This window comes from Athene noctua, chromosome 2 (genome assembly GCF_965140245.1).
Source record: "Athene noctua chromosome 2, bAthNoc1.hap1.1, whole genome shotgun sequence".
In the NCBI taxonomy this organism is placed as follows: Eukaryota; Metazoa; Chordata; class Aves; order Strigiformes; family Strigidae; genus Athene; species Athene noctua.
In genome coordinates this window covers 138,632,946-138,705,034 of record NC_134038.1, presented here as the reverse complement: position 1 = coordinate 138,705,034, position 72,089 = coordinate 138,632,946, and the positions used below count along the sequence as shown (strand labels likewise).

The 72,089-nt window shown below is 41.2% G+C and overlaps 1 protein-coding gene across 1 annotated transcript; it reads right to left on the bottom strand.

Annotated features, from left to right (window-relative positions):
- Positions 1 to 30,722: 30,722 nt before the first annotated feature.
- STK31 (serine/threonine kinase 31) lies at positions 30,723 to 71,783 on the bottom strand. Its single transcript, XM_074898067.1, has 23 exons — positions 71,756 to 71,783; positions 71,626 to 71,678; positions 70,107 to 70,205; positions 69,061 to 69,132; positions 68,143 to 68,301; positions 66,097 to 66,452; positions 64,033 to 64,201; positions 61,968 to 62,083; positions 61,001 to 61,157; positions 55,208 to 55,330; positions 48,245 to 48,424; positions 45,665 to 45,781; positions 44,465 to 44,584; positions 43,851 to 43,982; positions 42,755 to 42,856; positions 41,751 to 41,831; positions 41,297 to 41,422; positions 40,499 to 40,624; positions 40,169 to 40,255; positions 39,176 to 39,325; positions 37,326 to 37,451; positions 35,291 to 35,359; positions 30,723 to 30,994 (listed from the first exon to the last, which is right to left on the bottom strand). Exons 1-23 carry the CDS (start codon positions 71,781 to 71,783, stop codon positions 30,812 to 30,814), a joined length of 2,931 nt encoding a protein of 976 aa, XP_074754168.1. The 3' UTR covers positions 30,723 to 30,811.
- Between the last annotated feature and the right edge of the window lie 306 nt (positions 71,784 to 72,089).

Here is a 72,089-nt window from a genome sequence, read left to right as displayed (position 1 = left end):
AGAGGGGATCACAGGTCAACAGAAGAGCACCTGAAGAGCAGCACAAAGGAACTCCAGACAGTGAGTGAGCTTCATCGGTGGCCCAACTTAAGTGCCTCTATGCAAATGCACGTAGCATGGGGAATAAACAAGAGGACCTAAAGACATGCACACGCCTGCAGGACTATGATCTTTTAGGAGCCATCTCAACACATCTCTGAGATGCTAATGACTGGAGTGTTGGCATGGAAAGATACAGGCTCTTTGTGAAGGATAGACAGGGAAAATGAGGAGTGAGGGTCACCTTCTACATCAATGACCAACCGGAGTGCGTGGAGCTCTGCCTGGGGATGAATGAGGAGCTGACCAAAAGCTTATGGGTTGGGATTAAAGGTAAAGCAGGGACAGGTAATGTTATAGTGGGGGTCTGCTATAGTCCACCCACCAGGTAAACTGAGTGGATGAGGCCCTCTACAGACAGATAGGTGCAGCCTCACGTTCAGAAGTCATGGTCCTCATAGGGGACTTCAGTCACCCAGATATCTATTGGAGGGACAACACAACAAGCCATAAGCAATCCAGGAAATGTGGAGTGTGAAGCTCAACGACAGTCTTGGCTGCAGTGACCAGGAAATGGTGGAGTTCAAGATCCTTCGGGCAGCAAGGAGGGCACACAGCAAGCTTGCTACCCTGGACTTCAGAAGAGCAGACTTTGGCCTCTTCAGGGGCCAGAATGCCATAGGATAAAGACCTGGAGGGAAGAGGGGCACAAGAAAGCTATTAATGTTCAAGGATCACCTCCTTCAAGCTCAGGAGTGATGCATCCTGACAGAGAGGAAGACAGATAAGAATGACAGAAGGCCTGCATGGATGAACAGGGAGCTCCTGAACAAGCTTGAACACAAAAAGGAAGCCTACAGAGGATGAAAGCAAGGACAGAGAGCCTGGGAGGAATACAGAGAAATTGTCCACGTAGCCAGGGATCAGGTTAGGAAAGCCAAAGCCCTGATAGAATTAAATCTGGGGACATCAAGGGCAGCAAGAAAAGCTTTTACAGGTACACTGATGATAAAAGGAAGGCTATAGAATACATGGGCCCTCTCAGAAAGAAAAGGGAGACTTGGTCACCCAGGGTATGGAGAAGGCTGAGGTACTCAATGACTTTTTGCCACAGTCTCAAGGACTCTGGCCATATCACCCAAGACACAGAAGGTGGGGACTGGGAGAAAGAAGAACCACCTACTGTAGGAGATCAGGTTTGAGACCATCTAAGGAACCTGAAGGTGCACAAGTCCATGGGACCTGATGAGATGCATCCGTGGGTCCTGAAGGAACTGTCAGCTGAAGTTGCTAAACAACTGTCCATCATATTTGAGAAGTCATGGAAGTCTGGTGAAGCTCCTGGTGACTGGAAAAGGGGAAACATAACCCCCACTTTTTAAAAAGGGAAAAAAGGAAAACCTAGGGAAATACAAGCCAGTGAGTCTCACTTCTGTGCCTGGCAAGATCATGGAGCAGATCCTCCATGGAAACTACACTAGGGCACATGGAAAATACAGAGGTGATTGGTGACAGCCACATGGCTTCAGTAAGGACAAATCGTGCCTGATGAATTTGTCAGCCTTCTATAATTGAGTTACAGCACTGGTGAATAAGGGAAGAGCAACTGACGTCATCTACCTGGACTTGTGCAAAGCATTTGACATTGTCCCATATAACACTCTTCTCTCTAAATTGGAGAGTCATGGGTTTAACAGATGAACCATTCAGTGGATAAGGAATTGGCTGGATGGTCACACTCAAAGAGCTGTGGTCAACAGCTCAATGTCTGGGTGGAGAGCAGTGACAAGTGGCGTTACTCATGGGTTGGTACTGAGACCAGCACTGTTTAACATCTTTGTTGGCAACACAGGCAGTGGGACTGAGGGCACCCTCAGCAAGTTTGCTGACAACACCAAGCTGTGTGGTGTGGTCAACATGCTGGAGGGAAGGGATGTGCCATCCAGAGGGATCTGGACAGGCTGGAGAGGTGGGACCATGTGAACCTCATGAAGTTCAACAAGGCCAAGTGCAAGGTCCTGCACATGGGTCAGGGCAATCCCATACACAAATACTGACTGGGCTATGAGTGGATTGAGAGCAGCCCTGCAGAGAAGAGCTTGGGAGTAGTAGTGGATGAAAAACTGACTATGAGCCAGCAATGTGCACTCACAGCCCAGAAAGCCAACTGTATCCTGGGCTGCATCAAAAGAAGTGTGGCCAGCAGGTCAAGGGATGTGACCCTCCCTCTCTACTCTGCACTTGTGATACTCTACCTGGAGTACTGTGTTCAACTCTCAACATAAGGAGGACATGGACTTGCTTGAAGGGTCCAGAGGAGGCCATGAAGATGATCAGGGGGCTGGAGCACCTCCCTTATGAGGACAGGCTGAGAGAGTTGGGGCTGTTCAGCCCAGAGCAGAGAAAACTCTGGGGAGACCTTATAGCAGCCTTCCAGTTCTTAAAGGGGGCTACAGGAAAGATGTACTCTGTATCAGGAAGGGTAGTGATAGGACGAGGAGTAACAGTTTTAAACGGAAAGAGGGTAGATTTAGGTTAGATACAAGGAAGAAATTCTTCACTGTGAGGGTAGTGAGACACTGGCACAGGTTGCCCAGAGAAGCTGTGGCTGCCCCCTCCCTGGCAGTGTTCAGGTTGGACGGGGCTTTGAGCAACCTGGGCTAGTGGAAGGTGTCCCTGCCCAGGGCAGGGGGCTGGAACTGGATGGTCTTTACGGTCCCTTCCAACCCAAACCATTCTGTGATTCTATTAATCCGCTTGGGTTAATTCTTGCCTTACAGTGCTGGAACAGACACTGAGCTCCCCATTCATTTTCCCCAACAAAACCAAATGATTGCCAGTTTGTTTCCACACTCAAACCTGAAATAAAAACCAAGGATCCCACACACTCCTTGTGCAGCTTCTACAGAGTGACTCTTTTTCTCGGAACAAGTTACAGTAATACGGACCCTCTTAGGCAGAGATTCAGCAAACAAAAAAAGCAAGGGTTATGATCTCTATTTTATGTCCTGGAAAGACAGTCCAAAGGGTTTGTTTCGTTCACTGTAAGACTTCTTGTTTTGAACTTTTGTCAACAAAATCTAGGGATGTTGAAAGCGTTCCATCTTTTCTCTGAAACAACCCAGAAATACCAGGTAGGAATTAAGGTTCTGAATGATTAGCATCAACAGCTCTTCTTCCATTTGCCAAGATTTTAAGATAAATGTTATTTTATTGACAACCTACCAAAAAAAAAAAAGAGAACCGTAAACAGTGTTAAAACAAAGAATCATGCTGCCTCAGTTAACCAGATTCATTTACTTATAATGTATGATCCTACTATAGTACTCTAGTCTTTGATAAAAAATTGGATAGGCAAGATAATTTTGTAATATGAAAGCAAACAGAAGGAAAAATTCTAGATGTCATTCAAATAACCTTAGAAGATTAATAAAAAATCTAACCCTTTTTGCCTTTTGCAGATTATTACATCAGTCACATAGGAGCCACAACATCATTTCCAAATACTTTCTCTACCAAAGGGAAGTTTCAATTAAATTAGTTATTAAACCAAATTAATTGAAGTTGCACGATTTCTATACAGCTGCACTTGTTTTTGTTCAAGGGAGTCTTACTTGATCTTGGTCGTCTTTCTAATCAACCTAAGCAAAATCAATATATGAGAGTTGATACAGCCTGTTGGTAGTCAAATGATGAATTCCAAGTCATTTAGTTACAGTTAATTTGAAAAAACTTTCTCTACTACACAAAGCCTACCCAAATTGCCATTTTCTCTTCCCTGATAATCGATTGTTGGACTTGATGACAGGGAGGGGTGGGGAGATACATCCCTTCACTCTACAGTATTAAATTACTAATTAATGTTTCTCAGGTAACACTTTAAGGGAGCAAAAGGAGAACTTGGACAATAAGTTGTCAGAGCTTGAGGAGAACCCCCTGTCACACAAAATGGCCACAGGTGTTTAGCCAACACTGTGAGCTCCCACAAGCTGCTCCACACAAGGCCTAACCAAAAGAGGTTTGCTATAGTTTTATCTTCCCTCTCTTCCCACTCACATCCCACTAGCTTTTCTAAGTGTTTTTCATTTGGTTCTTCCATTTAACAGTTCCTTCAGGCTTTTCTCCTGTCTCCTACATCCATTCCTCATCCCCTTCAAATCTTTTCTTGTTCCCTCTCTTTGCCTCCCGTCTTCTTCCTGTTCACTCCTCCATTATTTTCCTCTGCAAGTCCATTCCCAGGCATGTGTAAATGTGACTGCTCAGCAGTCAAGCAGAAAGGGAAAGCCCAGGCATCAAGGAAACCTTACTGCCTAGCCTTAACCTGAAACAGACTGACACGGGAGCAATTAGAATGCAATTTTATGTAATAAGATGATTTATTCATTAGTACAAGGCAGGGATAAAAGCTTACAGCTGATGAGAGCAGCAGGTTTGTTACAGCTGTCAGCAAAATGTATTAGTCATTTAATTTCTTTTTTTATTTTTTTAACACTAAAAGCATCATATAATTAGGTGTATGTGCCCTTCCTTATAGAAGTAGGCTTTGCACAGAGTACTTTATTTTCATAACAAAACAGCAACAATTAAAGTGTCATGAGATGATCGGTCTGTCAGTGAGTTTGATTGACCCATGTATTACCAAAAAATGTATTTTTTTAAAAAAATATATAATAGTAAGATATTGGACTTAAAATACCTATCTATTTCTCCATAGTAGGAAGGTTAATAAGCATCAGTTACTTCAAGAACACTCTCAGCCAAGAGATCTACACAAAAATTCAGATAGATTCTTTTCAAGGACAGCTGCATTCACAGGAGTCAGCTCTCATATCTTTCTTGCTTTCAAAGCAATTTCAGCATAGGAGTGAGTACCAATATCTAAAGCACTTCTAAAGTTGGCCTTCCAACCAATACTGATAAGTCCCAGCAAAAGATCTGCATGGATAACATCTGCGCCATTGATGGCATGTGGAACTGAATAAGAACCTCAGGGCTTTGGTTCATCATCTCACACCCTAGCCACAAAGCCTGAGACTCCCTAGAAAGTAAAGAGCACTCCGCTTTATCTCTCAGCGATGACCACAGGAGAGCACCCTTTCCCCTGTGCAGTAGCTCCTAGGTAGAATTCACATTGGATGGGAGCACTCAAAGCCTGTCCCATTCCTATCTCCTGGAGAACCACAGGAACACTTAGACCTCAGCCAAACCATACCTGAACATGGACTCAGCACCTAGTGGGACTGAACTGGCAGGAAAAAGGGGCAGAAAGGACCCTTGGCCAGCACCAAGTCCCTTGGGTCATTCCTCCGTCCCCCCTACTTCCCACCTGCCTTCTGAGGACTTAGTGTTCTTCAGAATATGAAATTATGGACTAAGCACCAAAGAAAGGTGCCTATTACAGAAATGCCAGTGATGGTTCACTTTAAGCAAGATTCTCAACCTGTGTGAACCAAACCCTGTTCCAGCTATTCACCACCCAGCAGTGGAGAGCACGAGCACCACCGCTGCACTGATAACACTGATAACCCATAAGGGGGTTTCTGTTTGTTTTTACATGTCAGATGTCAGTAATTATATTAGCATGCATGGCCCTGTTAACATTTCAGACAGTGACATGAAATCTCTAAGACCCAAACTGCAACAGAAAGGAAGGCAACTGGTGATTTGTGGAATCAACATACACTGAACAAAGTGAGGCTTCAGACCAAAAGTGAAGTGTGACAACAGGAAGGTGGGAAATGAAAACCAAGGAAGACTCTGTTCTGTCCATGGATTTCTCAGTGCAAGAAGGACAAGTCTGTAACCCCATCTTGCTAAAAACAATTTTATGTTCAAAGGAAGAGTGTGAAGTCTAACTTTATCTGCAGAGCAGGTGCTGTGTTTGCAGGAAAAGCTGTGATATCTGGGTCATCTAAAAAAGAAGATTCTGTAGAATTTAAACACCTGCTTGATTTTGTCTAAAACAACTCAGATTATTAAATTCTGTCATTAAGCATGCTTTCTTCATTCTCCTTTTGAGAAAGAAAGGTGTAAAAAAAAAAAACCACACAACAAAAACCCCCAAACCAACAACAAAAACCACACTTTAAAAATATACTAACTGCTTCCCATTCATAGCAGCCCTTCCTGCAAGGACACCTCATTCCTCACGGGAAGGAAATAATCCACTACTACGACACACTGACCTTGCCATACTCAAGCAGGAGGTACACACAATAGTGGAAGGGGTGTCTGCCTCTATTTAAACTGCAGAAGTACTACACAGAAAGAAATAATGAGGACTAGTTACACAGCACACAAGACATTTCGTTCTGTACTTTATGAGAAAGCATCAATTACAGCAGGGAAGGCAGCAGTAACATGGGAATAGACTGACATTTTGCACAGATCACATGAGGTATGTGACCAATAGCCCAGACAGGCTACAGGAAGGAGATTTCTCAGAAAAATTCCTGCTCGTTTCAGTTTGGATCTACCTTTCATCATGGCTGACTCTACACTCATCACTTCGGACAGCACATCCAATGTATTCTTACAGCGTACTGTACTATTTAGAAACAGCAAAGTGTTCATTCACATAGCTCACCACAGGCTTTGTCCTGAAACAAGTTACACTCCCTGGAGATTCATCCAGGCACATCCTAAAACCTCTTGACAAGGGATGGCTAACAATTTCCCTTGCAGCAGCTGTGTCAGGCGTCTTCCACTCTTCTGTGCAGACTCTATGCCAGTCTCACAGTTACAATGAAAACAGTGGCTCCTTCTCAGCAAATAGGTAAAGAGATTTTAACTTTAAAGTAACAGCAGGTTTGCCCTCAGTTTCAACAGTGTAGCTACTTGTTTACACTCTCTAACCAGCTTTAACGTCTCATTTTTCCTCCCTATTTGCTTGTTTTTAGCTTACAATGACATACTTTTCCAAACAATGCCCAGATACATTTTCTAGTTCCTTTCTTTTTCAAAAACCTCTATTTGACGCAAGTCTCACAGTGCACTGGCCAGGACAGAATACTACCATCCAGAAGCAATTACACAAGACCTATACACAAACATCTTCACATCCCTCAAATACTAAATGACAGTTTAGTACTGCAATCTCACTTTCAGATCCTCCTTAGCACACACTCCCTGCCTTCTAAAGTGTAAAGTGCTAGGGATGCGTGCAGACTACAAGAGAGGAAAAGCTGGGGATCTTCACCTGAGAACACCCACTGATGGCTGTAAATAACATACTACAGAAAATGTAAGTGGGAAGGATCTGCTCTGCTGTCTCACCGTGCATAGCAAAAGGAATACTTCGATTCAAGGTTAGAACACCAGAAGTTGTAAAAAATGTTTTTCCATCTAATCCCAGCTTTTACCAAAGATAATTGAAGATTTTAATCCCAGTTTTTACCAAAGATACAGAACCAGTCACAACTCCTAGTGAGATAAAAAAACAGGAATTATGTGCCTGCTGTTTCCACAGCTCCTAAGTAAGTTTCATTAGGATGTCATGGGATTCCCATTCCATAAAAAGTTATGACTTTGGTTTTTTTGCTCTTTCCTTTAAGACCAGGGCTTTAGATTCAAGATTTGTCACCCAAGACTTGAGTGTCTCAGCTGGAACCCATGTGTTCCCATCGATTTGGTACAGTAACGAGATATGCCTTCAAAGCAGTCCCTTAGGCAAAAGCATTGTTTCTCAACATCTTTCGGAAATGCTCATCTGCTCCATGAGGTGCAAAGCAACTGGCTTCTAGGCCAGCAGGTGCTGTGGCAATAAACTGACAAAACAAGTCATCTCCAGGGTTGGCAGTGCTGGTGCCTTTCTGCACAGGTTAGCTCTGCATGCCTGACGGTGTCATAACTAATGACAGTTAGTGAGTTTACAGCAGCCTTCAGCATGTTAGCCTTAAGTTAGTTACATGAGTCACAAACAGAAAAACATCAGTACAAACATTTCTGCTCTATATAAAAATGCACTGCTGTTTAACAGTTTAAGATAATGATATGCCCCTTAAGAAATTATAAATACTGCATTAAGGGTGTACTACAAGAAATAGATAGTCTGCAAATCTTTGTGCCAAAACATTCAAAAAAATCAAAGCAAAACCTAACAAAACCATGTCATGCTGGCTTCATTAAAAAAAAAATAAATTAAGTGATATACACCTTTGGAGAGACTCGGTTTATTAGAAATCTTTGTCACAGCCTAGAAAATTTATCTTCACTTCTCTCACAGGCAACAGGAACCAGCACAAAAGCAAACGCTGCTCCTGAAGCAAACAGGTGATGTGCTAAATTATACTGCAAATGAACAGCCTCCTCCAGCCAGCAGGCAAGGGTGCTGTACAGTTACTGATTCAACCACACAGAGATTTTCAGTACCTGTGCAGCAGGCAAGTGACTGCCTGGACTCAGACAGCATCCAGAGACTCCTCTTGGGCTCTCAGTGTTGTTATGCCACAGAAGAGGTTCACACACAAAAACCTTCTGCTCCGATTTTTCTAAACCAGGTGAAATAAATGGGTAACAAACAATCAGTGAAGGGAGAAGAAAGACTGAAAACAAGAGGTATATGATTACAGGGTCTCACTGTGTATGAGGCAGTCTCAGGTGCAGACTGGACTTAAAGCACACACATGAAGCCCATTATCTGTAGTTGCTGCTCAGTCTGGCCATTAGCCTAATTTCTCATGGATAATACAGAAAAATTTAACTGTAAATCTCTGCACTCAGACTCATTATAAGCACACAAAACTCCCACTGAAATGTCCACATCAGTGCCTGTACATCATCCTTTGTCATTCAAGTGACAAAAGAAAAATCTTTTTAACTACATCGTTTACTGAACTAAAAAAAAAAAATCATTTAACTACACCAATGATTTTCAGACTTCTATTTCCCACCATCAGTTACTAAGATCATACCATGTGCACACACAAAGTACTAACACATCCACACGGCTCTGCAGGTACACAGCACTACATTCAAACACTTCATCCTAGGCATCTCATGAGGGACCTTCCCTTTACTGAGGCAGGGGGAGGACTGCCTGTGACAGCTGAAAGACCATCACCAGCAGATTGAGGGAGGTGATCCTTCCCCTTTACTCAGCACTGCGAGTCCTCTGGAGCACAAGGTCCAGTTCTGGGCTCCCTGGTACGGAAGGGACATGGACATATGGAGCAAATGCAGAAAAGATTTGTGAAGACCATTTGCCACAGAATGAGAGACTGAGAGCTCAGCCTGAAGACCAGAAGGCTCAGGGGTGATCTTATCAAAGTGTATAAATATCCAATGACAGGGTGTAAAGAAGATTGAACCAGACTCTTCTCTGCAGTGCCCAGTGAAAGGACAGGAAACAAAGGGCATAAACTGAAATACAGAAAATTCCATTTAAACATAATAAAAAGCTTCTTTTTATTGTAAAGGTTTTCAAAAACTGAAACAGACTACCTGGAGAGGTCTGCAGTGTCCATCCTTGGAGATATTCAACACACAATTGGGCACAGTCCTGAGCAACCTGCTGCAGTTGATCCTGTTTTGGGCAGGAGGTAGGACTGGACAATCTCCAGATGTCCCTTCCAACCTCATCCACTCTGTGATAGGTTGGTTATATGTGTCTGTTGTTAGCCTAATATTCAAATAAGCAAGCAGCACCTAAGCCAGGGAGAATAAGCACATAAACAGATACACAGACTAAATCAATTCTAAATCAATTTATCACAAACTACTATTTTTTTTTTTTAATTTTCATAGCATGTGTACATCATATATCTGTCTACCCACACACTTGTGATAGTCATGAGGTCTGCTTTGGCATGCCCTGAGTTGTTCACATCATCTTGGGGAATATTAAATTAAAATGTCAGCTTTCAGATTAGATACATTTGAGTGCCTTTCTGTAACTTTATCAGCAGCAGAGTCAGGAGACAAAGATTTTCGGATGCAAACAGGCTTTGCCCTAACATTTACTGACTCCTGGAGAAGAATAACCAAGTTGAGTCACAGCACCAAAAAAAAAGAAGTGGATGCAAGCGCATACACACATACATACACCTGTGTTTTTTAATCATCACCCCCAGGAGGTTGCAATTATTTCACACAGTAACATTCTGAGAAAGTATGAGGATGCAAAACCCTCCCTCCTGCATGAAAACAAAGAACTACAAACAGTTTCCAAAAGGCATTTTACACTCTTGTCATAGAAAAAAATTTAAAGGTGCCAGCATCTGGAGATATTGAATCACTAACTGTGGCTTGATCTCTGTCAAATGGTACAAATGAACCATGGATCAGGGTGGCAAGCTAAAGGCCCAATGCTGTAATGAAAATGTTCTGCATTCTTTAAGTGACCTGTTAAAGTAAGGTCTGAGTAGATACCCGAACATGAACAGAGAAGCCTTTTGTGTTGCTGGCTAGCATATGAACTGATGCAGCCCTGTGAAGTGGCACTTAAAGGAAAAATACCCAAAGACATGCAGTGGGGGCAAAGGATTCAGTGCAGAGGAAGACAAGATCGTGACAAAATGCACAAACTGCAGAATGATAATTAGATTGAGATAAATAATTACATTAATGAAAGGGGAACCACTCCTTTTCCACCCTGCTCCTGCACAGGGCAGAACGTTCCTTGGCGTGGAAGGAACTGCAGAGCTGATGTGAACTGATCCATTAGTTTCATCTAAAGAGGACACTGAACCTTACCTGAAATATGTCCATGCCAATACCACCTCCTTTTGCACCCATAGATAGTCATGGGACACACATCAAATCTAAGTGGCATTAATGAACTAAATCTCATCTGCAGAAAACACCGACACTGATTGTTTTTATGATGATTTTTTGATGATCATTTTCTCTGACAATACAGGAAATCTTTAATGGGAAAAGATAAACCTCAACGTTAAAAAGGTGTCAGCAATATGATGGAAACTCATTCCAAACAAACTCATTCCCAATGCAATTAGATATTTTGGCATGATACTGCAGTATGAAACTTTACATCTCACTCTGCAATTCAGATGAATTTTCTCCTCACCTTCACATTTAAACCAGCCTAGGAGAAGAACATGGGAAGTATTTAAAAACAAAATAACAACAACAAAAATCCCCACAAAGATAACCCCAAACCCACTGTCAAAACATCAGCAGCTTTCAACTTTTTACATCATTTTAAGCAATTAAAGGTGAGTTTTCTTAACTATTTCTTTTTTCTCAGGCATAGGAGGTGTAAACTGTGAGGTGAGATTTCACTCCAGAGCTAGAGAACACCAGAAGGAATATATGGACTACACAAAAAATGTTTAACAGAAGACTTGACTTTTTATAATTTTTTAGTTGCAAGAGAACTAAAAACCATATTTGAAAAGCTGACAGCTTTTCATCAACTCTTTTAATAATAATTTCAGAAGTCAATATTCCTAGATATTTTCTTCTGATCTTTCCTTAGTCCCATAAAGTAATGAATATTAAATGTTTCAAAGTAGTTTCAACTAATCAGATGAACAGTGAACTTTAGAAAATAATCTCCAAAACCTGTATTACCTTGCTTTAAAGAAAAAAAAAGTCTGCATTTAAATAGGTCTATCCTAAAGTTTTCCCAACTCAAAATTAAAATGTATAATATTGCTTTCAATAAATAAATAAACAAAAACATACAGAGTTTGGTACACCAAAATACTTTATAGTCTTGTTTTGGCAATAGGAATCTTTTAATATGACGACAGTAAATATCTTCTGAAGCCATTGTTCAGATCTATGCCTTGCCTCTAGCACAACTCAGATTTGTCACAGATAATCCTGTATCTGTAAGTAAGACATACTTCTCTCCAGCATCTTTAAGGGAAGGCAAAAGGGGAGAATCCTTAAGCTTGGCAGAATAGGTGAGAGCTTCCAGAAGACACAGTGTAGAATTACACTGCTGGGGAAAGAACAGCTAACTGCTTATCTTGCTAACAGCCGTTAGCAAGCCCCAAAAAGACATAGCACAGATGGGGAGAGTGAAAGGACACAACTGAAGGAGGCAACAGGAGGCCCCCAAGTGCTTCCCCTTCTACCCACTGCACCATTACAAGCTTCTGTTGGACAGAAACCCTTGCACAGCTAAAAAATTCTGATAGGGAAATCCCTCCACTCTACTGGCAAACTTTGGAATCATTTATTAGGGTTTTGGGAGTTCTCTGTAAGCAACAGGCTCAATTACACTGAAGGAAAGAGTTTGGTTTCCAGTAAGCATTTACATCGCACTTTGCTACCTAGAGTTAGCACCTCACATTTGGTGATTGTTGCAGTTTAGACGTTTACTGCCCTCAGTACTGCAGAAAGGCAATCCAACAAAAAGCACTAAGTTAGATCTTGGCAACCGCTGCTTGTCAGGGCTATTGCAAGAACACCAACTCTCCAGAATTTCTCCAGACAATGAAGAAAAATTCTTCATCAGATCCAGGTCCATCTTAACTATGTGAAACTCTAAAGAAACCAAAATTGAGCCTACCATAGACCCACTACAGCTCTCCATGAAATGGGAGTGACCACTGTTGTTCTGTAATAGAGACCTCATTAGTGCATATTTGCAAGGACTACACTCCCATTTCCTTTAACTTGGTCACTGGTCCATTTGTCCATTTATAGTTCCCCTTTCACCAAGGGTAAACTTTCAGAAATCTACCCAAATTTAACAACAGCTTCCTGTTTCCTTTTCGCTTCAATTTTATATGCATTTCTTCAAATGCTTGGCTTCTCTCAAAAGATCTTTTTTCACATTGTGTAACAACACAGACTTCCTCTCCATGCCTGACGAAGCTGTCCTATTTCAATACATACCATGTGGTAACAGATCAGCAAGTCAATTTAAAAAGCAGGAGAACAGAAGCTAGCTGGACATCAGACCTCCTCGTCACACTGGAGTTGCAAAGCTTTGAGTACACAGCAGGGGAAATAGTGACACTAGTCCAAGTTCACCAAACCACTAAAGACAGCTGTTTCAATTCACCTCCACTCAACAAAGCATTGAAACAGACTTATGCACTTTCTGGATGTAAAATCTGTCTGAAGAGGTGAGAAAGCACTGCACATTCAGAAACAGAGAGCTGGGAGGTATGGGAGGGAGTAGTTATACCTTGAGCTCACTGCCTGTGGTGGACTTAGAGCAGTGGCACATACCCTAACTAAACTCAGAACGATTTCTAGGGTCACATCAGATAACTGAAAACTCTTCCAAGATAAGCGCTACCCTGATTGCACAGATGCAGTGAACAGAAGAATGCTCAGTGTCAAGACTGTCTCAACAAGTGAACTGTGGGAAACTTTGATTTCTATTTACTCAGTTCAATCAGTGCAGAGTGAGTTGGGTTTCTTTATGTTCTGGTTCAGGGTTCTCCCTTGACCTTTAATCTTCAGGCTTCCTGAGAAAGAGGCTAATAGCAAAATTTCGGTATGAGGTAATGGTCAAAAACATTCTACAAACTGAATCTCTTCTGGAACATTTGGCACGTCGGTCCCTTTAGAAAACAAGTCTGTTGCATCATACTCAGTGTATTATTATTTAATACTACTCCTACCAGGGACAGCTGAACATAAGCAGGAGGTGTATTTCTCAGAAGTTCACCTCCTTCTGCTGCTTATTCCTCTGTTTGAAAGCAATTGTGACTAGATCACCGTAACTACCTCTGCAGCAGATATGCCAAACAAGCATAGCAGATGGGGAATCAACAGCAGATGATGACCTGTATAGAGAGAGATCTTGTCTTCATCATGAGGTACCATTTGTAAAAAAAGAAGAGGTATAAAACCGGCAGATAGGATTTTAGTAATGTCTCAAGGGACAAAGCCACTTTGAAGCAGATTTTTTGAGAGGCAGGGGTTCCCATGTGAATACTGATGTAAATGCAGTTTCCCGCCCAGCCCAGGGACAATTTACCAGCAGGCAGTGTGTTATCTGGCAATTCTTCCCCCATGGCAGATTAGACATATAGGCAGTATACTCTAAATAGAATGTTTCCCAACAGGACGAGACATCCGTGGGTGTTTTCAGCCTTGCATTCAAACACAGCTCGGTATCTTACTAATCATACACCCCTAACATCCTGGCCACAAAAGACGCTACTACTTGCAGCAATGCATTTGACAACTAGTTAAGGACAACGGGCCTTTGTATAGAATAAATTAAAATGCTTTAAAACCGATTTAGAGATGTAATGAACAAGACTTCACAATTGATGAAGCCTTTGCTGAAGTTATCCTTGCAGGCAGAACCTATTACTTTGACTGCTGCAGGCCTCTGCAAATGTGCCTTTGGTACAGAGCAAGTCATGTGTGCAGCTTCCAATAAAAAGGCCAGCCACTTTTTAAGCTTCCTAGGGCTGGAACTGCAGACACATTTTGATTGCATGCAGTTAACTTAGGTCTCCTTTTCCTACTATCTGCAAAAGAGAGATTCTGGCCCAGGTTTCTACCTTTTCATTTATCCAATTCAAAGTACTCCATTGTTTCTTGACAAAACCAGCCTACCTAACAGCGATGACTTAAGGCAAAGTGATACATAAAAAAAAAATACAAAAGACAGAGCCAAGAAAGAGTTATCCAGCCCATCTTCCACCCCATAGTAGTTACACATACCTATAGCATTCCTGCTAGACAGTTGCCCTATCTCATTTCAGTAGTGGAGGCTTCAAGCCTCCCTAAGCCATACATGCCAGTGCTTAATTTTGTTGAATTCAAGTGTTTCTTTCCCTAATGTCTAACCTTAACTTTCTTTGCTGTAAAAATCAACCCACTAATCCCAAAGGGCAGAAGCAGTAATAACTCCATTTTGTTCATCACCTCTTTGAAGACTTAAAACCCACTTTCTTCACCTGTAGCGGCCAAAAAAACGAGTCACATGTGTTGCAGTGTTGTTCTTTCTCTGCAGGGCAGGGGCCATTTATTTCCTTTAACTCTCTTTTTCTTCTTACAATAATACCAACTTATACAATAATACATACTTATACTCTCATTCAAGCTCTTACTTGACAATAAGCAAGTCAGCAACTAGACAATCATCAACCCTCTCTCTCACAAACAATTCCACACTTTTCCAGAGCTCAGTGTTGCAGCTGTCTGTTGCTTTTCCCAGTCACCTTAGCACCACCTGGCAGTTTCTTACCTCTCTTCCAATGCCTGTTTCTCCTCAAAGCCTTACTGCTTCCCCGGGCCGGCACAGAGCACAGCTGACACTTCTCCAAGCCAGCACAGGACTGACCAGCACTTCTCTGGACCTGTGCAAAAGCTCCACCAGCTGATGTCCAGTTGCCTCTTACTATATTGAATCTCCCACAGCTGCACAGGGCTGACAGGCCAATGCCAACCTGACTCTTAGTCATTTACCAGTAACACACCGAATCTCCCACAGCTGTGCAGAGCTGACACTCCCACATCTCCCCCTTCTTTGTTTTACAACTGCACCTGCAAAGACTTTTTCAATTAAGGTTTAGACAAACTTCAGAAAACACAATATACATAAAATAATTACAAAATAAGGAAAATAACTCCTTGAGGGGCTCATCACTCCAGTCCTTGCAGTCTCTCTGCTGGTTACACACTTTATTAACATCTATGCATTCTCCACCTCTGCAATGAATTTGCCAGGTCCAAAACACTGAATAACGGTGTTAAAACTTGCTTCATCAGAGCCATCCAGTCTCTCACACCATCATCACTGCCATCACCACTTTTTGTGGATACATTCACCTGAGCTGCATTTCACCTCCAACACACACAAATCAGATTCAGCACACTCCTTCACCACCCAGCCAGTCTCATTGAGTGAGGTCATTTTCCGCACCACACAGGCGATCATTTACCAGAGATATAAAGAACTTCACACTCCTCAGCTGCAGCTGGGCTGTGTCTCATACACGCAAAACAATCACACAACCACACAAAGAAGCCCCTTACACTTGTTACTCACACAACATAAAATGACAAATACTACAATCTGCATTATAAGTTTCAAGACTTTTAAACATCAAAACACTATTAAGAATATATATAGCCATTGCTTGTTAATTATATGGTGTGTCCAGAAAATTCCCTCTTCTTTGCTTTTAAATCAAGACCTTTAGTATACAAGTTAGTCCTTTTAGAATAGACAAGGGATACTGCATCACAGTGTCAGCACCTTCTCTAAAAACTGTCGGTTTTGGTGTTCAGGGAAAGCCGGGATGGACGAGCCCACCCCTCAGCCGCAGGCAGTCACTCTGGGGCGGCGGGGGCTCGGGGAGGCCCGGGGCCGCCACCGCCAACTCCTTGCTTGCAGGTAGGGGGAAATTAATCCCCAAGTTCATCATCATCAATGCTCCTCTGTAGCTCTTCTCTAACAGAAAAATAAAGTCCTTCCCAATGTGGCTGATGTCCTAGTTCATACATTACAGCAGCAACTTCTGGGGGTGTCTCAACCACAACTATAGGATCCGTCCGAGACTCGAATCCACTAGGTGACCATTTGCCTCTTAATATATTGAATCTCCCACAGCTGCACAGAGCTGGCACTCCCACATTTACCCAAGTGTCATTTCTAGCTCATAGATTCCAGTTTGTACCTTTGACTTTCTCATACTCCTCCCTGAACTGTCTCTAGTTTTTATTCTTCCTTGATATTACATGATGTCCAAGTCTGGAAAAAGTACCTTGGCCAAGAAAAAGGGTTTCCCCATTATTTTACTGAAAAGACAAGTAGTTAGCATTGAGGTCACTGAAGATTTAAGTCTCCAAAAATCCTGTCTTCTCCTACTGATTTAGTCTGAAGTTGCTTGGCATTTAACTTGCTAAAGCTAACTTAACCTGGTTTTGAGGCTACTAGGATAATCAATGCATGGTCAAAAGACATGATTTTGCATATTCTTTAGCAGTGATCCCATCCTGTACAGCAACTTACGTAAAGGAAAGTGAGTTACCATATTAAGATTTATCAAAACAGTGGAAAAAGCAGAGATATTAAACAGTGGCTGACAATTCATGGACCATTCCAGAATTAACACAGCTTTTCTAACAGCACAGTTGAACCACTTATTCACAGAGCCCCTCAGAAAAGAGACATGAGTGATGAAACGGAAGCTGGGAAGCAGCAATCCTAAAGGAATCTAAATACAAGCACCAGAATGAATACAGGTATGCATACATGTACAGGATAGTTTCATCTGTCTTGAACGCTGGACAGACATGTGGCAGAAGGAGAGCCTGCAAGCACTGTATAAAACCAAGGTCTGCTCCCGTGAAAAGTGCCACCTCTTAGCGTCACACTATGATTATATCGTTATTTTGCCAAGCCTGTTCATAGAGTCAATACCCCAGCACTTTAAGCTTATATGACATTTACCTTGGCATAAGCTTGGAAGCTTAACAAGAACTTGAGGATACTGATTTTATAATGAACAACCATGGGTACAAAGATGCTGGGCATATATTTATATGCCCATAACTTGTTTCTCCTCACCACACTGGTTCCTGAAAAAGTGATGAACATTGCTAAAGCAAATTCATTGTCTTGAATAACGCAAGTTCTGATTTAGTAATGTATCTCTACCTGCCTATGTATATAAAGACTGATCCTTTCTGTAGAGCTTTTCAAATTTCAAAATGAAGCTTGGAGGTGGCAGGTACTGTTGTTGGCATGACACCTAAAAAGAGGGGACGTTCCAAAACAAATCACACCACTTCAAGATTTTAAACGGAAAATGAACCCACAGAGAGTAATTAAAAGATTACATTGTCTCTAATAAAATTAGAGACATCAACTATTCAGGGGCCTGTCAGTACTTCTGCAGTATCACCGACTTAACATTAAGCAAATCCCGATTGCTTCCTGCTTATGTCAGCCCAGGATCACTCTGTAAGTATCATTTGTGCACTGATCTATGGTGGTAGGTCACCTTCAGCAAATGAACAAATGCATTTCAAAACAATTTGAACAAAGTATAAATTTTAGGTTGAGGTAGCGGTCATTTGATAATCTGAATGGTTTAGTAAGTGCTCCAGTGAAGCACAGGGAGTTATTTCACAGATTTAAGAGGTCAGAGGGACAGATTTACTATGTATACATAGGAACCATCAAACCTGCATTCTCTCCTACGATTAGGGTGAGAAGAAAATTCTGCCACCTTACTGTTGAGCTATTTATCTGATGACACACTAAAAAAAGAAACTAATAGAACTATGAATCATAAAATGATACTAACTGCAGCAGATGATAAAACTCATGACTCAGGCTACTAAGATTACCATGTTCTAAATTATACTACTTGCATTTCTCTTATTTATTCCTTTACAACTAGTATAATTTGTAGTTACCATCAATAAATGACAGTCATAAATGGAACTTCTAAAAGATAAAAATTGAATCGTGATGTTGAGCCAAAAAGCAAATAAAAATGTCAAAGGATTAACTTTATAAATGCCCTGAGGCATAGTATTAAGATATTAACACAACATGCTGGGCTGTCAGTATGCTCTGACTAGAAAGTGTTCTACATTTTCAAGAAAAAACATTCAGCAGTTTGGCCCATTTAACAGCACTAACAGGTTGTTTCCTGCCACTCTGTTCTTGCAAAGGAATAACAACGTAATTTCTTGTAGAGTTAGGACCAGCAGGAAATAATACTGTCACCTATGCTTTGAAATAGCATATGGGTGGTATGTATAGACACTTGTACTCTTCAGATCTACTGCTTAGAACAAGTTTCAGTGCACGATTCTTAAGCTTCCTATCAAAACCTGGGGTTTTTTTAGAGAAACTGTCACAGAAACAGAAATACCCAGGAAGGAAAAAGCAGTGTTCAAAAACCAAGTCACTGGTATCCAGTATCTCCCTGAGTTCCCCTCACCATTTCTGTCTCAATCAGTGGGAGCAAATGACTGTAAGAGTGGGATTTTTGATCCTATCTTTAAAGATTAGCTGCTTCCCTAGTAAAACAGTGGGACAAGATGCAGTACACATCCAGACAAGGCTGGAAGCCTATTATCAAGCCGGAAGAAAAAAGGCTGCTCAGTGACAAATCGCTACAGCATACCCAAGCGATCAGTCTCACAGTTTATGCACATTACCAATCATGTTACTCGCAAATGGCACCATGAAGTTACAGTGTCTCCAACACCAGCACCAAACCATGCTCACCCTCTACCACAGTGATGTTTGTAGAGACGTTAGGGATTAAGTGTTGGGATTCTAGAGGACTTTCTGCGAGAGAATGGACATGTGAGCAATTCTGCGTGAAAACAAGACTGATAGGAGCCTCAGCCGAGCAAGATGTGACCCTGAATGAGGGGGGAGAAACTCGACAAGACAAACCACCCCTGGAAGGGGCTGGGACGGAAGAGGAAGTTCCACAAGGCAGGAAGCCTGGCAAGGCCGATGTGGCACTTCTTATCCAGTCATAAGAAGGTTTAAAGCGTGGGCTAAGTTAACTGTCCAATCTTGAGGACTTGCACTGCATGTTACTCACGTGTGCAGGAGAACATTATAAAAGGGCTTTCTTAGTTGTAATAAATGGGCCTGTGCATGCTCAGCTCTCCCGCAATTAAGTACTGAAATACAAAGGCTGTCTAGTCATAGTGACTGAACTGTGAGTCCCTGAGAGCAAAAGATGTCCCAGCAACTTAGCAACTTTGCAGGTACATCACTGAAATACAACAAAGTCAAGCTCTGGTTAACAAAATATTTCAAAAGAGTATTAGGAAAAGGCCATTAATGTAAACATACTGTTGTCCAAAAGCAACTTTAAGATGTTTCTTTCATTCATGTGATGTGTTGGAAACTGTAGCCCTAGCTGTGCCTGCAAGTCATATGCACATTTTCTCCTGCTCCTTGAGAATCCTACATGACCAGGTACATGGGGTACTAGTGGATGAAAAACTGGACATGAGCCAGCAACGTGCACTTGCAGAGCAGAAATCCAACTGTATCCTGGGCTGCATCAAGAGAAGTGTGGCCAGCAGGTCGAGGGAGGGGATTCTCTCCCTCTACTTTGCTCTCATAAGACCCCATCTGGAGTCCTGTGTCCAGTTCTGGAATTCTCAGTATAGCAAAAACATGGACCTGTTCGAGCGGGTCCAGAGGAGAGCCATGAAGATGATGAGGGGGCTGGAGCACCTCCCTTACGAGGACAGGCTGAGAGAGTTGGGGTTGTTCAGCCTGGAGAAGAGAAGGCTCCGGGGAGACCTGATAGAGGCCTTCCAGTACTTAAAGGGGCTACAGGAGAGATGGGGAGGGACTCTGCATCAGGGAGGGTAGGGATAGGACAAGGGGTAACAGTTTTAAACTGAAAGATTTAGATTAGATATAAGGAAGAAATTCTTCACTGTGAGGGTGGTGAGACACTGGCACAGGTTGCCCAGAGAAGCTGTGGCTGCCCCCTCCCTGGCAGTGTTCAGGTTGGACGGGGCTTTGAGCAACCTGGGCTAGTGGAAGGTGTCCCTGCCCAGGGCAGGGGGGTTGGAACTGGATGGTCTTTAAGGTCCCTTCCAACCCAAACCATTCTGTGATTCTGTGGTAACTTGTAGCATCTGGATCTGTTTCCAAATTGAATATGCAAGTACAAGAATTGATCATTTCACCAAATAATTTACACAAAGGTGCAGAGAAAAGAGGTAGGCACAGTAGCTGATCCTTGGGCCAATGGAGGAGTTAAAAACAGACAAACAGAAGGTTCCAACTAGGTTTGAAGGAAAGAAGAAAACAACTCTACAGAGGAAAGGTGACAGCTGGAAGAACAAATGAACAACAGCTCCATCTCTTGCTGGGAAGGATAAAAGTTAGAGGCAGATTGATGACTCTACAAGAACTGCACACCTGCATCATGAACAGTGGCAACAACCAGCCTTCAGGAAGAGGTTGGCATTGCTTTTGTGGAATCATCATTTTGACAGTTAAATAGGAGAAGGAAGAAAAATTGCTGTGGAACAGATCTGCATTTCCCAACAGCAGACTTCAACTTTAAACAAAGTCCTATGAGGGGGAAAAAAAATAATACTTTTTTCAAATAAAACCACTTCCAATTCCAGCAGCCTCCACCTGCATCTCCTGATATCAACATCAGCAAGCTTTTATTTTAGAGTATTTATCCAGCTTTCATCACAGTAGCTGGCCCAAAGCATCTTCAATCTATTTGCTCCAAACAAATTCTCCTGGTTTCTCTCCTGAGGGAGGCTGAATCAATTCTGTAAACTGGAAGTGAGATACCTGTACACAAAGAAATCCTCTGAGTCTTGCTGGCTATACACAGTTATGTTGTATGTGACTTTTACACTGCATAAGGCTTCTTGCATGTTTGTTTAGTTTTTCATGTGGTGGGACTTGCACGGCTTGCAATTTACCACACTTCATGCAAACACAGCATAAAAATTTGAAGTGTGCTAATTACCACTTAAAATCCTTCTACCGAACCTCAAGACACTCGAAAGAGTCTACTGGGTACATAACTCTTACATTCTCCTGCAAGATTTGCCCCTGTGTCTACTCTGCTCCTGCCTTGACAGGGCAAGGAGGGGGAGCAGGCAATAACTTAACCCACCACAGGGTACTGATTCGTGGAAAAAAGACTCTACAACTCGAATAGAGTTATAAAGCAGGTATGTTTACTCTGGTGCTCGGGTGCAAGGGGATTTCTCCACAAAGTTTGCACACCCACCGCACATTTTACCAAAGTAGAGTGTGAATATCCGTATTCATGGAGTTACATTACACAAACACACATATGCATGAGTAAGGCTGGGTTAGTTTGAAAGGCTGATGTCAGCACTTTATGTCATCTTTGCACCTGCACATTGCCTCCTTCCTGGTGGGTGTCTTCGGGGGTCTTTGGGAGGAAGGCTCGTAGTATTTCTCACTTTGATTTTTCCCCAGAGCATGTGCAGATTCTCTTGGCCAATTTCTTGAATAACAAGGGTGGTTCTCAGCCCGTTTAGTCATTCTATCTTATCTAAGAGAACCAATAGAACTTCTACCATCCATATATGGCTATCTTTACTCATTACCAAGACTCCAACTAGTTAGAGCACACATGTTCCCCAAGGACAAAACCATAATTTTTTGTTGAACATTATAGTCCTTGGTAGATTATCACAGTGAACTGCTTTGTTTTGATGAACACAGTAGTCCTTAGTAAAATTCCACAGAACTGTCTGGGCAAGCAGGATTCTTAGCAATATTAAAAAATACTGTAAGTAACTTGCTATAAGTAAGTAAATAAGTTGCTAAGCAGTTTTCTGTAAGTAAGTAAATAAGTCTCAAAACAAGTAATCATTTCTCTGTATCAGTACCTAAGGCAACACTATTAAGAACGTGCGCTTCACAGATTTTTCAGGTTCCAGTAACACCACAACAGACCATCTCTGAGAGCAACAGAAGCCTTATTACTAACTAGAATGAGGACAGGAGTCAGGAGAAAATTTCTCAAGAAGCTGGTTAGAAAGAGAAGCTGCAGCAATGCATGGAGGACTCGGTAAGTGATGGAGAGTACATTATATTTCCATCGAAACAAACTGCATGCAACCGTGTACTGATTGTAAGGCTGTAACATGCATTTTAACAGCACAGACATCCTAGGCCACACCTGAGAGAAGAGAAAATTCAAGACACACCTGGTAAGGGCAAAACCTGCTGTGGAATCATCTAAATTAATAGTATCTTGCATCTCTAAGCCCCAAGGCACACATGCACCATCTTTTTCCACTTCAAACAAGGACTCTTCTTCCAAAGCTGTCAAGTCTGCCAATATCCAGTATAGTGACACCAGGCAGTACAGCTCTTGGCTCTGCTGAACCACCAGGCCATACTGTTGACAAGCCAGATGGTTGCTAAATTGACAGATTAAACTCATAATACCATAGTCAGGATCCAAAAAACTTCTGGTCCACACTGGGACTGCTGAGATGAGACAGAACAGATCCAGTTTGCTTGACCATGCTACCAGAGGTAAAGACTGTAAGAAAGTTGAATAGTTGGAAGTTCCCAAGTGAAGAAATGCACATCAAGGAGTTTTAGCAAGTTCTCCCAGCTCTGCTGTACAGCAAGTGGAAGCGGGTCCCTCGCCACAGGTAGCGAACCCACTACTGGCAATGCAGCAGGGTAACAAATACACACCAACATCACGCCTTCACCCAGCCAGGCAAATCTTGTTTCTCCCCACCTATTGGTAACATACCTTGCAGCTATAACACACAGATGCCAGACAAAATGGATAATAAAACATGTTTTTTTAAAAATACAATTCAAATGGTTTTAACTTATGAAGATGCTTCTATGGGGTGCAGTCTTGATATTTTTCAGCCCCTGAATCTAAAGCTGCCAAAACCCAATTCCAACACCTGAGCCCGTGTGCCCCCACCACAGTGCAGGCTGGCACTAACAGAACAGAATTCCATGTTGTAACAGCATATCCATCCACAATTCTAAAGGACAGGACAATTTGACAGTTGTTTTGAGTCTATCTAGCCTCAGTGTTCCTGCAGTGAAAAACGCATGTTTTCAGACTGCTGCAGGAGCTGCAAGTGAAGTGTGGCATGGTGCATAAACTACACAGGCAGAAGTGTTAAATACTAATGGAGTGAGCAGCAAACTATGTGGAAAGATGTAGTAATGTTACTATGGAAGTTAGGGTGAGCGTGAAGATTAAGAGGCAGTGAACAGAACAGCAAGTCTCCAGAAGTGACTGGAGGCCCAGCATTCAGAAAGGAGGAGTAGTTCCCACATCTCCACCCAAACCACAGAGATAAGAAATGTTTATGCTCTTCCAATCTGCAGAAATTACTCCTCTTCCCAAATAAAACCAGCCCTATCCCAGGTGTGCAGGCTAGGTTAGGTAGAGAAAGTGGCTGTTTGCAGGTGCCCAAATAAAGCATTTACTCTTATGTGACTTTCTAGATCCACAGCCCAGAAGGTGACTGTAATAGCTGCCTTGGGTACGATGTTCTGAGCAAGTCGAGAGTGATACCAACACAAGACTGGCAGACACCAAGGTGAGGAGAGCAGAGAACACACTAATGTCAGCAAGTAACAAAAGGTCACAAAAAGAAGCTGTCAGCACCAAGACCCAAAACTGCAGGCTTACTGTTAGAGACCATAAGAAGACAAATGTCTTGGGCCCATGACAGAAACTGAACTCCTTACTTCCCAGTGAAGCAATACTCAAGCCCATGAAGGTTCCCCCTGCCCTGGTCTGTGCAAGGACACTGCTCAAAACTGCAGAACGTTGCTACCAAGGAAGAGTGAGCTAAGTTTCATTTGGGCTTCTTAGAAGAAACAGCAAGTGAGTAAGGAGGCAGACCATTCCTACAAGATCATTTCAACCTCCCTTCTCTGTCCTCTGAGTACTCATCTTTTAGCCAGAAGAGGTGCAGTTGAAAAAGGTGTGTCTCAAATGAAAGAGCATGTAAACCATTACCACGGACTAGTATTCAGCTTTTTGGCAGGATAGCCAAGCAACTCAACTCTGAACCAACCTCATTTGTTAAGGCCTCCAGCAAGTAAGAAATGAAGAGGAAACCACAGCTACAAAATTACCGTAGAAAAGGTTGAAGTAGAAACAAACACAACCAGTGACCCTAAGACTGTAATCAACAGCAATCAACAGGCTGTCTCATACCCTGACACTCATATATACCAAAAGGTTTTAAAAGTTTTATTGCAGAAAATCCATCTCAGGTGCTAGGTTCCACAGGTAAAAAAAAAAAAGATTTTGAAGAGACTGCAGTTTCTTAAATCAAGCATAGAGAGTTCTGGTTTCAGAAAACCAAGAAAGTTAGCAATTTGGGGATTGAAGAAGTACACGTTAGGTTGCATGGACACCGAAGCAGAACTGGGCAAGAATTTATTCTAATATACATGACACAGCACAACACAAACCATCAGGTTAGTCTTCTAACCTCTATTTTCGGTGTTTAACATTAAAATTAAAGTTAGCCTTTTATTAACGGTGACAGACTGCAATCGATATTTGGAAAGCATGCCACAAAATTGTTAAACTGTTTATTTTCACTGACAAAAACCAAGGCATTCTTCTTCTGTGATTTCTATACTGAAAATATTTATCATACGAACCAAGAATTCTACATCAAAACATATTTTTAACAAAGGTTTTGTTATCATTGGTTACATACACATTAGAGAAATTAAAAAATCATTATCATTTAATGAAAAAAGAACAAAGCATTTTACATGTTATTAAAAAAAAAAAAAAAAAAAAAAAAAACCAAACCACAAAAAAACCCCAACCAACACTAATTGGTTTAAGGATGGAAAGCCAAGTAATCAGAGGTGGACCTGCCAAGGTGGTGTCTTCATCCCCAGTGGACTGCTATAATTGTACCCAAGGGCTCCCCAATTCCCTTGGTGCTGCTTCTTGCCCATTGCACACTACATTTCTGCGTTCTTCATCCAACAGCACGCAGCTTCAATAATTCCTCTACAAAAATACTAGTCTGCCAACAGCGCTGTCCAAGAGCAACACCCAGAGGCTAAATGCACTGTTACAGCAACTCCGCACATTTTGACCTGTTTCTAAGAAAGGAAAACCTTCATAAAGATAAGCAACGATTTCCTGTAAAAATAGAGCTGACAAAACTCTTTCAACGGTAACAACATTACTGTCGCTCGCCGAGGAGACCAGCTCCAGCGTAGGTAAGTCCGCACTGGGGGGGAATCGCGGCAAAAGGGACCGGCAAGGAGCTTTTTTGGGGGGGCTTTTGAATCTTTTGGAGCCAAGAAGGCGGCCAGCCGGCTCTGAGGAGGCGGAGCCAAGGGCCGGTGGCGCCCGTTCTGAACGAGGTGTAGGCACACCAGCGGGCACCGCCGAGGAGCGCAGCTCACACCCACCGCCGGTAACGGGCTGGCGGAACCAGCACCACCCACCGCTGATCGGTGGTACGAACCCTGCCGGAGCTCAGGGTGATCAGACTGCGCTCGGCTGTGGGTGCCCCCAGCAGGGCTCTGCCACGGCACAGGGTACGTTCGCTCCCTGCAAGCAGTTGACCAGTGCCGGAGAGGGGGAGGGAAGGCACAGCTCTGCAGGGATGTGAGAGCACAGCGTGTGGGAAACAGCACCCAGGGGTTGCTTCCCTCCCGGACAGAGAGAAGACCGTGCTCACAACACGGCCAAGAGGCAGAGTGATGCAGAACGTGGGAACCCAGACAGAGGTCCTGCACAAACCCGCGGCTGTGCAGGTCTCTGCCTGCCCAGAGTGCCTGAGCCTCGCACTTGAACCGGAGGGAGTCAGAGACACCGTGTGCCGTGTCATCAAGTAAACGATCTGCTCAGGCAGGTGGTTGAACTGAGGGAGGACGTAGAAAGGTTGAGAACGATCGAAGAGTGTGAAAATGAGATTGACTGGTGGAGCCACACTCTGAGGCAAAGGTAGCAGGTAGAGGCTCGACAAGAAATACATGACTCCCTCCCCTCCTCTTACCAGGCAGAAGGAGGGCATGTGGGGGACAGGGGTAATGACGGAGTCAAGTCCTTCCTCAGAAAGGCAAGCAAAAACCTTCTCTGCCCCCTCACCTTCCCAGTTGTCATTATACAATAGGTATGAGGCTTTGGAACTAGACGGCCAGCCAAATGAAGATGGAAATGAGGACCCATCTGGTGAGCCATCCACTGCTTGTCCCTCAGCCCCATGGCTTGCAACTTCTTCAAGTCAGGAGGAGGGTAATTGTGGGTGACTCTGTTCTGAGTGGTACGGAGGGGCCCATATGTCGACCAGACCCATGCCATAGAGACATCTGCTGCCTCCCTGGAGCTCGGGTCAAAAATATTAAAAGGAAGGTCACTGCTCTGGTGCGGCCCTCTGATTACTACCCCTTGTTGGTTATCCAGGCAGGTAATGATGAGGCGGTAGAGAGAAGTCTGAAGTCACTCAAAAAGGAGTTCAAGGCACTGGGGTGGCTAACTGAAGGCTCTGGAGCTCAGGTTGTGTTTTCATCAATCCCTCAAGTGGAAGGGAAAACGACTGAAAGAGGGTGGAAAACATCTCCAACATGTGGTTCAGAGACTGGTGCCACCATCAGAATATTGGGTTCTTTGATCATGGCGAGGTTTATAAGGCAGCTGGTCTGCTGGTGACAAATGAGACAGCTGGTATGCAGCTTCTCAGAGGGGGAAAAGGATTCTGGGGCAGGAGTTAGCAGGGTTTATTGACAGGGCTTTAAACTAGATATGAGGGGGGACGGGGAGATGACTGGGCCTGTTAGGAACAAGCTCAAGAGAAGCATGCCAAAGCTTGAAGGATGGTGGACTGGTGAGGGCTCTCCCTCTGCCACTTCATTCCAGAGAAGGGAAAGATGTTTAGGAACTGTGGAAGCACCTGAGAAGGTTCTGGTAGGAAATGAGGCCCACACTTACAAAAAAGGTGTTGGATTTATTAGCTCGTCTCAAGTGCATCTGTACCGATGCACGCAGTATGAGCAACAAACAGGGGGAGCTTGAAGCCATGATGCAACATGAGAACCATGACACAGTAGCTATCACAGAAACGTGGTGGAATGCCTCACACAACTGGAGTGCTGCAAACAATGGCTACAAGCTCTTCAGGAGGGATAGACAGGGAAGGAGAGGTGGTGGAGTAGCCCTTTATCTAAGAGATTGCTATGACAGCTCAGAAATCAAGTACAGGGATAACGGGGTTGAGAGTGTATGGATTAGGTTAAGGGTCAATAAAGCAGATCTTGCTGTGGGTCTGCTATAGACAGCCCAACCAAAGGAGTGAGGTGGATGAAGCTTTCTATAAGTAGTTAGGAGAAATCTCACGGTCACTTGCTGTTGTTCTTGTGGGGGACTTCAACCTCCCGGGTGTCTGCTGGGATCACAGCACAGCAGAGAGGGAACAATCCAGGAGGTTCCTGGAATGTGTGGAGGAGAACTTCCTCACACAGCTGTGAGTGAGCCGACCAGGGAAGGTGCCCTCCTGGACCTGCTGCTTGTGAGCAGGGAAGAGCTTGTGGGGGAAGTAAAGGTTGGAGGCCGTCTAGCGTGCAGTGATCATGAGATGATTCAGTTTTTGATCCTTGGAGAAACAAAGAGAGGGGTTAGTAAAACTGCCGCCTTAGACTTCTGGAGGGCAAACTTTGACCCCAATCAAAAGACTGATTAGCAAAATCCCTTGGGAGGCTGCTCTGAAGGATATGGGAGTCCAGGAAGGCTGGATGTACTTCAAGAGAGAAGTCCTAAAGGCACAGGAGCAGGTTGTTCCCGTGTGCCAAAAAACAAGCAGATGGGGAAGGAGACCAGCCTGGCTTAACGGGGACCTTTGGCTGGATCTCAAGAACAAAAGGACAATCTAGTGCCTTTGGAAGAAGGGGCAGGTCTCTCATGAAGACTATAAAGATGTAGTGAAGTTATGTAGAGACAACATCAGGAGAGACAAAGCACAGCTAGAGCTCAACCTGGCTACAGCTGTTAAGGATAATAAAAAATGTTTCTACAAATTCATTAACAACAAAATGAGGATTAGGGAAAATCTCCCTCCTTTATTGGATGCAGAGGGAAACACGGCAACTAAGGATGAGGAAAAGGCTGAGGTGCTCAACACCTACGTTGCCTCAACCTTTAGCAGTGGAACTGGCTGTTCCCTGGACACCCAGCCCCATGAGCTGGGAGATGGGGAAGGGAAGCAGAATGAGGTCAGCACAGTTGAAGAGGAGATGGTCAGAGACCTGCTGCACCACTTGGATGCACACAAGTCTGTGAGACCAGATGGGTTACACCCGGGTGCTGAGGGAGTTGGCAGATGTGCTCACCCAGCTGCTGTCCATGATTTACCTGAAGTCATGGCTAACTGGGGAGGTCCCATTGGACCGGAGGGTGGCAAATGTGACACCCATCTACAAGAGAGGCAGAAACAAGGATCCAGGAAACTATAGACCTGTCAGTCCGACCTTGGTGCCAGGGAAGGTCACAGAGCATCATCTTGAGTGCCATTACAAGTCACATAATGGACAACCAGGGGATCAGGCAGTCAGCATGGGTTTATGAAAGGCAGGTCCTGCTTGACAAACCTGATCTCCTTCTACAACAGGGCGACCTGCTTATTGGATGAGGGAAAGGCTGTGGATGTTGTTTACCTTTTCAGTAAAGCCTTTCACCGTTACCTACAGCATTCTCCTGGAGAAACTGGCTGCTCACAGCTTGGATGCGCACACACTCTGCTGGGTAAAAAACTGTCTGGATGGCCAGGCCCGGAAAGTTGTGGTGAACAGAGTTAAATCCAGTTGGTGGCTGGTCACGAGTGGTGTCCCTCAGGGCTCGGTGTTTGTTGGGTTTTTTGGTTGTTTTTGTTGGGTTTGTTTTTTGTTTGGGGTTTGTTTTTTTTTTTTGGGGGGGGGGGGGGGGGGGGGGTAAGAATCATCTTTATTGATGAACTAAAGGGGAATCAAGTGCACCCTCAGTGAGTTTGCAGATGACACCCAGTTGGGTGGGAGTGTTGATCTGCTCGAGGGTAGGGAGGCTCTGCAGAGAGACCTGGACAGGCTGGAGCCATGGGCTGAGGCCAACTGGAGGAGTTTCCATAAGGCCAAATGCCGCGGGCTGCACTTGGGCCACAACAACCCCCAGCAGCGCTACAGGCTTGGGGAGGAGTGGCTGGAGAGCTGCCAGTCAGAGAGGGACCTGGGGGTGCTGATTGACAGCCGACTGAACAGGAGCCAGCAGTGTGCCCAGGTGGCCAAGAAGGCCAATAGCATCCTGGCTTGTGTCAGCAATATCATGGCCAGCAGGGACAGGGAAGGGATCTGACCCCTGTACTCGGCACTGGTGAGGCCGCCCCTCGATTCCTGTGTTCAGTTTTGGGCCCCTCACTACAAAAAGGACATTGAATGACTCGAGCGTGTCCAGAGAAGGGCAACGGAGCTGGTGCAGGGTCTGGAGCACAGGTCGTACGGGGAGCGGCTGAGGGAACTGGGGGTGTTTATTCTGGAGAAGAGGAGGCTGAGGGGAGACCTCATCGCCCTCTACAGCTCCCCGAAAGGAGGTTGCAGAGAGCTGGGGATGAGCCTCTTTAACCAAGTAATAAGCAATAGGACAAGAGGGAATGGCCTCAAGTTGCCCCAGGAAGGTTCAGACTGGATATTAGGAAGCATTTCTTTACAGAACAGGTTGTTAGGTGTTGGAATGGGCTGCCCAGGGAGGTGGTGGAGTCCCCATCCCTGGATTTGTTTCAAGAATAGGGTCGACTTAGCACTTGAGGGATATGGTGTAGTTGGGAACTGTCCGTGTTAGGTTAATGGTTGGACTGAATGATCTTCCAAGTCCTTTCCAACCTAGATGATTCTGTGAAAGTGTTTCAGGCAAACACACTCATGAAAAATCACACCTTTGTAGCTATTGTGAACAACATTTAAGAACAGATAGTATGTATACACAGTTATGTAAAGCAAGAAACATTTTTACAAATGCGTGTGTACAGTATTTTGGCTGGCAGCAGCACTGCAAAGGAGCAACTAGAAGGATGTTCGCTCTCTGTAAAGCCAGCTGCATTTTTCAAATGCAGTTAAGACAGAAAAGGCATGCTTGCCCACCATTTCTTTTACCAGTTGTCAAAGCAGTACTACTTTATCTTCCTTAAATCTTCCAAGGCAGTTCCTGTAGGGACATCTTGACTATGTAGTAACAAAAATACTCCAGCAAAAAGGTAATACCCTAGAGCATCTTTAAGAAAAGATATCTGGAATTACTGCATGAAGGGTAGAAAACTGGATACAAAAACAAGTCACTAAAGGTTCATCTTTAAGATCTCTGGCATCTTAACATCTATTATCCTCAGTTAATCACTTTTTTCCCCCATCTGTCTTCTTAGAATCATGTTCTTCATGTGGCTCAGGTTCTTCATCTGGTTGTGGTGAAACTGGAGTTTTATCAACCTCAAGAAAGCAGTCATGCCTCAGTACCTGCTCAGCCGCTGGTCTGTTACAGCAGAACAAACTCAGGAGAAGAGATTTAACTGTATCATCCTACAAACAGAGGGAGAAATATTTCATCAGTAAGTAAACCAAGCTCAATTACAAACAACAACTAAGTATTTGATGAACAATCTTCTAAGTGCTTAGGGCCCAAAGCCCTCACAAAAGGTTGTACCATAGCATTCCCAATGGCCAGCAACACTTGACACTTTGCTCATTAACAACAAAATAAAAGCAAGTGTTCAGCACCAGGTCTGTCAACCTGGTGCCAGCAGACTTACACTCTTCTGTGAAGCTGTTAAATTTTAAAATACCAATTCACTGAACTACCGTAAGTTATAGAAATACTGAAGCTCGTCTTTCTACTGAGAAGGAACAGAACAGGTGCCACTCACCTTCTACAACTTCATCTTTTAAGTTCTGTCATATTGCTTTACCTCTCTACAAGAGCACAAGAAAAGAAAACAAACTAAAGTAATGGGCCCTAAATCAACAGCAGCTATTTTGCTATTAACCCATCACTTATGCTAAGGCTTTCTGTATTTATCAGAAGGGATTACGTACCAAAATGCTTAGCACATTAACAGTGCTAGACTCCATACACAAAACATAAAACCACAGCTGAAACATCACCTGTTGAGGAAGGAAGAGCACACAGTGGATTTGGACAAGGGGACTGCAAGACAGACAATTGCAAACACTGATCTCAAGATGTACATTAACAAAACTCAAGGAGTCTGGCTTGTTCACAGTCTACCAACACAGCAACACCTCTGACCAGGGTCAACAAAACAGCCAAGTACAAGATACCTGTACACCTCTCACCTATCCCTATTTCACCCAGACCAAATAATCATGTGATGCAGAGAAATGCACACAAGTAGTCAAAATAGAAGACAGAAACAAGCAGACAATTTCCAAGTCTTCCACTAATTATCGGAGTGACTCTGGAGAATTAGCCACTCCCCAAATCTGCAATCTAGGTGAAAAGATGAGATCTGAAAACAGTTGCTCATACAGGCATAAGAAATTGTTAAATGTTTATAAAACATTTAAAATGCTTGAAGAAAAATCTTTAGTTAAGAAGATCTAAACACACACAATGAAATAAAGAAGTGAAACATCACTACACACTTCCTCTGCAAAAAGTGAAGAAAGTCGGAGCATTTAAAGAGCTTGATAAGCTTTATATTTGTGTATTTGCATTTCATTGTATTATCAAATGTCTGTCAACAACAAATATCCCCTTCTCACCCTCTTTTTGCACTAAAGAAACTGAAAATTGATTTCACAAGGAATACTGCTGTAGGACAACATTTCATCGTGTCTACTCCATTCCATTGTGCTTGCTTATTTACTTTTTCTTAGAAAATAAAAATATGTAAAACTGGATGCTGAAACACACTGAAGCCTGGCATGGCAAAATGAATGGCTATAAGAGCTTGTCTCTAAACTTTGCTTTTCCTCAACAGTTACCTAACATTAATACCCCCATTTCAAAGCTTAATGTTATTTTCCTGTGGCAATTTTACATTTGCTGAAGACAACAAAAATTTTACTAGTTGCAAGTATGCAATTCCTCTGGGCATGAGACTGAGATGGAAGGGAAATTACCATCCAGTCAAGAGCCTGCAGATGGGCATGGAGATTAATTCTGAATAAGCCGATTATAGATAAAGCACTTAAAAGCAAAATAGATTCTCCCCAATAACTGGGACAAGGATTAACAGCCAGAGGTCTAAAAGATTCCCCAAGAAACAGCTGAAAGAATTTTTTTTAATATTGCATTTCTTAGTAAAACCCTCATGTGTGTTCCCATGCACTGCAGGCAGCACAGACTGCTTTCCAGATTCTGGTGGCTGGTGCATGTGCATGCACACACATCCAGAATGAATCCTTGAAAACTGCCAAGAATATGTTGATTAGCGTTGTATCACCTGACAAGGTCAAAAATCAAATGCTGGTTCTTTTCATCAGGGAAAAAAGTTGAAAAAACCCTTGCTCTTATTAGAAGCTGTAAAATTAATGAATCCCTGCTAGGAACAATAATGGCTAAATTCATTAATTGTCCTTGAAATAAAGGCAGCTGTTCGCACTTCAAAAGCTACCTGCCACAGAAGAACACAGAAGTACAACACCCTGAAAGTGGGCATTTAAACTTTGACTTGCATACATCAGACACCTTATTTGTAAAGAATTATCACAGCAGAAATTTTATGTAACGCAAAAGTGAACCAACTCTAATTTTTAATACCCCAAGAAATCTTTTCTAATTCCTTGAACAGTTAAGTTTCTCTTATACATGAGAGAAAGTTGGGTTTCAGTATCTCAAGATTATTATGCATAATCTTGAATGACGTACTGGGCAGACTGTCTGTACAAGTTCTGTGGAATATATTTTAAACCCCCTAGTTAGCCCTAATGGTGAATCATGAAGCACTGAATCTTCTTTCCTATAATACTCTTTGTTTCATGAGATTCATTTAGTTTTTAGTAAGAAGCCAAGCAGCTATCATGATGAGAAGAAACACTATTTACAGGATCACCTCCCTGCTCAAATGCTGCATGTTTTGGTTTTTTTTTTATTTTCCATGGTAGGGTCACACTGGAAATTATTTTGCCGAGTGATTTAGTAGACAGTCCTGTGCTTTATCAGTAATGCTTTCATCACTGGAGAACACTGCTGAAATACAGTTATTAGAAGACATATTGTAGAGGGTAAGAGTCATCTAATAAAACAAGATTATTTACAGTGCTGTGTCATGCAGTGATCCACAAGCTACCCTGCCTGGACACTGGAACCACTACAGCTGTCTTAGTCTGGTACTGTGTATCATGACAGTTTCTTAGCCTAAGCAAAGTAAACAGGATACACTAAGCTCATAATAAATATAACTCTAGTAATTTAGCCCCATGCTTTAACAGTTCTTTCTGCCAAGCAGGCAAATCATTAATATACAAGTATAACCAATAAAGAGGGATTTATTCTTTGGGTTTCTTTTTCCCTTGACAAAACAAACCAAATTCATCTTACCAAAAGTAACACCACTGCTTTGTTTCCCAATTTTCTATTTAATGTATTTTTCTACTTTTTTTGAAAGTACAGGGATTAACCTCTAACTCTTCCATATATTCCTTTGAAAATTCTACCCATAACCTAAGACTACATGAAAGTTAGAGTCACCTGCTTGCCATTTTTTTAATAACAGTATAGGGCTTGACTTAAGGAGTTTTGTGGCCTTCTCAATCTAGATAAAGCAGTAAGCTCTCACTTGAAGTAGTATCAACAGAATAAGCACGATACGAGAAGCAGTCCATACGGATTAAAAAAATACAATGGCGATCCACTCAAGGGAGATGGGAGGGACACAGGACAAGAGCAGTCAGTAGTAACTAGACAGGCAGAACTACAGCAAAATTTATGAAGTAGAAAATAGTCTGGGAAAGCTAAGGATTTGAAAAAGGTCCATAAACCTCCCAGTGAATTTCTTTATGTACGGCGGCCTGTCTTATTCCAACTTTTATAAGGAGAAAAGGCATCACCTGTAGCAAAGGTATAAGAGGTTCAAAGCAGGCACAAAGAAAGGTCTTAACTCCTGGCCAAAAGGCTGAAGGCTTATGAGAAAGAGTTACACAAGAATATAAACCCACGGAAAGACAAACACTCAGGTAACTAAGGCATACAGAGAGGGGGCCATTCAAATTAATCTGCTTATGATTAACATCCAAAAGATAGCTAAGTTAGCAAAGGATCGACTTCAAAGAAAAAATGAAAGCAGCAACAAGAACTCCTATCATGCAGGGTCCATTTATATCTGTGTATTTGTTCCAGAGGCATAGGGAAGTTTTACATCTCACACCCAAAAAACCCAAACCAAAGAATAAATAAAGGGTACAAATACACTTTTACAACTGCATTGAAGAGATTGAAATGGAATTTGGCTGTTATAACACTCAAGCACTGTGCAATGATTATGTAGGAAGACAGATGAACAAAGTCAACTTCCCTGACTTCAGAAGAGACAGGTTCGTAATTCAAATCTCCTTTGAGGCTGAATCTCAGCAATTTATTCCCCAAGTCTAAAACTTGGGTGTCATTCAACTAATGGTTATCTGTGAAGAAGTTGCTCCTCCTGAGACTGGAGTTAAATATTAAAACTCGGGGGTTTTCTACCTTCTCAAATACAATTTTATTTGTGCATGCTATTTAGAATTATCCAAACAGTCAATTAAGAACATTTTATCAACCCAGCACTTACAATGCAATGTTTGACTTAAGAAAATAAAATCAATTAACCACCTCTAAACAAAAGCACTCTAATCTTCCTCATCTGACAATTCACATACCATGACAACCACATTGACCTCAGGTGTTCCATCTTCTTTTATGCCAAACTCCTGGTTTTGAACACAAAGCTGTAAATGAAAAGATACATAATGCATAACACTGGTGGGCTTTTTTTTCCTTTTAGTTTAACAAGTCAAACATCAGCCAAGGAAATTCCAGGTTTCAAGTGAAAATGGATTGTTATAGGAAAATGGCAGCAGGAAAATGCTTTTTTCCTTGATTTCACAGTAGGACATAACATGTAAGGGGCTCAAGTTCCCCTTATACAGAAACAATTGGAAACCAGAAGAAACTCTGAGGTCAGAAGAAATAACACTTTTAAAAATATGACTCAAGGTCCATGCCCAAGCTGTACCTTTAATTATATAATCCTCATTAAGAAATGCTGAGGGGTAAGCACACTCTTATCAGACAAATGTTAACCCTGTACCCATAAAAAGTAAAATCTCCCCCATCTTCAATATTGCCTAGAACCATGCCCAAGTGCAGCATTTTTCAAAAAGCTGCCTGCAGGTTAATCTGAAAATGCTTCTACTCTTACCAATTACAGAGACAGCAAAAGGAAATGTGTTTAGTCAATGCTGGGTTCTTGTGACACAGAGCAGCAGAGAACTTGGAAAACCACTGTCTCAATTTTAGAAGTGGCACTGCTGTTTAATGAGAAGAACACAATTTCAGCTGCCCAACATGAAACTGGCAACTGTCAAACACAATACTAACACTTGAGCTAAAATCTTCCATCAAATGATCAATACAACACCAAGTCCAAGCTGGATTAGTTACATATGGATTAATCTGAAATTCAGCTGGCAAACTTGGATGAGGTTTCAGAAGAATGTTGATCTTGTTGTGTCCCAGACATTCTCTTCAAGAAAAGCCAGCCATTAGTAAAACTGCCTTTGCTTTTTGAGCTTTTTTACCTTTGTTTTACACTCACTTCTGCTTGTAAAAAACCTTTTTTACAGAACAGATGAAGATCTGAATAGTGGTACCAAAAGTGTTCTAACTGAATGACACCACATTAATAAACTATAAGGATCTATGATTAATTAAGCTACACTTTAGTTCATCTGTTTCAGTAGAAAAATTACTTTATTTGAAGCAACTGCTTCCTAAATCGGGAATAGAACATAATGAAGAATGACTTTTCTATTAACTAGCTTCATCTTCTAAACACCGGTAACTGACAACAGCTACCTATCAACTTGCAGTTTACATCTCCGTTAAGAAGTGTTTCTAAGATGCTACAGCACAGAAGGGATTACTGAAGTCATCACTGTGCAGCTGATGGAACTACCAGTGTTTCCCAGGAAGACCCCCATGTACCTGGAGCTCCAACCAGTACTCAGTGAACCAGTTCCTGCATATCAAGCGCTCATGTGAAATCACTGCCTGGGAACACCAGCACTTGCTGGGCAGCCTGTGGCTTTTCATGTCTGGGAGATTTCAAGTTTTCCCATTCAGAACACATGGCACTGACACCCTGATTTGTGGAGGCAGCAATACAGTGCCAGAAGACGAAGATGGAAGAGATGATGTGCAACATACCACCAAACACAGGAAAGGAGATTGCTTTCTCCTCCCCAGCATAACACACACTAAGAAACGAAACACCCATCTAAGCACTGCTGCCAGCAACAAAACATATGACAGTCCCATCCTTGCTTTCATCTTTCCTCTCTTTATTTGGATAATTCCTCAGGGGCAAGGTCACAAAAAAAGAAGAAAAAAGCTCACAAGTAATTAACAGGAAGTGCTGTAAGAACTGACAATCCACAGGATGAAGAACAAAAGCATCATTTTTGATCACATTACAATACAAATTAGATTGTATATTTTACAGAAAAAATGCACTGTCTTCTGCCCATAATGGTAACTCCCATTTGTTCCACACTTACCTCTCAGCTGAAGATATGAATGCTTATTTAGCCAAAATAGTTCAAAGCAGAAGTTGGAGATAGCATTTATTGTTCTTTGTAAGCCTGCTACAGTTCCACAGTATTACTAGAAACTCTCCCACAAGCCCTAACATACCCAAAACAGAAGGCAGCCGTAAGCATACATGTCAGAGGCTGGAGAAGCTGGCTGTCCCATTTTCAATTCAGGAGAAACTAAGCTCAGGGTACCGGCAACCATAGTGTTTGCAGCAGCACGTTCTTTCTATGGGGAGAAAAATTGTACCCGTGATTTCAAGACCAACAGCACATGTGTCAGACAACTTTACCATAGAGTTCTGTGCTGACCCAGACTGAAACATAAAATCCTCCTTTACTGATCACAAAAAAGTGTTGCGTAAAGGAAAAAAAGAGATAACATCACACATCTATCATCTGTAACAGTAACAGAAGAATAGGGATGGCAAGTTCTATTCCACAGCAGAACTATTTAAGTTCATAAGGTGGTACAGAACACAAATTGAAAAAAAACTTCTCAATATAGAAAAAAAAAAAATTATAAATATTAAAATATATTTAGCACTATTTTAAAGAACTTAATCTCTAAAGTTCGGTTCTGTCAGCTTTCCTGTTTTTTCTTCTCTGCCTTTCTGGTCTTTACCTGAAACTAGTGCTTCCTCCCTCCTGGTTTCTAGCATATTTTAGGACTGTCTACTGTCAAAATAAAAGCTAGACCCTGAGTTTTTATCCTCTTTCATAACAGCATCCAGCGCCAGTTATAGCCAGACTGAAGAAGACTAGTCTCCAGACTGCCAAGAGTACTTGGTAACACATCAGTTACCAGCTCCACTCATGCATTTGTGATCATGCAGAAAGTACAAGCACTGAGCAGTACTGACACCCCTACAGCGAAGGCACAAACTGGATCCAGGCTGTGAACCACTGGTAGAACTTTCCTGCTCAACCACACATGAGCTGCTCATTTCAGCACAGCCCATACCTGCAGGGCAGAGTAAACAGAGACAGTCTTCCTCAGCTCTTCCAATTTTCACAATGATACCATGTGTACTGAATATCACCTTTCAGGAAATTCAGCTGTCAATTTTTAAAACATCTCTCTGTTGAAAAACTGAAATTTATTTCAAGGGAAGCACACTTTGTTGTCCAAACATTTGACACACATCATGAGATTAACAGACAATGCATCTTCAAAGCAGAAATAAGGGTTCTCAATGAAAATTAATGTCTATTAGGTTTATTATATTAGTATTACAATATATATTAGTATTTTTAAAATTAAATAAGCATGAAGCAGACCTCTAGCACAAAAATGGTTTAGCTCAAACACCTTGAGTTTAGAAAGTCAAAAAGGTGACTACAGCAGCGACCATTATTGGAGACTTTTACTATGTAAACACAATGAATAGCAAACAAATAGCTTGTGTTCTTAAAGAATATTAGATTTTCCCCAAGAACAACTATGAAAGTCTTTACTACAGAAACTGAGGACTAGATCAGAAGTACATATAAATACAGGTATATGTAGGCAACATGTAAAATCCTGTTTATTTACCAAATACCGCTACAGACTAAAACACATACTAAAACCGGATTACCTATGAAACACAAAGGCAAAGACTTCATACGAGTTTGACCAGCCCTTCTTCAAACATGAGTTCTGACTCTCACCTCTGATGCTGCTGATTACCATTAAATACACAAGACAGCCAGACAACAACTAATGCAGCTTCTTATTTGTTCCACTGGTTTGCTTAACCAGAGCCCACACTCAGTAATTCTTTTCTTCCCCTCCAAGATTAGATTAAGTTTACAAAAACTTCAACAAGACTCAAACTGCCCCCAACAACCCTATCTGAAATACGAAACAGGAGTCTGACTGCAAAGCACAACGTTTATCAATAAACCTTTTGAATCACACACACAGTTGTCTGTTTTGATACAGAAAGTCACTAGAGGATTTTTTTTTACCTCAGATTTTGTGAAATCAAAGTCTGCAAGGACTCCTCGTTTTCGATTCACAGCAAAAACATTATTTTCATGCAAAGATCCATGTACTATATTAGCTCCATGCAATGTCTGTAGACCTCGCGCCACTCCTTTCATCACTTTTAATGCCTCCTAATGATTTAATTCGTACGTTTATTTAAAGATTGACATGGAAAAAACAAAGCACAGTATCAAGTAAGTTTCTATCCAGAACTGAAACTTTTTTTTTAAAGGTTTGTACACATTCAAAGTTCACGCCAATTTCATTTTATGAAGTATGGATTAATTCCCAGTAAGATTATCATGACTTGCACAGTGGGGGGGGGGGGGGGGGGGGGGGGGGGGAATGCAATCACTGATTAACATACCACTAACATGAAAAAATATGGGGGGACAAAAAAAAAATCACAAACAAACAAACAAAAAAAAACACCACAAAATCACTCCACATGCAACTCGGACTTTTACAAGTAGGTCCAAGTCAGCAAACAGAACTAGAGCAAAGACTTCTAGCTACTGCTTCTTTGAGAAGGGATGACTAACCAAACTGCCTACACTGTGTGGGGAATAGGGAAAGGAAAAGGAGGGGGACAAAGTGAGGGAGAAAACGGGGGAAAAAAAAATTTACACACACAGCATGCTCTAAAACTTCAATACTGAATGCCTGTCCCTGAACATCTACATATTCAACTCCAGTACTTTTAAGATGTACTAGAAATACAGCTGAGGCATTAATTTTAATTTTTTAGAAAGTGTATCCAAGCAAAATCTCTTTTAGGAAGTTATAAAGAACTGCCTGACCAGATGCTAAGAATGCCAGTCAAGCTATCCTGTGCAACTTTGTCAGTCACTGTCAGCCACCAAAGGAAATACACTGGTGGAACAGCATCAGCACCAGAAGATACAGCAAAACATTAGAGTTCAGTTCAGAAACATACAAAATAAAATGTTGACAGTCTAAGTTGTTATACTTACTTCTAAAGTTAAAGGTGTATCAGCTTGTAAAGCTCCCAGACTTGCTCCTGGGTAGTATGGGACCATTATATATACCAAAGGATCAGACTTCAACAACAACAACAACAAAAAAAAGGATAAATAATTGTTTCAAGTATCAGGAATACTGTGAAGTTTAACATGCACTAGTTTGGTAAATCAATTCATTACGTTTACTAAGTTTTACTCAGAAAGGAAATATTTTTCTGATTCAATGCTCCAACTTGAAATATGTTAAAACTTTAAGGTCCAACTTAAACCAGCTTAAGGTCAGCTTAAACCAGAAATCTAAATCATCAGTTTGAATCTTGCCTTGGAAAAAAGAAGGAACAACACTTGCAATAGTCCAGATTTCTCCTTCTGTTGATTCCAAGCTCTGTGATACTTGGCAACTCCTTCTATCACTCTGGCTTCTGAGCTTACACATACAGAGTAGCCCTTAAAAACAAGATAGAGACCCAAGCCATTATTTCTAATGCCTGTAACATTACTGAACTTTTTTTTTTTTAAAGAAATGCATATTGTTAGGTGCCATCAAATAACTTTCTCTTAATTCTAATGCTCATAGACTGTTCCCATATTTTATTAACTCTTAGAAAGCCTGTACCAACAAAAGAGGAAGCATGTCTCTAATCTGAGATTTAAATGAAACAAGTCAAAAGCAAGAAGAATATTTACAACTATGCTTCCCATAATACTAAATCCCCTGTCTTCCCAATTGCTAGCAGATTGGTAGAGAAGCAGAGCAAGGGAAAAGCAGCAGTTCCTGAAATATCTCAGTCAAATCATCAGAAAGACAAGCCAGCCTCTCCAAAGAGACAGGAGTAAGGAACAGGATAAAACATCCATCAGATACCAGAAAGAACAGACAGTAGAGGGGAAGCACTGTTCACTACAACAGTCCTCAACAGAAGTTTAAAAAAAAAAATCTGGAAGCAATTCAGAAGGAAAACAATGTTTCACATTCTACAGGCCCCAACAAAACCTCTGCCATCAGAAAAGGGCTGTTAAATACAGGGATATGAAAACAGTGGAGTTCATTCAGAACCAGCATCCTAATAAGCCAAGGCCTCACCTGCAGTGCTAAGTGAAAGCCAGCACCAACATTACCTTTAAAAGAACCTTCTGGCCCTGAATTTCTAAACACACTAAAGGTCGCTTCATGCTCAGTTCCTTCATAGGTTCAGCATCCAAGAGGTCTCGCTCCAGGCTGCATGCCAGAAGTCCACCAGAACTCTGAAGCACATGGACACACAGATCCAGGGTAAGCATGTAGCATTTAACAGGTTAAAATTCAGAGGTTCTGACTACCTCTCCTCTTCCTCAACCAACTTAGCAAAGCACAGAACCAGATGGGACATGTTAAAAAGCATCTGTTACCAAGAGGCTGGCCATGATAAGGCAGCTAATGAAATGCATTCCTTGAACATCTCCCAGAAGAAGGGGAGAAGAAGGACGACCACAGTGTTCAGGGTGTATGTCCCCCAAATGAAGAGAGGCTGTGCAGAGCCTTGATAGTGTCCAAAATAATAACTGACAGTGCATTCAAACAATCTCTGCTTACCATATAGTTTAGAATTCCTAATTCTGGATAAAGAAGTGGTAACTCAGGCAACCATTTTTGTACCAAGTATGTAAGCTTCTCCTAAATGAAGGAAACAAAGCCCACAGCTTCAGGTCACTAGTTTCTGACATTTGCAATGTATACCCAGGACATTCAAATGTACATTGACCATGACTGTACCTCCTTCAACAGTATTATTCGAAGTAACACTGCCAAAGAAAAACCAACACACAACAAAGAATACAGTGGTACAATACAGGCAGATTTTTGAAATCTCTTGAAGGTGGGTAGTCTTAAGGCCTCGAACAACTCATGCACTATCACAGAAAACATTATCTTTTCTAGAAGAGAATTTAGTAGGCCTAAGCAAAGGAAAACAACTTCATTACGTGTAAGCGGGGAAAGATAGAAATCAAGTAGTAACACAGACCAGGCCAGCATCTCATGTATCTCCAGACCTCACACAGCTGTAATGCTGCTAAGTAACTATTACACCCAAATGTTCTATCTGCAAAGATAGATATATCACCACCACAAATTCTGGTGCCCTTCTACTCCCTCACAAGGAAATGGTTTTCATTTCTTCCCTCCATATAAAGGACATAGAGAAAGGGTGATCTCCTTCACTTCAGGATAAAAGCCTGTTTTAACCTAGTCATAAGGAAACAACCCCCTGCTTGCAAGAAATACAGTCTTTCTTCAGCAGCTGAGCTTACAATTTTACCTGTAGCTCTTCTAAGTGGAAAACTACAGCTCATATTTTTTTTTCACCTCATTCCCTTATGTAGGAGGGGAAAAGTTTAAGAAACTATACTCAAACAGAGATAAAAGTGATCAGCCTCCATGCCTTCTCCCATAGGTTTCACCAAAGAAAGGGCCATGTTAACATTCAACAACATAAAAATCACATTTTTTGTTTTACCCAGAGCGCACATTAAAGCAATTGAAATGCTGATGTGCTTCATACAGGTTTGGTTTAGTTGCTTACGTAGTTTAATACTTACATATTCTTCTTGTTCCTTGGATATTTCCTGAAGAACCCTATTTTGCAGATCAGCGATTTCCTCTTTTATTCTTTTCATTTCCAACTCACTGCAGTCAGACTGCTTTAGGAATAACAAAGTTAGTGTATAATTCTCATTCTGCTATCATACCATACAGTAGCTTACTATATCAGGATTAAAAAACAGCTTCCGTATCACAGTTCTGGAGTTGAAAATATTCTCAGATGCGCATTTTACTCAGTCTCCTTCCTGGAAACCCAAGAGATTCTCTTAAAACCTAATCTCTGAGGAAGCTGTTCACTACTATTTATGTCACACACCAAATATTCTAGCCATTTGCCTACTTGTTTCCTAAGTCAAAGAGCTTTTATTTTTAATTACCTAATCACATATAGTAAAAGCAGCATCATTCATCTGCCAGCAATGCCAGGTTCCATAATTCATTCACTTTTTTCTCCCATAAGCAGGCATTTTCCTCAAGTCACCTCATTATTCAAGAATCCTTTTCTCAATGGGTTTCATTAGCGTGTCTCATTTTAAATCCCTCCTGGAAGCTTACTGCCCCTTCACAATGCTTACAGAGAGACAGATGCAGGTTCTTTTTTTCCTTAAGCATGATCAGAATAATTAACATGCAATCAAACAGCACTGAAGCAGGGGTAATATTTACATTCTTTGGACTTCTCTGAAGGGTAGTGGAGAACTCTGAAAACTAGAACAGACACTGACTTCTGTCATCAAAGTGGAGGTACACAAATTGTCAACAAAGTAGAAACTTAAAAGTAATCAAACAACTAGCATTGAGAGAGATGGACAAAACTGTTCTACCGTCACCACAGGGCTTAGTTAAAAGCACATGCCGTAACTGGAGACTGAAAAATGGCTATGTACTGACCTTTTTTTTTTTTTTTCCTTTTTAAGCCATTCAGGCTTCATCTCAGGGGCCTGTAAAACTTCCACAGTTAAAGGCAAAATTCAGGCCAGGAAACAAACCGGTCCATGTAATTATCACTTACATGGAATAGACAGAAATGGAAGTTTCCAAACCAATTTTAAAAACAACAGACAAAGCCAACAAACTGTAACATTTTCGTACTTCCTCAAAGTTGTTCTTTTCAAGCAGCTTCTGTCTTAACTGGGACTTTAAGCTCTTCACAGTTTCCTTAATTGATAATAAGTTTTTAATATTGGGTTTTCTATTCAGCCATTCCTCAGCAAGTTTTTTGAACTAGGAGGAAAATGTAAAAAAAGTTGAAAGTGAGAAAGTGTTCAAGCATTCTATTTTAATATGCTTTAGTCCAATGCATTAGAGAAACTGCCTGAAGCCTACCTGAATTCAGCTTTTCAGGGCCTTCCCTGAATAAGAGGGTTTTTATGGTCTTTCATTTTAATTACATTAACAACCTTCTGAAAAACCAACATTCTACTTAAAGTTCAATCCCCTTAAATTACATTGTACTGATTTGGAATGAGTCCAGAGATTTCAGCTTCCACTGCTTTATTTTTTAAAAAAGTATCTCTGTTTAAATGAAATGAAGCACTGGCTGAGGTAATGCACAACTGCAGTTGTTAAGGTTTAGCCCAACCAGTCTCTCATCACCAACGTACTCCTAGAATTTCCTTATAAAGAGATAAGAGGACATCTTTCATAAGTAATGTCAGAAATGGCTACTAGTATAGATTAGTGTCAGAAATAAGGCATAAACTCACCTCAATGCTGGCCAAGTATGTGTTCTGTATGACAGTGATAATATTTTGCTCCTGATTAACTTTATGTATAACTTTATTGTAAGCGTTCATAATTATACCCTTCTCTGCTTCATCATGCTCCTAGATTTAATTACACAGAGGGAAATTAAAGAGTGAGAGTCATTCTTCATTCATACACACCAACATTTAAGATGTAAAACCTTTACTGAGAAATTCCATTGTTAATGGGGAAAAAAAAAAATCAGTTACCAGATTTTTCTCTCTCTTCTTAAAGAGATTCTAAAAGGGAAGTTAGCAAGTCTAAGAGTTCATCCAGTAGTTTTAACAGAATAAAACCGATTGGCACTTCCATGCAGAAGTCCAATTTCTTACTCCACATGCTGTGACAGAATTTTTTTTAGGATAGCACAGTTAAACAATTATGAAATATTAAAGCATGCAACCATTCTTCTAAGTGAGAGTCACTGGTTCTATCACAGAAAGCAGCCACAAGCAGACTAAACTAATGGTTTGCTGTTAGTATGATGCTACATCAAAGGATGAGTTCAACTTCTGCTGGTGTGGCCATACTCCGGCACAGTAGGGACTCTCATTGCAGAGACAATGGAAGTATCTCAGAGTTAGCAGAAGAAAATGGAGGAAATGTTTATCAGAGAAGATAAATAACTGGGAAAAAGACTAACAGAAGCATAGAAAATTATTATCAGTAAGGCAAGAACACTTGCCCCATGCAAAATGAAAGCAGTTAAAAACAATTCATCTCATAGGATTGGAAAAAAAAAAAAAAAAATTATCCATACACACTCACCCCAAGAAGCAATCCCATTATTTTAAACAGAAACTTACTTTTCATCATGTGTGTTTTCAACACAAATACCAAAACTCAGTACAGTTCAAAGAAAGCTTCTCTGCACATAGAAAAGCAAGAATGAATTTCCCCAGTTTCTTAGCTAAGCCATATATATAGCTTAGTTAATTCATACATACAGCCAAGTTCCTGTAAGCCGAAGCTGTTTGGTGCCACATTCTCTTCTCTCTGGGGAGCAGCCTGAGTGCGTTTCTATCACATTGCCATAAAAAAAAAAATGCTGCCTTGTAGCAAATAAACTCATCCGATACATTAAGAAAAGCTTTAAACTGAAATCAAAGGTGTATAAAATATACAGAAGTCATGACACAGCAGGCCTGATTAGAACTTACATTTAAGTCAGTACTCAGTTCTTCACAAATAGCCAACTTAACATTTTTGAAAATTTCATCCACACTGCCAACCACTTCCGCCGAATTTGAAGATGCTTCTGACATCAGGTCAAAGTGCTTCAAAGAGATTAAAAAAAAAAAAACCAACAACAAACCAAACAAAAAAAACAGCCTTGAAATTTTAAGTAAGAAGTTAGCAAGCAGACATGAAAAACAAGAAAGAAATACAAAGAGTTAGCACTCCTGGAAACCTAGTCAGGATTTGTGTCAGATCTCGAACTGCCTCACACTGGAGTGATATTAATGACTTCTAGAACTAACAGAGTTAGTCTAGCAGGCATGAAGAAAGTTGATTCTTGCCTTCATCAGGTTTTACTGTCCTAGTCTCATTTTGATTTTTGCCAAAAATGAAACAGTGGAAGAATCCCAATCCTTCTATTGAGTTTCATGTCAAAAATCAACATGTGTGCTGTCCATACAGTGATACACAAGATGGCAGTTTCACTATCAACTGGGCTTTCCATTCCTATATAGTACTACCTGAGATAAAAGACATCTTGGGGATCTATTTCACAGTTTATCAAGTGTGAAATAAGGTTAAAGGTTTCACCAGGCAACCCCTATGTGTTTTCGTAGAAGTCAGAAATAACTTCAAGATACAGAGGGTGCCACATAAAAATCAGTAAGATACAATTACACTGAATGTTGTTTTCAGCAGTATTGTAACTCTTATCTGCAGAAGAGATACACTGGCAACCAGAACTAAAATGAAAATACGATCCTGTATTTAACATACAAGATACACAGTCATAATAGAAACCTGCAAACTCCACCTTGTTCATTCATCTATCAAGCACAAGTATTCCACTAAAAGTTCTAAAAAATATTTTATTGCCTTTTAACCTTAAAAGGAACTAAAAAAAAAAAACTTCAACAGTGCAAGTTCAAACAGTATGTTGCTCCCCAAAGCCTGGAGTTGCAGCCTGGAAAGGAGCCATCCAGTCTCTGAAAACTTCCTTGTCTGTCACTGACCCATTTCTTATTGTAGATTCTGATCGATGCTACTTGAGATTCATTTGGATTCAGAAAGAGAGGAAAAGGACTATCTATTTAAAATATAGGGAGGGGAAACACTTCAAAGAAGCATTTCCTCTACACGACTGCTCACACTTCTTTTAAAAAGGAGCTAGAAGTTAAGCTGCAACAGATTAACTGAATATCAAATAAGTAAATGAAAATTCCTTCCTTGGTCTACCTACCAGTGCTTTACCAACCCATGCCAAAAGTCTGTGCATTTCCTGTGTCTGAGCTGTTTATGGAAAAGTTCAGATTTGAAACAGGTAAACCCAAATTCATCATCACACTAACAACCTTTACTCACTTTCACATCTGTAGAATAGCACACTGAATTGCACCCCGCAATCACAGAAGCCACCTGCAGGTTTGTTCACTCTAATAACTGACTGATTATAAACATCTGCAAGTAATTATATTCATTAACATTACACGGCACATGACATGCACAAGCCTATACTGCTGCTGAACAGCGTTTATCATCAGGTCAAGGAACAATTACTCATAACAGTGCCTTGCTGTGATGGGTACGGTGAAATGCAAGGGCAGAAAAACTATTCACTATGAAAGGGCACGACCCTGGTGGATTATGTACAATCAACATGGGCAGGAAGGTTACACTGACACAAACTGAGAACACTTATACCCAAGTGCAACAAGGAGATCAAGGAAGCTGGGCCTGCAGGAATGAAGGGAGAGCAGCTCGCAGTCTCCCCAAGAAGATTTAGGAGTCCCAAACTGAGAAAGAACATAGATGTTAAGGACAGAGACAGGAAATCCACAAAGTTACCTCCCTACTTTACACTTTCTTTACAAGCAGAGCTCAATGGATGGTTAAGTCACTTCCTCCATCCATCTCATTTTAAGACAAGTAACATGCACTCAACTCATGACTGAAGAGACACAGCATGAGAACAGTATTCCAGAAAATACTGCAGGACATGCAAATAGAATGAGACAACTTATTTGCATAAATTCTCCACACTCAGTATTTCAATGAGGAAAAAGAAAATCTATTATGTATGTCTGCAATCTGTACCTAGATCATGTGAAGTCAGATTGGCAGCTTCTTTGCAGTGATCTTTCATCACCCCTTGCACCAGCATTTATGAACTAGGACCTTTTAGAATCTATCATCTTTCTATCCAAAGGCCACTTGAAAGAATTAAAGCATTTCAGTCACACAATGAACAGAAAGGGCACACACAAACAAAAGTTACACTCGCCTAAGTACTGATCTTTATACAGAAGATGTCATTTCATAAGAAAGTGTAAGCCCGGGCTCACTGCAAAGGTACACTAAGAATAAATGTAAATCACACTCCATTCTGCAACACATTACCTCTCCCTCTGTATTGAATCATTGTCATTTAGTGCCACTGCTCATAGGTACAATCTCCCTGCTGCCACAGGTAGTTGTCCCTACTAATACCTACTCCTCACAAGCTCCGTTTGACAGTGTCATATTTCATCTTTTACACCAACAGGAAAGACTGTTTGCCTTACCTTTAAGATACCCCTGAACCAGTCAGTAAGAATTTGCAGAGCTGTCTCCGTATCATTTCTGACACTAATTAATTTCTTCATTTTAGCACTCTTGTAGTTAAAGAACTGTTGAAATGCCTCTTTGGAGTCATCTGCTTCAGAAATTTGACCATAAACAGTCTCCAGAGAAGCAGACAGTTCCTGTGCATCAAGTGAATCAAACAAAAACAGGTTTGCAAACCAGAATAAATTTGTGACAGTATACTAGCTATAAAAACCAAGACATTTAACACAGAAAAAGTTCGCACTACCTGTTAGCATAAAATTAACTCTACTACAAAAGTCTCCTCCTATATCCAGTGAAGTATATTTTATATTAGACTTTCCTCTCAGATCTAGTTACAGTATGGCTGCCAGAAAATGCAATGTAGAAAAGGATCTCACACAGAAATCAGAAAACACGTAAGGAAAAGACACCACAAAAAGCTTAACAGCTCATAAGAAGCATTTGTATTCTAGTTTCTTGTTCCCTAGGATCGGACTTTGCAGTCATACTCATCAGGACAAAGAGCAAAATGAGGTTCAATTCATAATGCTCCTCATAGAGCTGCTCAAATTCAGAAAACAAAGTGAACTTGTACTAAGAAACAAGCTGAGCAGCCAGGTACCGAAGAAATGCTTCTGGACTGATTCCTCCCTTCAGAAGTCAAATCTCTTGTGATGCACCTTTGTCATCACACTGATTCCCAGATGAAACAACAACTACCTATGTGTCTGACACCTGAAGGCCCTTTCAAACAAGTTTTACAGCCTGTGAACTTGTATTTTCATCTCAAAGCCAATTATTCCACAAGTGTATGAAGCAAAGGGTCCACCTCTTTTTGATTTGTACTGGAGAAGAAACCGAAGCATTACACGTAAGGGAAAGGCATTGAGGCTAAAGCTCAGGGCAAACAGAAATCACTTTTAAACAAAGGGCAGTCTGTCAAATAACCCGAGGAACAGTAGGGCCAGGAAAGAATCTATCAGTTACCAGTGGAGACAGTGTCCTGACAGAAAGTTGCCTTCCTTGCACCCCAGTGGAAAGCCATATGCTGAAACATACTTGAGCACTACATTGGCCTTCGCAGAGGATTTGCTGTTTGAAAGAGAAAATTCTCCCTGAACAGTGGGATTTAGAATAGACTAGACTATTTCAGTTGAAAGGGACCCACAATGATCATGAGCCCAACTGCCTGACCAGTTCAGAGCTCACCAAAAGTTAAAACATGTTATTAAGGGCATTGTCCAAGTGCATCAAACTCTGAAAGGCTTGGGGCATCAACTGACCCTCTAGGAAGCCTGTTTCAGTGTTCAACCACCCTCTCAGTAAATAAATGCTTCCTGATGTCCAGTCTAAACCTTCCCTCATACAGCTTTGAGCCATTCCCATGCATCTGATCACTGGATTCCAGGGAGAAGAGCTCAGCACCTCCCTCTCCACGTCCCCTCCTCAGGAAGCTGTAGAGAGCAGTGAGGTTGCCCCTCAGCCTCCTTTACTCCAAACTAGACAAACCCAGTGCCCTCAGCCACTCCTCATAGGACACTCCTTCCAGCCTTGTCACCACCTTTGTTTCCTTCCTCTGGATGCACTCTAGTACCTTCACATCCTTCTTAAATTGTGGGCCCCAGAACTGCCCACCGTACTCACGGTGAGGCCGCAGCAATGCTGAATACAGCGGGATAATCACCTCTTTTGACTGGCTGGTTGTGCGGTTTGATGCACCCCAGGGTGGGCTTTGCCCTCCTGGCTGCCAGGGCACTGCTGACTCATGTTGAGCCTGCTGTCAGCCAGCACCCCAGGTCCCCTTCTGAAGGGCTGCTCTCCAGCCACTCTTCTCCGAATCTAGACACTTCTGCCTGGTGTTACTCCATCCTAGGTGCAGAATCCAGCATTTTGACTTGATAGATTTCCTCCCATTAATCACAGCCCAATGCACCAATCTATCTAGATCACTCTGCAGGGCCTTCTGTCCCTCAAGAGCCAACAGCAAACTTGTTAATGGGTGCACTGAACTCCTGCATTCCAGATCATTAAGAAATATACTGAACAGAACTGGCCCCTTTGAGCTCTGCCCTTCAGCCAGTTCTTCACCCAGTACACCATCAACCTGCTCATCCAACAGCTGGACTTGTCCAGAAGGATATTGTGAAGGACAGTATCAAAAGCCTTGCTAAAATTCAGAAAAATTACATCCACCACCTTCTTTCCATCCACTAGGTAGATGACCCTATTATAGAAGGATATCAAATTAAACAGGACCTTCCTTTTGTGAATCCATGTTGACTGCACCTGATTGCATTATTCTTTAAATGCCTATCAATAGTAGTCAGTATAATCTCCATAATTTTTCCAGGAACTGAAGTTAGAGACTAACAGGGCTGTAGTTAAGCTGTAGTTCCCTCACACCCTTTTTATAGGTTGGAGTAACACTGGCCAGCTTCCAGTCAGCAGGGACCTCCCCACACTCACAAGACCTTTGGCAGATAATCAAGAAGGGTCCTGCCGTAACATCCGCTACGTCCTCCAGTGCTCTGGGATAAAGCCCATCAGGACTCATGGACTTGGGAATGTTCAGCTGATACAGCTGGTCCCTTACAGTTTCAGTGTCCACAAATGGAAAGTCTGAAACAACTCTGGCCAGTTCCAACTCTAATTGAGCTTTGGCCTTTTGTGTTCTCCCTGCATAAATGAACCATAGCTCTGTACTCTTTTTTTGCGAAGCCTGACCTTGCCTTCAGAGATCACAAAAAAGTTTATTTTTCTTCCTGAGCTCCATGAGTAGTTCCCTGTTCAGCCAAGCTGGTCCTCTGCCCTGCTTGCTCAACTTAGGACACAGTGGAATCGCCTGCTCCTGTGCTTCTAAAATGGTTGTTCTTAAAAACTGACTAACACTCATGGACTAAGCCCTCAACAGCAGATTCCCAGTGTACTCTGCTAATTAGATCCCTGAATAGCTTAAAGTTTGCTCTCCTGAAGTCCAGGGTAGCAACTGTCCTTGTTTCTCATTACACTGAAAAATTTAAACACAACCATTTCATGATCACTGTAGCCAGGACAGCCACCTACCATCACATCCCTTACAAATCCTTCTCTATTCACAAACAGCAAATCTAACAGGGCATCTTTCCTAGTTGGCCAAGTACCTGTGACAAGATGTTATGACCTACAAACTTCAGTAATTTCCAAGATCTCTTCATCACAGCAATATATTCCCAGTTGATGCCCTTATGGGAGATTTCCACTTTCCCGACAAGGGCTACCGGTCCAGAAATTTCTCCTAATTGCCTACAGAATAACTCATCAGTGCTTACATCCTGGCTGGGTGATCGGTAGTAGACACCCACTCCCAACACCTCCTTTGTTTTCAACCCCCCTAACCCTTACCCAGAAGCTCTCAACCACATCACCACAAACCCTAAGCGCTGCACAATCAAACCTCTCCCTTATTTATAGTGTGACACCTCCACCTCGCCTGCCTGGTCTAACCCCCATAAACAGCCTGTAGCCCTCCATTCCAGCACTCCCAGCATAGAACTCATTCTACCAAGTCTCACTAATACCAATGATATCATAGTTCTGGGAGCTAGCAACACTTGCAGTTCATCCTGTTTGCTTCTCATACTGTGTACACTGGTGTTGTACAAGCATTCCAGATACACTCCCAGGAGCAGTGTAAATGTTCTCATTAGGATTGCCACCCCCGAACAACACTATGCCAACCTCTGGCTTACACATTGCAATCCTGTTGGTATCCCCTTTGCCCTTCATTTGACAGGAGGAACCTGTGCTTTTGTAATAAATAGCATACTCGAGCATTCAAAAAATCCATCATGATACTTACCCACATCATTCCCAACAAGGTGACTGAAGAAACCCTGAGAAAGGTTGCTGATAGTTGCTTATATACAGCATTTAACTTTTTTTTTCTTTTCTCAGATCCCAAAACATCAGTTAAACATCACAAACCTTTCCAAAAAACGCCTAGGTCATGCAAATGAAGAAAAACACCAGAACACCCCTCTCCTCTCAAGAGAGGTTTTCATCTTTGCATCCATTCAGACTCAATAGCCAATGGAAAAAGCAGTATGACAGAACTTAAAGTCACCTGTCAGGAGCCTTTCAGGCACTTGAAACACAGAGGTCATATGATCAACCCAATATAAAACTTTAAGTAGAACAGGCTGACACTACCACCACAGGCCAGAACGTAGCAGCAATGCCCTCCCCTTGCTGAGGACTACAGATACTGCAAAGGACCTTAACCAGTTTTGTAGAACTACACATCATGATGCCACAGCCAGGCCCCTGCTCTATAGATACAGCACAGCAAGAGTTCAGATAGGGACCAAAAGCATAAAAATCTCCTGACATTCTAAGTAACTAAATACAGTGACAAAAATTCAGAAAACCAACAACCACTGCCAAACAGTCTTTTATAAAAATTATAAAACCACTTTCAAAGCAATAGCTACTACAATGAGTAGCATATTCAGTACTATCAATCATCTAAAACATCAATTCCTAACTGCACCAAGTGACATGAGCTTTGCACAAATACGCTTGTCCATAAGCTAATACAAGAAGGAGGTTTGTGCTAAATTTATGGAGGCTATTTAAATCATTCAAGTGCACAACAGATTTTTCTCACATTCTTTTCTGAACAGCTGCATTTTAATACACATGGATAGAAAACTGCACAGCAAGAAGAAGCCAGGTTCAAAAGAACAGTCTGAAGGCAGAGAAAAAAAAAATAATCAGCCTATGAAACAGCGGCCAAAAGTGGGTAACAGAACTGAGAAAAGTGCTCTGTAGCAGTTTCATATCCAGTATCACACCTCGTTTACAAAAATAATAGTACTAGTCATACCAGAAAAGTATCTGCATGCATTCCATCAGGCTGTCCTCAAGGAAAGAATCCTGTAAGTTACATCCCATTTCTTTCATTTTTCATACTATAAACACATTTCCCTAAAGCATTAGCAACTTCACCAGCACCTGGATACAGAAGTCAGCTCCAGCAGGAAAACAAGTTACCATCTGAAGACACCTCAGTGGCGCACATGCACTTGTCCCAAACGCTATGTGTAAGCGCAGTAAGTTAAAAGGAGCAGAACAAGCTACTACACACTACCCACGGGGCAGAGGGAACATGCTCACAGACAGCTAACACAGAACCGCTGACAACTGCTCAGCTCCCACCCTCGCTTGCTTCACAGTAACTGATGTGTATGCCCACACTCTCAGCCTTCTTCTTGACCAATGCAGTACTATCACTTGGAAAGCATGGAGTTCACTGTTTATTTTGGTCCTAACCAGTTGAAACAGCCGCAGCTGAAGCTGTTGGAATCTGTAGCTCAGGCCAACAGTTCTCACTGGAAGGTATAAGACCTAAGTCAGAAGAGATGTGTGATGCAGAAGAGAGGTTTGCAACACACCGCCTCAGTGAGAGGGCCATTAGCTTCCAAGCTCCTGTTCTTCTGAGAGATACTGGAAAAAACTCTTGTTTCTCTAGGACAGCACAGTATGAACTCTTCAGCTCTATGAAACTGCAATCAAGGTTTTCACTGATACTTGATAAAAACTTGTTTGTTTCCCTACTCAGGAGAACTATTTTGATCTTCTAGCTGCTAATACAAGAGAGAATCATCAACACAGTTAAGCTAAAGCACAACATTCACTCAACACACCTAGGAGCATTTCAGTACTCCTTCAAGTATTTTCAAAAAACTGTTAAAATATCACTGCAGTATGATTAGCTAGAAGATGCTTAATGCCTACCACCTAGTGGATTAACATAGCATAACCTTTAAACACACACCAAAACCCCACAACCACAAAACACAGAGAAACCCCACACGATAGGGTACAACTTTCCTCTGTCTGAAAGAACAGGATCCACACAGGACCTCCAGAGATAGAAATCCATAAAATACTACCTATCCAGTATCTTTTCCAATTAAGACACCAATCTGCATATCAGACTAGAATCAAAAAGTAACTGTATCAAAACATTTTTTTGAATAACATTGAAAAATAATTTCATTAGAAATGGAGTAATTAATTCCATAAAAATCTGAATGCTTCCATTTATTAATGTTTCTCCAATCTGATACAAACATAAGTGCAGCCTGTAATCATGGTGGTTTCTCCTAAAAATCCAATCTCACACTTGTGGACGAATACATCTCCGGAATTTGCACAGACAAGCTGTCAAACTATTGCCAACCTTCCCCTCTCCACACACACTTGCACAGACAAAATAAAAAGTAATATTTCTAAAATTAAAAAGATAAAATTATTTCTAACAGCAAAGGCCAGAAACACCAACTTGGTGTTTCTATTGGAAAGTCCTCTTCAAAAGTTCTTACTGCCTCTACAGAGCCTATTTCCCTATGTACTTCCCTACTTCCTGTTACTGGGTTGGCTGTGAGGGCAAGACACTCTTGGGATAAACACATGATTCTGTAGTGTTTAACTCTCACCTCAAAACATTTTACACTTTGCTACACTAGTCCAAACTACACAGCCACCTTAACAAAAAGGGCTCAGAAAGCATAATCCAACCACAAAACCCATTACCAGAATTTGCAAGGTAACTGCATTGACTTTCTAATTGTAGGTTCTCTCATTAACACCTGTCTTCTCCTAAATATTCTGTGCTTTGTGAAGTCACCAAAGACAGTACCATAAGAAAAAAAGCTGCTGCTTAAATCCAGGATCTAAATAATAATTTGCCTCTAGAAACAAAACATCTGAGACCAAGATCACAAGTAACACTGAGAACTACTGGTGTCAAATGTACAACTTAACTCAGAAGCGTTATCTAAAATTCCACCTGCTGCTGTCGAGGTCTCCAACTATGAAACACTTAATATTTATGAAACACCCTCCACAAGTTCCCAGTGTTTCAGAATCAAAACTGATAAAAGCAACCTCCTTACTTGTAATGTTCTTGAGCGCTCAGAGAGGGGCAGTTGATCCACTTCCAAAATGAATTCTTTCACTGCTGAATACAATTTCTGCTGCACCTCATCTCTCTTGATAATCAATTCATGTCCTTCATCCTATACAGAAAGAAAAGCAAGTCAGCAGCTCACACCCAAACACCACATACACAATGTGGAAAGTCATACAAACAGTGTCAATCCCTGTAAAGTATGAATAGCACAATACATGCCCGACTAGGACGAGTGAAAACGCAAATTTTGTTTTTAACCTCTACTCCTATGACATGACCACCGTGCACAAATACAGCACCCTTTACAGTATAAAAGTATGCCCACATTATCAGAAAACTGAAGAAACACTGCATGACTGTTGAGAATGGTGGGAGTCCTAATCGCCACTGTAAATTTAAAATACCACGGTTGTTCTGCAGTTTTTGACTATATGACAGAAACTAGAATTTGGATTATCCACACTCCCATATACATGCCAAATCACATCCACAAAATCAGACTGCAACAGATTTCTTGCTGGAAAAAAATACTTTAGCATCAAAAAAATCCTTCTACAAATTTTTTCCTTGCCTTCTAGCAAGAAGGAGAGGCGACCTGTAAATTCTCCCTGCTGATCGTCGGTGGTAAGATCATTAAACTAAAGATAATTTTCTAGAAACAAGAACAGTTTCCCTTGGATGACTGGCAGGATTATTTCTGCTAACAAGAAAGGAAACCCCACATTCATATCACACAAGGTACCTAATGACTCGCCAAAACCAAACATTTTGAAATGGATGAAGCGAGCTATTCAGAAGTATGTTTGCAGTGTTCTTTTCAGTGATTTAACCCAACATGCCCCCAAAAATATGAAAATATATATGAACATGGAAGACCATGCTACAGCTTTACAGACCTGCTGTAAAGATTTGCTATTCCCTCCTACATGCATCTCCAAAAATAAAACTGTAAGTAAAATGACTCAAGTATCTATAACATACTGTCTTGACATGCATTCCCTTCCCCACCCGGGAGGAGGAGGGGGGTAAGTCTTGGAAAGTCTAGCATGGAAGGCAATTAGTAAAGAAACAGGAAACAACAGGGCAATAATACCAGTTTCACATTAAGTCAAATGAACACTTCCTACTAACAAGCAAAATATAATATAGCTAATATGTATACACAAACACAGGTTCTCAGAGTATTTAAATTTCGTTTATCCAGTGAAAGCTTAGAAGTTGACTTAATCAGGAGTGAGTATCCACAGAAGACCGAACAGAAGCCTTCTGCCTTTAACAGAGAGCAGAAAGAGATGGACAAACACCACCTAAAAATGAAGTCCCAAGTTGCAGCATACACTGCTTTAAAACTTCTATTAGCAACTGAACAGATGTTGTAATTCAGCCAGACATTAGTGGGCTGGAGAATAAAAATTAGTGGATTAAGTTCTACTATAGAAGCTGAACACAACATGATGCTTCAGCTCTGAAAAACATGAAACGCCACCAAAAAAAGATTTAGTAGGCACTTTTGCACTTTTTGGGTACCTCTGGTGACCAAAAGCACACACAATTTTTACAAGACTTCCTGCTGTTTTTCCTGCATAAGACAGGAGCTAGTCTGTAAAAGAATACTGTAACGTACTGCATAAAAAGGAGTAAGGACCCCTTGTCATAAAGAACACTTTTCAAGATGAGATTTCTGCAGAATATTACTTCAAAAATTAGAGCATTAGAGACTTAATGTAGTAGAAGATTCAGTCAGGCAACCAAATTCCAATTAATACCAGTTGAAGCACTAGAGTAAATTTAGCAGTCTACATGTGACTAAATGACAATCCAGGAACTCAGACAGATTGGGAGCCACAGAATAAGTCTCCTTCCAATGTCTGCCATTTAACTGGGTACATGTGATCGTTCATGGCTCAGATAATGCCTGCTAAACAACAAAAACTTCAGAGAGCATTAAGAACACAGGCAGCATTTTAACAGTCTGCTTTACAAAGATGTAAGCTCATCACAAAAGCAAACAGTAGAATTAAAACGGGCTAAAGGCTTCTCAAACTACAAGTGTTAGTTTGTATCTGGTCTACCTTATACCTCAAAAAAAACCCTGAAACAACAATAAAAAAACCCCAACCAAGAACAAACTAACAACCCCACACAAACAGCCACCAGACTCAGTCATACCAAACATCAAGCTAGTTTACCATCTTGTTTCTGATAACTCTAGCAATGCTTAAGAAAGTCCATCAGAGCATGATAATCCGCGGGTAAACTCTTAATCCATTTGTAGAGCCTACTTCTACTTTTGGCCCCAGTTTGAGTCCCTTCAGCAGAAGTTACTACTTTGCAGCATACAGAATAGCTAAAACTAACTCTAGCATCAACATCTTCATTAAACAACTCTTTATCCCACCCCCCCCTTTTTTTTTTTTTAAATGAGCAACTGAATAGTTCCCCTTTTCTAAACATCAGCATGATTTTTCATCCTTTGCCCAAAAAATAATGCTGAACATGTACACTACAGTCTCCAATAAAGTAAATATTGAATAAGTTTCTAAATCAAAATCATAAATTAAACAACACATCCATAAAACACTATCTACAATGTCAGTTGTATTAAACTGTATTACTGACACAAAAGTCAGTTGTATTACTATGAGTATCTGTCTACATTGTAATCATAGGAATTTCTACCGATCCCTGTTTTTTCCATCTGTAAAGCTGGCATCCTCTCAGTAACGTTTTATCAGAGAGCTGGTTAAGTGATCAGCACCACTACCTTCCTATTTGGACACAGAATTTACATCGTATTCTATGATTAGTTTTGAATGTATTTTTAAACATTTCTACTCCAGGAGAACCCTCTTTGTTATTTTCACGCACACCATGTCCCAGTACCACATCAGTTCACTGATTATCTTTTTATGTTTCCAAGACATGTGGAACATAAATACCTTATTAAGAACAAATGCTCTGGTCACCCATCTTCATTTTTGGGACACTATGCAGGAGAGATCCAGTTAAACTAGCATAAACCAATTAAGAGAGCACAGGCAATGGAAACTGAAATAATGCCATTTACTCAAACTTCACTGTGTTTACTCACACCTGTGATATTTAAGATGCATTAGGTTTCCCCCAAAGCAAGACAAGATGTTCACTCCCAAGAGCTTACAAACAAATGAGGCTTGTAACAGTGAAAGTGGGCATCAGCACTCCAGGGAGGTTAAAGAAAGACCACATGGCCTGGGCAACCAAACAGCAAGGATTAACTCAGCAAAACCAATCTAGGCAGCTAGGTTGACAGCTTAAGCAGAGTTAGAACAGTCTGCTATAGTAAAATAGCCAGCTATTTCATCTGTTTGGGTTCACTGGGCTTCCTGTACACCGCATTGACCTGTATCTCATTTTAACCAAGCAGGAAACAAGTTAGTGACATGAACATACTCGGTGGCACCATCAAAACTACTTGTTAGCCTATCTACAGTCAGTATAATTTTAGTAAGGGTAACAGGCAGAACAACAGGCACACCCATCTACTGTGTGCATCCTGGACACTTCTTAGATTTGAAAACAAGTAGCGAAGATTCTGTGACATGTTACAGCACATAAAATATATCTTCAAAAATCAAAATTATTATCAAGAAAAAAAAGTCACTACACTGCACATTAAAACAGGACAACCTTTGCAGTACCACAGGTCTAGCATATGCCACCAAAACTGTTCTATACCCTTCACCTACGAAAATCTTCAAGACACTTAAGACAAATTCCAAGCGCTTTGCCATGTCCTGCTTCCAGCTGCTACCAGTTCATCTTGAAAACTAGATTAATTCTTCAAGGGAGCTCTACACTTCCACACACATTTCCACACGCATACCCTCTGCAGCATCCAGGCATTCTAGGGGATACCCGACATCTCACAGAACTCCTGTCTTCTTCATTTTTCCCCCATTTCAACTATTTGTGATGCTACTATGACAACTTCCTCTCTTCAGAAAGCAGGACTTTTTTACAACTGCTTGCTCTTGAAAGTCACAAGATTTCATGACACCTTTCATTTACACCCTAGTTCAGGCAACCAGGAACATCACAACAGGCAGGGGGACACACACAGGGGCAGTGTTGTGGATTTCTGAACAAAAGGAGTTTTCAAGCCATATGTGAGGCCACACCTTGTCAACACCAAAGACGGTTACACACACACACACACAGAGCCACCAGCAGAAGCAGTGCTCTAAGCTCATTTCAGCAGTATTTCAACTATTTTGGCAGTGTAACACACTACACTGCATCATGCAGACATGACTTGTTAGCCATTCACAACTGAAACAGGTGTTAACGTCCAGATTGTTCAACATATTCCAACAAATCAGCCCATCAGAAAAACCTCAAGCACTCTTTAAGAATGAAACCTCTTTTCATTGTATTTCTCATAGAAGAATACTGCTTGCTAGGGTTAGCAACTCAAAAAGAAAAAGAAACAGCCAAAAAAACATCAGACCCACTGTCACCTGAATGGCACCAAAGCAACCATCTCCTCTATTGATTAAACATTTTGAGACTCCCCAAAGTCTGCACCTGCACCTGTCCTAACTCTTGTCCACATTAGTTTTCTTTCACCCTAGAGCAAAACCAGACAACAGGGCAAAAGTAAGTTCTAAGACAGCTCTGCTTTACTTGTCTGCTGTTGCTCAAGAAGGTTTACCAGCACACTTGAGGTCAACCATCCCATGCAATCTCCAGAAAACTGGAACTGCTACTATTTCACAGGGGATCAGGAATTCAACCAGGGAAAGCTTGTGCAAGTGAGTCCCTAAGCAGCCCTGGCTCCTGGGTACCTCACAATCTAGCCATTTTTCTGCATACTATTCCCCTATACAACATGCAACACTAAAATGTCATCTGCTTATTGCCATTTATCTTAGTGTTGTCGAATTTAAACATTTGACTTTGCTATAGATGAAATTTATTTTGTTTACTAAAAACAATTAAACATACGCCATATGCTATGGATGTTTTAATACTCTTCCCAGCACAAGCAACAGAAACAGAACTTACTTGCCTTCTCATGGCTCATTTTCTAGTCCATTTCACAAGCCATTAAATTCAGTGTAATACAGCAACACTTCCTAAGCGAACATGTTTTAGGTTCTACTTGAAGACAGTCACATAGCATTTGCTGTCATTCTCCCAGGCGCACAACCACCACCCCTCCCCGCCATCCCCAGGCCGGGGAACCCTCCCTGGGGAACCCTCGCCAGCGGCCGCAGCCCAGGAGCATCCCGAGCAGCAGAGCCGTACCCGCACACCCAGGCAGGCTTCTGCAGACCTGTGTTGCAGAGAAGTTGCACTAGATGGCAGCTTTCCCCTATGCAAGACCATCTTCCTATACACCCGTATTTGCATACCGCTCTCCCCGCAGGAGGGAAGCATATACTGGGTAGTGCCGTGCTGCTTTAACAAAAGGTTTTGAAGACAGACACTGCAGCTGCACAGCTGAAGAGCTTTCTAACTACTACAGAACAGAAACCTTTTAGCTGCCATGTTCTGATTTCCTTACATTTCTTTACAAAAAACAAGGGTGTAAGAAAGTCTAGGTTTAACAAAAGAATAACCACTCCACAAATACATTAGTTGTGCAAAGGTAGCAAAGCTTCCAACATTATCTAGCAAAGGACAGATGCTTCCATGCGGTGCTCATGCTATCCAGCTACACGTTTAAGACTAAAATACTCTATCAATAGTTGTTAAATTATAGCTCTTGAGAAAAAAAATAATTCCAACCTACCACATTTCTGCATAACTGAATCCTCTCTTGAGCCAAGTCATACTCTGTCCAGATCTTCTGCAATTTTTCCAAAGAACATGGAACAGTGAGACATCCTTCTGTAACAACTTCTATGGCTTGTGACAGCTGATCCACAAAACTGTTCTTAGCTGTGTGCCTAAATTGTAAGGGCAAAACAAGATTTTACCAGGACTTTTTTCTTCCAGAACTTAAGCAGTTTAAAAATCAATGCTATTCAGACCCCTTGAACATACAAATTTTGAGATAGCACCTGCCACATTAACAACCTAGTTTCTTTCAAAAGGTAGCAGCAGCAATCTCTTTCAGCTGTTAATCTTTTTCTGAGGAAGGACCAAGAAGACATTCATTATACCTCAGCATTGGTAAGGCTGTATGTGGAAATTCTCTCCTGGTCTTAGTTTCCTTTTTGCCCCATTTCCTCTCTTTTTTTTTTTCCACTCATCTTCCATGAACATAAACACCAATATAAATATATACTTCTTAAAGGAGCTGATGGTCATTTCTATTTCAAGTCTTCTCACCGCAGTTTTGTCCCTTCTTTTAAAACCAGAAGGGTAATCTGGGCTACCCAAAGATACACTTCTCACAGCAATACAGATACCCAACGAACTCTTGACTACCCAGTTACTTTTAACATTAGCTGTATTTACTAATCAGCATTTTCTTTGAAGATGGAATTGAAAGCTCTTCTTGCAACAGCTATGGTAAAGGAGCAGAAGTGAACAGAAGTTAACTGACAAACACAGAAGCAGGCAACACAAATTCCAATGTGAGATTCCAAAAAGCTCAGGTTTCAGCCTTGCTTTTGGAAAACACTCCCCTCCATATGCAACAATTTTTTCTTACAAAATTAACAAAACTTCTGGGAAACAAAAAAAGCATGCATGACTTCAAGAGATAAGCAGGGCAATGATAAATAATACTATTTCAAAAAAACCCCACATACCTCATTTCTTTCAATGACTTCACCTTAGCAGCCAGACTTCTCACTATCATCTCAAATTGTGCACACATGGTTTCCTCAAAACTTTCAGAAGACTTCCTGGATGCTTCCTTCTCTCTCTGAATTATTTATCATTTTCGAAGCAGTGTTTTAACAAAGACAGGTAAGGATAGATCAACAGTCACAGCAGTCAGTCAGGATTACTAACATGCAGATCACAATTCAGACTTTTGAAAACAAGACCAACACACACATACACACAGAACTGTCCCTCTGCAAAACACTAACAAAATGCCTAGACAGACATACACACCAATGAGGGTAATTTTATTTTCTTTAATAGCTTCTTATTAGTTAATGGTTCATTTCCTTCCTCTCATTTCAGCAGTGATGTGTTCCAAGTATTTCTTCAGTTACTCCCCATTTGCTAGCAAGTCTTCAGACAAATGGAAGTTTTTTCTTCCCTTGCTGAAAAATTCCCACCCATTAGTTCAGGGAAATCAAGCCCAGGACCTCATTTAACTCACTGAACTCCTTACTCCCATCACTACCACACCTCAGATGGGTGTAGCAAAACAAGAACTGCTGAACGTACAACCATCCTAACCTTCCAACAAGGAATATTCTTAAGACAAAATAAGGAATATTCTTCACTCAAAACCAGTCCACACCACATCAGGCTATATTGAAGGGGCAACCCGAATTTAAAAGTTCTTCCTCTCATACCACAGAGATATTTTTATAAACTCCGCTTGAGGTAATGAAACAGTCTTTCAGACTCACTACATGTTATATTAAAAAAACCCAAAATCACCAAAAAACAAACATAGAAGGATTTATATAGTTTTGTATTTGCAGATGAGCATCCAAAGTCTCATGACTGCGGGGTGTTTTTTTAAGTACTCCTCAAAGCCACCACCACATATCACCCTTCTAAAACAAATCACTGCCTACCATAGTGTTTTTAGCAGGGAGCAAACATTTTCTTACTTTGAAGAACTATCTATATCCTTTTCTTTTGAAACAGTTTCCTTGCACTCAACACAAAATAGTAATAAATATTTGCAGAAAACAGGGTGGGGTTTTTTTTTTAAAAATCAGACTATATGGAAAAAATGCTTCTAAGAAGTCCTTCCATTCAAGTGTTTTTTCTTAGCTGAAGACATGTATTCTGTTGCTTGTTAATTTAGTCTGCACAGAAGTGCATAAGCAAATGGAGAATCTGTGCAATGATGGGTTAGTTTATGTAGAAACATGGGTGTTCTAGGTAGAGGTAACCCAAGTAGCAAAGCTGGTTATGAGTAGTTTTATTCCACAAAGAAAAAGGAACAGCTGTGTGCAAGTTCAGGTTCAGTGGTCTCAAAGGGATTTACACAATGGCAGATTTTCCTTTCATATCTGTTAAGGGTTTGCACAGCATTTTCTGAATTTATGCAAACATACATCCTTACATGCAATCTCTTCCTACTACTCCTATTTATCACACTTAAAACCATTCACAGCATTTTTAAGCCTATCAGTAACTAAGTACTGTGCTTCTCAGACAGTGCTGGAAGCTTCCCTTGAAAGAAATATAACCATCTTTTCTATTAAGCAGCAATTAAGGAAATAATTTTTATCCATTTCTCTAATTCCACAGTTGCTGTGATGTTTAGGAATTTTCAGCCCAACACACAGAAAGCCGTTTTTCGCCTCTAAGGGAGTGGGAAAAAAGGCAAGAATTACATGCCTATACACAAAGCATATTTTTAATCACAAAGTGCCGAACTCCACATTCAAACTGAACACCTACACCCAAACCAGTAGTTGCATCAAGCGCATTAGCAAAGCACTACATACACTAAGGGCAGTCAGAGTCCAACTTAGATTTCAGAACCCACGCTAACACACAGTGACAGCGTCTCCCTGTACCAGAGTAAGACAAGCCTTCACTCAAAACAGTTTATTCCTTCTGTATTCCAAACAACAGTGCATGGCTGAACCACAGTACAATGAAACTGTAAGAAAGAAGCACTGCCAGAAAACACTTCCAGCCAGGAGAAAAGCATCCTCTTGCATTTCCACATACCTGAAGTTCACATTTTAGCTGTTGAACTGTCAGTTCTAGTTCCTTCTGCCTCTGCAAGAGATTTACATTCTCCCTTCTGAGAACTTCCTTCTCTTCGGACAGCTTCTGATCTAGTCTTATTTGTGCCAAGCTGGTGTCTGATGCTGAGGTAGAAGCTGGTATTTTTTCCCTTTTAAAAATGAACGAAGAGGAATTAATTTAGAAGGAAAGAAAAAGAAACAAACCAAAGTGCATTCTTTCATACTATTGTAATTTCAATAATGACTACAGAAGGCCACATCAAAAAGACTACAGAAGCACCTGCACAATTGTGCTTTACTTCTCCAGAATTCTATTCCTCTCCACACCAGTCCTTACAAAGACTGTTATGCACCATCGCAGAAAAAAACCACATCACTTGAAGACAACCCTTCATGTTTACACAGTCACTAACTCAAGTGTCTTTCCCATCCAAAAAACATCATACAATACCACGCTGCAGATCCGTTAAAGTTAAGGTCCATTGTAATTCAAATCTTCTGTCTACTAAGGAAGCCAGTACTTGAAGGTTAGTGTTTTGCATCCATACCCTAAAAGTTAATTTTATAACGAAGAGGAGCGATGTGAAGCCATCTATCTCAAGAGTACTGTGACAAAGTACCAAAGCTCTACTAGACCCCACATCAACTTCATCCTCACCTGCATGGCTTTGGTTACATCCTATTTTCTTTCCTTCTCAATTTCCTTCGCAGGCATACCATCTCAAAAATGCCTGCGATGTGCAAAAACTTAAAGGACACCGTAACATACAGAAATGGAATAGAGAACCTGTTGGCTGCCAGCTGCTCAGGCCAGTCACAATACTTCTGTCTACAAAGCCATCTCAACACTGCATGCCCCCCTCCCCCACCCAAAAAAAGTGGGTTTTTTAAAATCAGATTCAGAGCATATCCATTACTCAGAAAAGAGGGTAGATCAATCAAAATAACTCAGGATGAGGCACTTCACTATACGTTTAGACTTTCTGAAGAGCACCTTATTTCATATTAGTGTTTGTTAACAGCACAGACTTGGCTAAATGATCTAATTGTAAAAAAGATTTGGATACTTTGCTGGTATGTGGAAGGGTGTGCCCTCAGGTGATTCATTAGAAGTTTTGAGAAACTGGAATTATGGAACATTAGCAAATTCTTAACAAGTTTTTTTGAAGAACATTACTTCTTACACTATCTCAACTTTCTAAATGCCAAGTACCATCTTTCCCACCCACAAACATTTGTCTCAGCAGCCTGTTGCCATGGCAATCCTAGCAACTGTAGGATAAGTCTCTTTAAAAAGATTTCTGACAACAACTGTAACTGCCAACTTACCACCACCTCTTGTCAATGTAATTACAAGTTGCAGCGACATGGTTATCCCCTGAAAGCTTGCTTCAAACTGTGATTGCTGGCTTTATTTCTTAGAAGCACACATTGTTACATTCCCACACAAAATCACCAAAACACATTTGTCCTGCTAGGTAAGCATACTTTCACATTCCACATTTGTGTCCAGTGAGTTTTTATTAGAGATAAATAAATAGGAGATCGATACCAAAAGTCTCAAGGACAAGCTTATAGAAATTACATGGTTACTAAAACAAGGATCATTCATTGCACTGCTTATCACTGCAAAATGTGCTAGAGGCCTGACGTCCTGCAACCTTCACACTTTCAACTAAGCTTTCCGGTGTCTTCTCCTCTTCTTACTAACTGCTATTCCTTCCTTATTTTTCAAAATCTTGCCTTGATATATAATAACAGCCTGTCTCTGCAAATCAAATGAGGAAGCTATTCAACCAGCAACAACACCGATGAACAGCTTTGTACAGATTAATCCCCTAATTCCCACCACCACAGCATGCATACACACAGAGACTCACACAGACTTCCCTTCCATCGAGTACCAGTATTACTCAATGCTGGAAAGGCAGAACTTGTATTTTAGGTGCCCACTTCCCCCTCCATCTTCATATGCACACATCCCAGCAAATGAGCTGGATCAGATCACTCATACAAAGTTTTCTGTGACATCCCACTGCCTTACTTGGGTGCAAACATACGGTTTCCAGTAAAATTCCGACTCCTTGTGCTGGCAGCTGCTCGGTCAAAGCGCCCTCTTGGGGTGCTGTTCAGCACCTCACCAGATCTGTTTATCCACACCGGAACTGAAACTTTTGTCTCCTGATGTCGATGTTGTGTTGGATACACTTTTTTCCCTTCCACATTGCTAGTGTTCCCTGCAGATGTGTATTTTTCAGCAAACCCTGCCCTGGCCACCTCTTGTCCAATATCTGTTTTTTCATGCTCTGCCTGGGCAATAATGGTACCATCTTCGTGCTTTGCTTTGTGATGTATTTTTATCTCTTTTTCAAAAACTAGGCTGCTCAAGAACTTCTTCCCCTGTAAAATAAAAATACAGTGAAGTTGTGTACTGAATACTCTGAACACTTTTAGCTGAAATCAGACTTCTAAAAAAGAGAGGACATGTTTAAGACCAAAACCCAGAGAGCTGCACAGGTAAAGCTTATGTTTAACACATTTATTCTGAAACAATGCTGTATCTGTACAACTACAACTGTACCTGATCTAACCACTGTCAATGCCAGACTGGGCCTCAACATCACTAACTCTCCCTCAATGTTCAGCTTTCAAGAATTCAGTATCATTTGTAAGTGATGGAAGTCCAAAGTCCCATCAACTCTCAGTGGAAACTGGCAACCAGATTATCCAATTCTTTTAGAGGATACTAGATTAACTGTTTAACAGTATTATACAAAATAGTATGAAAAATTTTGAATTATTACATTGTTTAACAGCCTTTCAATATGTGGTCTCAAAGCTGAAACAGAACATAGCAACAAATGTATTCTTATGTGCATCTACCTTACTGAAACTACTCGTTTAGAACTTTGAATATAATACCAGAATTGGCAGCAATCAGCTTCATCAGTAGTATCAAAGAAAAACAGCTTTGAAAGACTGAGGAATACATGCCAGACCTTCACAAGACATCTGGGAGAAACTTATCTTTTATTAACAAGGGTGGTTTTGCCCCACCATTTCTGAAAACACATTGGTTTTGCTGAAAATTAGGAAGAGAAGGGGTGGGGGACAGGAAAGTTACACAGAGCAAGCAAATAAAGCTTTAGCTCAAGCAACAAGAACTGTTTTAAAAAAACAAAAAAACAAAACCCACCAACAAAAAACAAAGGACACAGCACCACCACCACACAAACAAAACAAATCTCAGAGAACTGAGAACAGAGATTTTTACCTGCCTCGAGTGCTCACATTAAGCAGTGTCAACAGGACACAGGGGATATCAGGATCTCCTCCAAACGGCAGATGGATACACAAGGCAGCCAGGACAGCTGCCTCCTGCCTCCTCCCCCTCTGGCAACTGCTTCTCCCAAGCCACCGGCTGGTGAAGGATGGGCAGTGCCAGTTACAAGCCCTGCAAAAGCATGCCATTAAGGCTGTAAATGGTGTCCCGGAAAGGGAGACCACCACTAGTAAAACTCAACCAAGGGTCACCAGTGCCACTCAGAAGGGCTCAAAGCTTTTACCAGTCCTGTTGGCATTAGCTCCTGAGCTTTTCACGCTTGCTGCTGGCCAGGGACAACGAAGTTCTTAATGCCACTCACATTCACCTCCTATTTCTCCTAACCAAAGTTTATACAGTACCCAGGCACATGGTATTCAAGTTGCTCATTCAAGTAGCACTCAAGCTGTGAATTTATCACAGGTTCTCTGACCAAGGGAGGTATTTTTCACTCTGAAGGGAAAGAAACAGAGGTACTTTGTTTCCTCAGCACCAGAAAGAACTCAGGTCAGTCAAAAATAGACGTTAGGTTCTGAAGATGGCAAAAGCATGCTCTAAAAATCAACCCCCTGCATGACCTGAACCATTTTTGACAAAACCACGTGAGCTTCTGGAGTATGTTAAGGACAACAGGTCAGACAGTTCTTCCCAGCACGCTCTGACTTCACAGTGAAACATCCAGCTCTTAGAAGGCTCCTCCTGGTGAAACTGCTGGTATTTGGCAGCATCAGATCCCATCATCTAAATGTTTCAAAACCTGTTACTCACCTCTTCAAACATATTTAAGTCCTGATTGTTTGGTGTCCGCAGTCCCCAGAGTCTGTACTTCTTGGCAACACTTGGACATTGCAAATTTGATGGAATTTCAACTATGTCTGAGGTGTTCAGAATCTCAGAATTTCCATAGTCAATGTACAATACCTGACACTGCAACAATAACGTAAAATACAAATCAGCAGAGGTTACACAAACCTCATACAGAAATACGCACTGACAACTACTACAATGTAAGAATTTTAACACACAGGTATGTTGCAGAGATCAGTCTTCTGTACTAAGTCTAGACACCCTTCAAAGGGAGGAACCCAGTTAAGAAAAATCTCTTGTGTTGGCACCTGTGTAGAAGCTTAGCAACAAAACTTTAAGTAACAAAATAGATCTTTGCTGGCAATTTTTTCTTTTTCCAAGGGCTACAATTAAGAAGCAATATAGAAGACTTTCTGTAATCGACAGATATGTAATCTAATGTTTCCATGCCAACCAGCCTGTCTAGAAATTACCATTTTAAGTAGGAACTACTAGCCTTCTGTATCAGTCACCTAATGCTGATTAACAACTCTTTCAGGTTACCTGCATCAGTGCTAACATGTCACACAAAGGCTGCTATTTTCACCACTCAGAAGTTTTGAATTAAATTACACTACTTAACAACATTAACTACCACTCACTCCAGAATCTCTTGATAAAGAGATACAAACAGCATTCTGCAAGTATGCCATGTTTTGCCAGTCTTTTCATCACCATTTTTCAAAATTACAGGTCACTTGAATTTGTGTCCCACATGTATATTCACTGTTTTTAAATGCATTCACACACAGCAAGTTTCAAAAAGAGGAGCTGCATTTTTTCCTATCATCCTCCATGTAGAACTGATACACGATTAAAAGATTTTTAAAATGTTCCTGCCTTTTCCTTTATCACTTGCTGTATCACACATCTGTACCAACATCCATCTTCAGAAAAACAGCCACCATAAATCTGGAAATCAGGAAGAAGAGATCAAAATTACATCTTGAAAATATAAGCATACCCCAAAATGGTATTTGTAATACATTACAAATCTTATTTTGACCTCTCCTATAACTATCCCAAGAGCAATATAAAAACACAGTAATGCATTTGATATACTATCTCATAACAATATATGCTAATGCCCCAAAAACATAATCCTCTACTCCAAAAACAATAGCTCAAAGAAAATTTTGCAAGTAGAACACCAGCATTTTACACAGCTTCTTCCATGGCTTTTCTGTTCATGTGTTACCACAACATTTTATTGACACTGATGGCTTATTAAGCCTGACAATGGAACAAGCCAGTCACACCACAAACAGGCTGGGTTTGCTGTTGGTGTTTTCTTCTTTTTCAAGCAGAATGTAGAAGATCATTTACCTGCACACATAAACGGTTCAGACAATCATTTTATGTAAACCTTACTTTGCAATAAGCCATCAATAGTTCACACACAAAACCGGAAGTTGCAATCACTCTCTGTATGCCTGTCATAGAACTGCCATTAAATAGGCCCTTGTTATCTTCTTGCAGAGTATTTTGTCCAGTGCATTTAACAGTACAGGTTTTTGTAAGATCTTCTACACTTCTTGAGGTGAAGCAAAGAATCACTTGTCAAAAGAGCAGTGCTCTCTTGCTAAAGATAATTCATAATGTACACTGGACAACGAAAGAGAATTCAGCATTCTGTATATTACCTTCTTGTATTTTCCCAAGTGTTTAAAAAAAAACCCTATGGTTGTGTAATTTAACTGAAGTCTAATTGCAGAATTGCTCGCACGAAATAAGAGTTTTCTTTAGGAAAGCCAGCAGTTTCTAAAGAGATCTTAAGAGAATATAACCCACAGCATAATCAAGTATCACCTAAGAAAATGATTACATAGGATTAAGGCTTTTACATCCAGGTAAAAACAAACTCCATTTACACACAACCTACTTACCTTACTGAGATCAGGTTTGCTAGAAACTGCATTAGCCCGAGGACAAACTTCTGCCAGCATACGACTTATTTTCAAGAGATCCTCAGATCTACTGACATTCTAAGAAGTGTGGAGAGAAGGTACAAGTTATTACCTGTCATTTTTAATATAGGCTTGATGGTTTGTAACATCCAAAAATTGAACCGAAAACAGTTGCACTGCTGTTGAGGCAAGTAACACCCCACCTTAAGCTTTCAATCTTCATTATTTTGGTTGCATTTGTAAACCTGCTCTCGTTCTCTTCCAAAAACTTATGAAACGCATCAGGGCAGGTAATGTACCCCAGAGAAATAGTTTGCAACAAACACTTTTAACGGTTTAATTACCAGCTTCTGTGAGCAGTATGCAGATCTTCCCCCCTCACAAGTTTTAGTATATATTTGGTGTTCTTTTTCTTTCTCTCCCTAATACAAGGGGGCAACAGCTCTAGCATACCTCCCTCAATCCTTTCACATGCAAGACTTGGGTTTTCATTTGGCTGAGAGAAGCATTGTCTTTTCATTTACAACGTGGATCTAAACCACTGTAGAACTGGGTCAATTCCAGTAACACGGCATTATATCAAACAACTTTCTACTTCGCAATTCAAAGGAAAAAGATCCAGAACTCAGAGCAGTGAAGAAAACACCGCTACAACTGAACTTTTAGTTAACCTTAGAAGTACACTCCTATCTTTTGTACCTTACAATATTAAATAAAACATTGTGACTGAGTCACAGAATGCCAGGGTATGAACCTAAAGGAGAATTACCTATTACTATTACAACTAAAAATCTCTTTATTGGAAGAAGCTACTCCATAAAGAGTAAGTTTGGGCCCCCTCCCCAAATTCAAATTAGAGAGATGACAAGCAGCATTACCTCCTCCCAACTAGCTCAAAGTTACACAGGTGTTGACTAGTATGCCCACACCAAGCAGCCAGCAGACCAAAAACAAAAGGCAAACTCTGCTACTCCTGGATTTTTCCCTCTCCCTGCTGCACCCCCCACGTTCATGAAAACTACTCATCACTTTGTGGTTTTTTACTTTTTCTCACTCCCCTATCCAACATCCTCCTGCCCATCTACACAGAACTTTAAAGGTCCTAGCATCTTTGAACCACATCAAGCTTCAATGAAACTGCCCCAAACGCTCACCCAGAGCAGGAGATTCATCCCCAGCAGGACTCTGACTGCTTCCTACAGTGTTCTGCACTCAGTATTTTAACCCTCCATCTGTTTATTTTTTTGGCCTACCAAATATTCCAAAAAACCCTACTACAGTTCAAAAGGATGGCTGAACAATTCTTGACATTTCAGAAAGTAATAACCAATTTTAGTTTAAAAGGGAACAATACTACTTGCAATTCTAAGATCTAAATTAACTTTTTTCCCCAACATCAAATACTAACATTTATTCTCACTTCCACAGAAACTTGCTGGGGGTTGGCAGGGTGATAAAATTAAACACCTCAGTTAAAATTAAAGTTCTCTGAATTCACCTGTGCCCAAAACGTTACAGCATCTTCAACATGGCTGCCAACAACATCTTCAACTTGAGGGAAAAGAAAAAAAAAATTATTCTCAAGTGTAAGATTACATTTATTTATTTTTAAAACTGCTTCACATTACCTTTGCCATACTCTGTGTCCCCATCCATGATGACAGATTCTGAAACATTACAAGATATCTATAGTTAAAAGAAAAATTCAGGTATTTTTCTCTAGGCCCGTGGAGCAGGGAGGTGCACCCACCCACCTCGCCACCTGTCCCTGCCCTGAATGCACCACAGGCTCACTGCTCTGCGGGCTCCTGCCCTCCTCTTGCCTCACCCCCACGTTTCTGTTATAAATATTGAAGCCAAAAGCCAAATATATTTTTATCATTTTAATGAAGCAAGAATAAACAAAACTACTCGGGGTACGCTGGGGAGTCTCCGCTCCACTTCTGTGGTGATGTTGGAGGG

Coding starts and splice junctions, on each gene's coding strand:
- STK31 (XM_074898067.1), bottom strand. CDS start 71,783: ATGGATGGGGACACAGAGTATGGCAAAG. Junction 55,331..61,000: donor TTCAGTTATGCAGAAATGTG/GTAGGTTGGAAT, acceptor CTTTCTGTATAG/GATGAAGGACATGAATTGAT. Junction 39,326..40,168: donor ATACACCTTTAACTTTAGAA/GTAAGTATAACA, acceptor TTAAATCATTAG/GAGGCATTAAAAGTGATGAA.